Genomic DNA, 72,089 nt, shown 5'->3' on the forward strand with positions numbered 1-72,089 from the left:
AATAGATTGAAATTCAAAACAAGATACTCGAGACTGCAATTTGGAAAGAGTCTTTAAATTCCCAAGGTGCAATTAAATTCAAAGCCGTCTATTGACAAAAAACTTTCCAAATAGATTGAAATTCAAAACAAGATACTCAAGGCTACAATTTGGAAATAGACTAAGTCTTCAAATTCCCAAGGTGCAATTAAATTCAAAGCCATGTCTATTGACAAAGAAACTTGACCAAATAGATTGAAATTCAAAACAGGATACTCCAGACTGCAATTTGGAAACAGACTAAGTCTTCAAATTCCCAAGGTGCAATTAAATTCAAAGCCATGTCTATTGACAAAGAAACTTGACCAAATAGATTGAAATTCAAAACAGGCTACTCGAGACTGCAATTTGGAAATAGACTAAGTCTTCAAATTCCCAAGGTGCAATTAAATTCAAAGCCATGTCTATTGACAAAGAAACTTGACTAAATAGATTGAAATTAAAGACAGGATACTCGAGACAGCAATTTGGAAATAGACTAAGTCTTCAAATTCCCAAGGTGCAATTAAATTCAAAGCCATGTCTATTGACAAAGAAACTTGTCCAAATAGATTGAAATTCAAAACAGGATACTCGAGATACTGCAATTTGGAAACAGAGTCTTCAAATTCCCACGTTGCAATTAAATTCAAAGCCATGTCTATTGACAAACTTGTCCAAATAGATTGAAATTCAAAAAGGATACTCGAGACTGTAATTTGGAAATAGACTAAGTCTTAATTCCCAAGGTGCAATTAAATTCAAAGCAATGTCTATTGACAAAGAAACTTTACCAAATAAATTGAAATTAAAAACAGGATACTCGAGACAGCAATTTGGAAATAGACTAAGTCTTCAAATTCCCAAGGTGCAATTAAATTCAAAGCCATGTCTATTGACAAAGAAACTTGACTAAATAGATTGAAATTAAAGACAGGATACTCGAAACAGCAATTTGGAAATAGACTTAGTCTTAAAATTCCTAAGGTGCAATTAGATTCAAAGCCATGTCTATTGACAAAAAAACTTGTCCAAATCGATTGAAATTAAAAACAGGATACTTACGACTACAATTTGGAAATAGACTAAGTCTTCAAATTCCCAAGGTGCAATTAAATTCAAAGCCATGTCTATTGACAAAGAAACTTGACCAAATATTGAAATTCAAAATAGGCTACTCGAGACTGCAATTTGGAAATAGACTAAGTCTTCCAATTCCCAAGGTGCAATTAAATTCAAAGCCATGTCTATTGACAAAGAAACTCGACTAAATAGATTGAAATTAAAGACAGGATACTCGAGACTGCAATTTGGAAATAGACTAAGTCTTTAAATTCCCAAGGTGCAATTAAATTCAATGCCATGTCTATTGGCAAAGAAACTTGACCAAATAGATTGAAATTAAAATAGGATACTCGAGACTGCAATTTGGAAATAGACTAAGTCTTCAAATTCCCAAGGTGCAATTAAATTCAATGCCATGTCTATTGACAAAGAAACTTCACTAAATGATTGAAATTAAAGACAGGATACTCGAGACTGCAATTTGGAAATAGACTAAGTCTTTAAATTCCCAAGGTGCAATTAAATTCAAAGCCATGTCTATTGACAAAGAAACTTGTCCAAATAGATTGAAATTCAAAACAGGATACTCGAAGACTGCAATTTGGAAATAGACTAAGTCTTCAAATTCCCAAGGTGCAATTAAATTCAAAGCCATGTCTATTGACAAAGAAACTTGACTAAACAGATTGAAATTTAAAGACAGGATACTCGAGACTGCAATTTGGAAATAGACTAAGTCTTTAAATTCCCAAGGTGCAATTAAATTCAAAGCCATGTCTATTGACAAAGAAACTTGTCCAAATATTGAAATTCAAAACAGATACTCGAGACTGCAATTTGGAAATAGACTAAGTCTTCAAATTCCAAGGTGCAATTAAATTCAAAGCCATGTCTATTGACAGAAACTTGTCCAAATAGATTGAAATTCAAACAGGATACTCAAGACTGCAATTTGGAAATAGACTAAGTCTTAAAATTCAAGGTGCAATTAAATTCAAAGCCATGTCTATTGACAAAAACTTTTCCAAATAGATTGAAATTCAAAACAAGATACTCGAGACTGCAATTTGGAAAGAGTCTTAAAATTCCCAAGGTGCAATTAAATTCAAAGCCATGTCTATTGACAAAAACTTTTCCAAATAGATTGAAATTCAAAACAAGGATACTCAGACTGCAATTTGGAAATAGACTAAGTCTTCAAATTCCCAAGGTGCAATTAAATTCAAAGCCATGTCTATTGACAAAAACTTGACCAAATAGATTGAAATTCAAAAGAGGATACTCGAGACTGCAATTTGGAAATAACAGTCTTCAAATTCCCAAGGTGCAATTAAATTCAAAGCCATGTCTATTGACAGAAAAAACTTGACCAAATAGATTGAAATTAAAGACAGGATACTCGAGACAGCAATTTGGAAATAAGACAGCAATTTGGAAATAGACTTAGTCTTAAAATTCCTAAGGTGTAATTAAATTCAAAGCCATGTCTATTTACAAAGAAACTTGTCCAAATAGATTGAAATTCAAAACAAGATACTCAAGACTGCAATTTGGAAATAGACTAAGTCTTCCAATTCCCAAGGTGCAATTAAATTCAAAGCCATGTCTATTGACAAAAACTTTTCCAAATAGATTGAAATTCAAAACAAGATACTCGAGACTGCAATTTGGAAATAAACAGTCTTCAAATTCCCAAGGTGCAATTAAATTTAAAGCCATGTCTATGACAAAAACTTTCGCAAATATATTGAAATTCAAAACAATACTCGAGATGGCAATTTGGAAAAAGTCTTCCAATTCCCAAGGTGCAATTAAATTCAATGCCATGTCTATTGACAAAAAAACTTTTCCAAATAGATTGAAATTCAATACAGGATACTCGAGACTGCAATTTGGATATAGACAAGAGTCTTCAAATTTCCAAGGTGCAGTTAAATTCAAAGCCATGTCTATTTTCAAAGAAACTCGTCCAAATAGATTGAAATTCAAACCAGGATACTCGAGACTGCAATTTAAAAATAGACTGAGTCTTTAAATTCTCAAGGTGCAATTGAATTCAAAGCCGTGTCTATTGACAAACTTTTCCAAATAGATTTAAATTCAAAACAAGATACTCGAGACTGCAATTTGGAAATACTTAGTCTTCAAATTCCCAAGGTGCAATTAAATTCAAACCCATTTCTATTGAGAAAGAAACTTGTCCAAATAGATTGAAATTCAAAACAAGATAGTCGAGATTGCAATTTGGAAATAGTCAGAGTCTTCAAATTTCCAAGGTGCAATTAAATTCAAAGCCATGTCTATTTTCGAAGAAACTTGTCCAAATAGATTGAAATTCAAACCAGGATACTCGAGACTGCAATTTAGAAATAGACAGTCTTAAAATTCAAGGTGCAATTGAATTCAATGCCATGTCTATTGACAAAAACTTGTCCAAATAGATTGAAATTCAAAACAAGATACTCGAGACTGCAATTTGGAAAGAGTCTTAAAATTCCCAAGGTGCAATTAAATTTAAAGCCGTGTCTATTGACAAAAACTTTTCCAAATAGATTGAAATTCAAAACAAGATACTCAAGGCTGCAATTTGGAAATGTACTAAGTCTTCAAATTCCCAAGGTGCAATTAAATTCAAAGCCATGTCTATTGACAAAGAAACTTGACTAAATAGATTGAAATTAAAGACAGGATACTCGAGACAGCAATTTGGAAATAGACTAAGTCTTCCAATTCCCAAGGTGCAATTAAATTTAAAGCCATGTCTATTGACTAAGAAACTTGTCCAATTAGATTGAATTCAAAACAGGATACTCGAGATTGCAATTTGGAAATAGACAAGTCTTTAAATTCCCAAGGTGCAATTAAATTCAAAGCCATGTCTATTGACAAAGAAACTTGTCCAAATAGATTGAAATTCAAAACAGGATACTCTCTACTGCAATTTGGAAATAGACTAAGTCTTAAAATTCCCAAGGTGCAATTAAATTCAAAGCCATGTCTATTGACAAAAAACTTGTCCAAATCGATTGAAATTAAAAACAGGATACTTAAGACTACAATTTGGAAATAGACTAAGTCTTCCAATTCCCAAGGTGCAATTAAATTCAAAGCCATGTCTATTGACAAAGAAACTTGACCAAATATTGAAATTCAAATTAGGCTACTCGAGACTGCAATTTGGAAATAGACTAAGTCTTCCAATTCCCAAGGTGCAATTAAATTCAAAGCCATGTCTATTGACAAAGAAACTTGTCCAAATAGATTGAAATTAAAGACAGGATACTCGAGACTGCAATTTGGAAATAGACTAAGTCTTCAAATTCCCAAGGTGCAATTAAATTCAAAGCCATGTCTATTGACAAAGAAACTTGACTAAATAGATTGAAATTAAAGACAGGATACTCGAGACTGCAATTTGGAAATAGACTAAGTCTTCCAATTCCCAATGTGCAATTAAATTCAAAGCCATGTCTATTGACAAAGAAACTTTACCAAATATTGAAATTCAAAATAGGCTACTCGAGACTGCAATTTGGAAATAGACTAAGTCTTTAAATTCCCAAGGTGCAATTAAATTCAATGCCATGTCTATTGACAAGAAACTTGCCTAATAGATTGAAATTAAAGACAGGATACTCGAGACTGCAATTTGGAAATAGACTAAGTCTTCAAATTCCCAAGGTGCAATTAAATTCAAAGCCATGTCTATTGACAAAGAAACTTGACTAAATAGATTGAAATTAAAGACAGGATACTCGAGACAGCAATTTGAGCAATTTGGAAATAGACTAAGTCTTTAAATTCCCAAGGTGCAATTAAATTCAAAGCCATGTCTATTGACATAGAAACTTTACCAAATAGATTGAAATTCAAAACAGGATACTTAAGACTATAATTTGGAAATAGACAGTCTTCCAATTCCCAAGGTGCAATTAAATTCGAAGCCATGTCTATTGACAAAGAAACTTGACCAAATATTGAAATTCAAAATAGGCTACTCGAAACTGCAATTTGGAAATAGACGAAGACTTCAAATTCCCAAGGTGCAATTAAATCTAAAGCCATGTCTATTGACAAAGAAACTTGACTAAATAGATTGAAATTAAAGACAGGATACTCAAGACTGCAATTCGTAAATAGACTAAGTCTTTAAATTCCCAAGGTGCAATTAAATTCAATGCCATGTCTATTGACAAAGAAACTTGACTAAACAGATTGAAATTTAAAGACAGGATACTCGAGACAGCAATTTGGAATTAGACTAAGTCTTCAAATTCCCAAGGTGCAATTAAATTCAAAGCCATGTCTATTGACAAAGAAACTTGACTAAATAGATTGAAATTAAAAACAGGATACTCGAAACAGCAATTTGGAAATAGACTTAGTCTTAAAATTCCTAAGGTGCAATTAGATTCAAAGCCATGTCTATTGACAAAAAAACTTGTCCAAATCGATTGAAATTAAAAACAGGATACTTACGACTACAATTTGGAAATAGACAGTCTTCAAATTCCCAAGGTGCAATTAAATTCAAAGCCATGTCTATTGACAAAGAAACTTGACCAAATATTGAAATTCAAAATAGGCTACTCGAGACTGCAATTTGGAAATAGACTAAGTCTTCCAATTCCAAAGGTGCAATTAAATTTAAAGCCATGTCTATTGACAAAGAAACTCGACTAAATAGATTGAAATTAAAGACAGGATACTCCAGACTGCAATTTGGAAACAGACTAAGTCTTCAAATTCCCAAGGTGCAATTAAATTCAAAGCCATGTCTATTGGCAAAGAAACTTGACCAAATATTGAAATTCAAAACAGGATACTCGAGACTGCAATTTGGAAATAGACTACGTCTTCCAATTCCCAAGGTGCAATTAAATTCAATGCCATGTCTATTGACAAAGAAACTTCACTAAATGGATTGAAATTAAAGACAGGATACTCAAGACTGCAATTTGTAAATAGACTAAGTCTTTAAATTCCCAAGGTGCAATTAAATTCAATGCCATGTTTATTGACTAAGAAACTTGTCCAAATAGATTGAAATTCAAAACAGGATACTCAAGACTGCAATTTGGAAATAGACTAAGTCTTCAAATTCCCAAGGTGCGATTAAATTCAAAGCCATGTATATTGACAAAGAAACTTGACTAAACAGATTGAAATTTAAAGACAGGATACTCGAGACAGCAATTTGGAAATAGACTAAGTCTTTAAATTCCCAAGGTTCAATTAAATTCAAAGCCATGTCTTGACAAAGAAACTTGTCCAAAGGGATTGAAATTTAAAACAAGATACTCGAGACTGCAATTTGGAAATAAACTAAGTCTTCAAATTTCCAAGGTGCAATTAAATTCAAAGCCATGTCTATTTTCGAAGAAACTTGTCCAAATAGATTGAAATTCAAACCAGGATACTCAAGACTGCAATTTAGAAATAGACTAAGTCTTAAAATTCAAGGTGCAATTGAATTCAATGCCATGTCTATTGACAAAAACTTTTCCAAATAGATTGAAATTCAAAACAAGATACTCGAGACTGTAATTTGGAAATAGACTAAGTCTTTAAATTCCCAAGGTGCAATTAAATTCAAAGCCATGTCTATTGACAAAGAAACTTGACCAAATAAATTGAAATTAAAAACAGGATACTCGAGACAGCAATTTGGAAATAGACTTAGTCTTAAAATTCCTAAGGTGCAATTAGATTCAAAGCCATGTCTATTGACAAAGAAACTTTACCAAATATTGAAATTCAAAATAGGCTACTCGAGACTGCAATTTAGAAATAGACTAAGTCTTCCAATTCCCAAGGTGCAATTAAATTCAAAGCCATGTCTATTGACAAAGAAACTTGACTAAATAGATTGAAATTCCGAATAGGCTACTCGAGACTGCAATTTGGAAATAGACGAAGTCTTCCAATTCCCAAGGTGCAATTAAATTCAAAGCAATGTCTATTGACAAAAAGTTGTCCAAATAGATTGAAATTCAAAACAGGATACTCGAGACTGCAATTTGGAAATAGACTAAGTCTTCAAATTCCCAAGGTGCAATTAAATTCAAAGCCATGTCTATTGACAAAGAAACTTTACCAAATAGATTGAAATTCAAAACAGGATACTCGAGACTGCAATTTGGAAACAGTGTCTTCAAATTCCCAAGGTGCAATTAAATTCAGCGCCATGTCTATTGACAAAAAAACTTGTCCAAATAGATTGAAATTCAAAACAGGATACTTAAGACTACAATTTGGAAATAGACACAGTCTTCAAATTCCCAAGGTGCAATTAAATTCAAAGCCATGTCTATTGACAAAGAAACTTTACCAAATATTGAAATTAAAGACAGGATACTCGAGACTGCAATTTGTAAATAGACTAAGTCTTTAAATTCCCAAGGTGCAATTAAATTCAATGCCATGTCTATTGACTAAGAAACTTGTCCAAATAGATTGAAATTCAAAACAGGATACTCAAGACTGCAATTTGGAAATAGACTAAGTCTTCAAATTCCCAAGGTGCAATTAAATTCAAAGCCATGTCTATTGACAAAGAAACTTGACTAAACAGATTGAAATTTAAAGACAGGATACTCGAGACAGCAATTTGGAAATAGACTAAGTCTTCAAATTCCCAAGGTGCAATTAAATTCAAAGCCATGTATAATGACAAAGAAACTTGTCCAAATAGATTTAAATTCAAAACAAGATACTCGAGACTGTAATTTGGAAATAGACTAAGTCTTTAAATTCCTAAGGTGCAATTAAATTCAAAGCCATGTCTATTGACAAAGAAACTTGACTAAATAGATTGAAATTCAAAACAGGATACTCGAGACAGCAATTTGAGCAATTTTGAAATAGACAGTCTTCAAATTCCCAAGGTGCAATTCAATTCAAAGCCATGTCTATTGACAAAGAAACTTATCCAAATAGATTGAAATTCAAAACAGGATACTCGAGACTGCAATTTGGAAACAGACAGTCTTCAAATTCCCAAGGTGCAATTAAATTCAAAGCCATGTCTATTGACAAACTTGTCCAAATAGATTGAAATTCAAAACAGGATACTCTAGACTGTAATTTGGAAATAGACTAAGTCTTTAAATTCCCGAGGTGTAATTAAATTCAAAGCCATGTCTATTGACAAAGAAACTTGTCCAAATAGATCGAAATTCAAAACAGGATACCCGAGACTACAATTTGGAAATTGACTGTCTTCAAATTCCCAAGGTGCAATTAAATTCAAAGCCATGTCTATTGACAAAGAAACTTGTCCAAATAGATCGAAATTCAAAACAGGATACTCGAGACTACAATTTGGAAATTGACTAAGTCTTCAAATTCCCAAGGTGCAATTAAATTCAATGCCATGTCTATTGACAAAGAAACTTGTCCAAATAGATTGAAATTCAAAACAGGATACTCTAGACTGCAATTTGGAAATAGACTAAGTCTTTACATTCCCAAGGTGCAATTAAATTCAAAGCCATGTCTATTGACAAAGAAACTTTTCCAAATAGATTGAAGTTCAAAACAGGATACTCAAGACTGCAATTTGGAATTAGACTAAGTCTTTAAATTTCCAAGGTGCAATTAAATTCAAAGCCTTGTCTATTGACAAAGAGACTAGTCCAAATAGATTAAAATTCAAAACAGGATACTCATGACTGCAAATTGACAACAGTCTTCAAATTCCCAAAGTGAACTTAAATTCAAAGCCAAGGCTATTGACAAGTGTCCAAATAGTTTGCAGTTCAATTTTTATGAATTAGGGTGATAAGGCCACAAACTGAGGCTGATAAACCATTCAGAACTGTGGTACAACTGAAGAGAAGCCTGTTGCACCATTTAGGAGCAGTCAGGCTGAAAAGCAAGATAGAAGAAATATGGAATGTCATCATTGGAAAAGTAAATTGGACGGCAATACCTCCATTTTTCAAATAAATTAGCTAGCATTACTTTAAACATTCTAACCTTAGGAACTTGATCTATTACAGTATTACAGGAGCTAAGATTTAACGAGATAACAAAATAGATTTATCAAGACTAACAAGTCAAAAAAAAAAACTTCCTATAAGCCATATTTTCTAAATTCAAGTTTATCTTAACTTTAAATTACTTAAGTTTACTGAAAACTTCCCATTCAATGGCCATACTACTCTAACATTAATTTTGTCCTAATGATATCTCAATGTTCAAAGTCTGGGGCATTTCATTCGAATTAAAGACTTAGAATGTGACTGAAACCAATATCTAAAATTGTATTTTTCCATATATTCTAATCTACTTTATGGGATCGTCATTAATTTCCCCTATTCAAATTTAAAGTTTTGAAATTAGAATCCTCACTCTTAGAAATCTCTAAGGTGGTGATGTCAGGAATATTCTATCCATTTTAAGATAAGAAAATCATTGCCAACCACTTATAAAATTCCGTCAAATCATTAATGCTATTTCCCCTGTTGGAAACCCTAGGGCTTATAGCATTCTTCATTTCCAACTAGGGTTATACCTTGCCAGATCGTAATAATTCTACATACAGAAATGAGTCTGATAAGGCTTTGTTATTGTAACATGGCACAAAATCACAATTGAAGGATACTCTGATCTTTAGAACTGGTCATAAAATTAGATGCCCTAAATGGCAAATTCAAAATTTCTAAATTGTAAACTTCAGTTCCTAAAGTATGAAATTAATAGCACTTCGTATGAATACTAAAAGACATCAAACCACTCAACTAATAATTTTCAAAGTTATTCATTCCATGGATTTTGCTTCTTCAGCAGATTAATCAGGCAGTACCAGTGATCCTATTTGAAAGAAAAAGATAAATTTTAAAAATTGTTTAGCGTTAATTCCTTTCCTTGAAGCCATTGTGTGAATCTTCCATTTGCACTGATGAATTTTCTTTTTTCTGCCGATTGTCACGAATCTCTTAAAACGACCACAGCTTCTGATTGTGCGTTTGTCCATTTCAAGTAGATTCCAGAGTTTAATCTAAAAGAAGAATCATAGTTACTAACCAAATCACACTGTAGATAATACATTCTGTGCTTTGAACATACAACAAAGCAGTACCAGTGTTGCCAGATATGGGGATTTATCCCTAGATTTGGAAATTTTGGGTGTGATGATATTCAGTAAAGATTTATACGAAGAAAAAGAGTAAACCTATGTATTGTCGCAATCAGTTTACTTGCACTCATATGAAGTGTGGATAGTAATTTCTATATCAGTAAAGCCTACACGATCAGAAGAAAATGTTTGTGGAAATGGGGATTTTTGGGTGGCTTTGTAGTTCTGGGGATTTTCAGAGTAACCCATCTGGCAACATTGCAAAGCACATTGGGTATTACTCTTGACTTATGAAAATGGAACACTAATATATATATATATATATATATATATATATATATATATATATATATATATATATATATATATATATATATATATATATATATATATATATATATAAAAAAGCCAAATTCTGCCATTTCATAACTCAAGGCATTTAGTATTTTTCTTAATAGCATTGTAGTTTTTCTCTGATTGTATCTGACCACTAGTGACTTTAAAACATTTCCGATGAGAAGGGTTTGAAGTGCTTGCCCAACACATGCTATTTTTCTCTATCAGTCTTTTAAAATATAGATAATATTGATAAAATTAAATTTGTTGTAACTGAACACAGCCGGTTACCTATCACCATTTGTTTCAGCTTTAATGTTTCTGCATCATACTAAAAACAGATTATCTTAAAATACTGTGCTAGTTAAGCAAAATTTCTTTTGAAATAACTTTGGCCTTAAAAGAATAAATTACCCTTAAGAAAAAAAATGTTACTATGTGGATATGGGGCTATACGTTATTCTTAACAAGTTTAGCATAGAATACGGCAATTTTGTGTAGTCGTATTCTATGCTAAACTTGCAGGCGAGTGTCCGCTTCAGTTGAGGAATATTCCACTCAGGAAGGTAGATTATTCCTCCCAATATTGTCATCTTCCAAACTCTGAAGAGGAGAGTTTGATGAAAAAGTTTAATAATTTTCCTAAAATGTCACTAAGGGAGTTACACCTTTTGTTCATGTTCAGAAATTTTATTTCGAAATTTGCAATAGTTTTAGATGAAAGGCCAAAATATAACCCTACAATCTTTGAGAAAGTTGCATTTTCGTATGATGTAATGATAACTTCCAGTATGTAGATAGTAATTTCAATTTAGCTATCAAAAGAATATCTAATTGAAGTATATGGTGACACTTTCGGCAATAGCGCGAGTTGCGCGAGTGAAGGAATAAGTGCCAGTAGCAGCTCAGAAAGCCTAAGAAATCGACCTCCAACCGCTTCCGTGTTTTGACTTAACATTTTAGTTTTTATTTATTTCTCTTTGCTCTGACCCAGATGATGTAGCATATGCAACATTTGCATTCCATAATGGAAGAAAGAAATAACTACATGAAGATAAATGTAGAAAACTGACACCATGAAGAGAGGAAAGAGGGGGACCAGGAGCCTATATAAAATTTAATGAAATATATACTGTAGTAGTACCTAAAGATAAGACAAATATAACAATAAATTTGTCATAAAAACCCCGTATTGTATAACTAAAAGGCAATAAGTTGACAGACAAGCAAAAAATTCCACCCCAAAACTTTCAAATGGAAAAAATCAGACAACGATTTCACCTATTATCAATTAAACAAAAAGCACAAAGCTTTTTTCTAAAATATCTTTTTTTTTATTTTGTCACAAACATTTTGGGGATTAAATTCACCATAAAACAGAAGATTTTTCAAAAATCGAAAACTATTTGTAAAAAATTAGAAGAAATTGCTCTTACTTTATTCCTATATACAATATCTACCATGTAAATTTCAGCTTAAAGGTGATAACAGTTAGGGCAGAGTTTTTTTTAAAGCATCTTTAGAAGCGTGGGGTGCAAGCAAAATAGGTTGTGGGTGGGAAAGCAAACAAAATATGATTGCCGACTTAATTATTATACATAAACTCCTGCCAATAAAAATTATTAATAAACTGATTTTGACGTAGGGAAAATATTTTTGGGCGAGATAGCTAAGTCGTCGTGATGGAAGTTCCTTCCGGCAGCTTCCCACTGTATAATATTTCTGCAATTGATATTACAAGAGAATTACCGTCAGGTATCACGGGGTTCTGACCCCCAAAACGACCATCCTGAGATATCGTGCATAATCAAACGCTCCCCTTAAGAGAAGAGTGGGTGGGGGGGTGAAGACAATCTAATCAGACATACCATCACTAAGCATGCCTAATATTTGTCAAGGGCACTGACATAAAGCACTGAAGATCATTCCACTGGAGTTATTCTTACAAAAGTTATTTCTAGAAATCTTAAATCTAAAGTTGGCTTCACTGTAGACGAACAGTCACAAAAATGCTGGAAAAAATACAAGATCTGTAGCTTGTAGCAAAAAGTCTTCTCACTGACGGCTGAAATCAGAGCGAGTGTTCATTGAGCAAGTGGAGGCTAGTGCTTCCCAATTCACGGCTAGTAACTAGCAGCCACCACCTTGCATCTCATGAAAGTTTAACTGCCGGTATACTCCAGTTTAGCCGATTATATATCCTATGTAAAGGACGAAGGTTTGTATTTGTACTGTAAAAATTATTTCTGATCATAGTAAACCAGAGTTCTTTAATATGAGTAGGTATTCAGCAACTGTTGAACTAGGATGTTAAACGACTTTATTGTCTGTAGTTACCGAAAGGTAGCGGGAAAGCCCCGCAAGTAGAGGCTTGTAGGGTGAGGAGGCAGGAAATTGGACGTTTTGTAGAGCTAGAAAAAATACAAATTACTTTGATTTCCGATTTGTTCCTACATAAAATACAAATCCCATTCTTCAAGACTTCTTTGGTTGGGAAGAAGTCTCCAAAATGGATGGTTTAGAATCATTGAATCTCATACAATTTATTATTCGGAAGAAATTCAAGGGATAGGGCTAGATTTCTGTCAGAGGAACCGTCATGAAGGAAGCTATACCCAAGGGATGCCTAATATAAAGACAAAAGGCAATAGGTTTACCTCACTATCCATCCTCCCCCTCATAAAGAGGTTAAGGGAAAATCACTTCAAACTTTAAAATAAGAAAAGTAAATATGGTACCTTGGTAGAACTTTTCCAACAGCTCCATTTTTACTCTAGATACAGTACGCTACACCACCTGTAGAGTGGCTCCCACAGGTCCTTAAATGTAAAGTGACGTGTGGGTATATACCCATAAATAATGGGCCTAAGTGGTATTTCTAGACATCTTCAGGACTAGGCCCACAGAGGTTTATCCTAAAAACTAATGTGACTCCTACTTCTCTGACCTCAATAACTACAAGCCTCTGTCAGATCATCTGGCTCATTTTATGCCTGGTTTGTCAGGAAGAAGGTTTCTAGAAATTATCTTTTAGATCCTGAGAGCTCATGAACAGGTTCTATTCTATAGTCATGGTCTGAAGAGTTGAACCAGCACCAGGTAGCATCTTGGTGGCCTCAGGGGAAAAAAGATTAACTTGTCTGGATAGTAAAGTGCTTCTGTGTGTGGGAATATTGAAAATCAGGCCTCGTATAGTCAAGTCAGATTCAGTTTTGCTGCAAACTCTGGAATGAAGGAAAAGGAAACCTTTCTCCGGGCCATGATTAATAGTTATTATTACTTGAAAGCTGTGTGTGTGTTACTGTATGGACACGAGTCATGGTATGAATGAAATCTTCAATAGATTTAGTAGATTTGAGAGCAAAGCCCTCAGAAGGATATTGGGAGTTAAATCGCAGGACAGAATTGGAAATGAAGCTAAGATTACTTCAGTGCCATATGTGGATGAGATCATGACAGAGGCAGATAGAGATTGTTTGGGCATGCTCTTGGCACTCCAAGAGTAGTTCACCAAACATTCAGCTGGGCTCCACAAGGGACTAAAGTTGAAAGACCCAGGCCTACATGGCTGAAGACAAGTGCAAAGTAAAGATGATGAATGGAGAAGTATTGAATTAAAAGCTCAAGATAGAGATGACTGGCGAAATTTAACCGAGGCTCTCTCTGTCTATGTGCACAGGAGGAGGAGATGAAGCTATAACCCTAGTTGGAAAAGGAGAATGCTATAAGCCTGAGGGCTCCAACAGAAAAAAAAAATATCCCAGTGAGGAGAGGGAATAAGGAAACGACAAGTAATGATTAAAATATCTTATGAACAGTAACAAACATTTCATATATTAACTATAAACTTTAAAAAACAAGACAAAGATAATTAGAATAGTGTGCCCGAGTGTACCATCAAGCAAGAGAACTCTACCCTTAGAGTGAAAGGTCATGGTATCCAAGAACAGAATTTGATTTTGGAGTGTCTCATTAGAGATGCTCACCATAGCTAAAGTCTCTTCTACCCTTACCAAGAAATAAGCAGCCACTGATCAATTAATATTGCAGTAGTTTACCCCTCTACCAAGTGATTTGGATTGGACTGCTGCTTCTACTGGCATAAATAATGAATTCCACAAGATTAATTGTGCGCAGAGAGAGCGCGCACTGCGGGGGGGGGGGGGGATCTTTGTCAAACTACTAATTTAGATTTCTTTTGACCAAAGACTAATATCTGCTTTCTTATGACTTCTTGCCCAACTAACCAGCTTAGTTCCAAAGCAAGTTTTGACACTTGAAAGCTGCTGAAAGGCTTCAATAATGGTTTCCCTTCCTTGGTGCTCTTTCCCAAGATCACTGATCTGTCTAATAAGGCCAACACCTATTAAAGGTCGATTTGGATTGCGGGTATGGAGTAGTATTGGGAGTGTGTTTTTTGGGGTTTAATGGCCTCACCCTTTGACAGTAGGGGGAAGTCTTCTCAACCTGAGGAAAGTTCGAATGCTAATAGTTTTCGTCTTGGGATCTTTTAAGAAGCTTGGGTGGTAATCTAGAGATTCTTCCTATAGGGTATCTCTTGCAAGCCTCATATCCCACTTAAATCCCGTGCTAGTCTTGGTAGACAAGCAAGGGGGTTTACCCCTGAAGGGCTAGCATGTTTATGCCTGACAGGCCTAAAGACACTGGTTCTTGGGCTGCTCGACACCTGACGACTATCTGGGCGAGCAAGTTCTGGGAGATTTTGACTAGTGTTCCAAGGGGTTTCCTACAGGATTTCTTTTCCTGGAGATAGTGAAAATTTTCTCTTCGGATATACTCCAGGCTACTACCTCGTGATCAACTGCTTCCAATAGGAGGAAAATAAGGAGACCTAGTTTGAGAATGAGAACACCTTTTCATAAGGGTTTCCTGGATAGCCGACTGGTTTTGAGCTAGAGTATGTCTGGACGATTGTGTCCATACTGATGACTATTGGGGAGCACATTCTGTTAAGAGAGAACATTTAAAACTTACGCACAGACAAAAGAATGTGTACTATAATGAGAGCACACAGGCTCATAGTTGATGCAAGTTTTAGACTTTTCTAAGGAATTAATTGAATGATTTAAAGTTTTCAGGCATCCTGACATCTAAGGTCATTGACGCCGGTAACATTTAATTTATGTATACAAAAATAAAAAATAAGATAAAATAAAAAATTAAAAAGTATTCAATTAAAATCATAAAAATTGAATGTCATAAAAGTTGAATATTTTTCAGAAGACCTGCTTCTGAAATAAATCTAAAAATGCCACTTGCATGGTAGGACACATCATTTCCAAGAATCTTGGCAGGGATGAACCTGACACCCTCACCTCGAGCCTCAAATATCTATTCCGCAAGTTGTTATAATTGGGGCATTCGGTCAACAAATGCCTTACTGTTAGAGGTACTAAACAGTCGTCACAATACGGTTGGTGTTGGCCCTTCAGCAGAAACTCATGTGTCAACCGAGTGTGACCAATACGGAGACGACAAAGAGAAGTCTCCCATTTTCGGGGCATCGTATTATACCTCCAAGGAGATATGTCATTTGTTACTTCCCTCATTTTATTGCCATCTTGACTATCCCATTGCTGTTGCCATTTATTGCAAACTAATTTCTTGATGTCAGGTAAGAAATCATTACAGGGAATGGGATACCTTCTTGGCAGCAACTCGGATGCAGCCTCCTTAGCCAGTGAATTTGCCTTCTCATTCCCGGACACACCTACATGTGCTGGAACCCAACAAAATTGAACTGTTATACCTCTCCGTCCAATAATGAAAAGCCATTCTAAAATCTTTAAAACTAGAGGGTTATTAGAATTAAAAACTTCCATAGCTTGAAGGACACTCCTTGCATCACTAAAAATTGTAAAATTACCCTCCTTTTCCAACGCTATTTTCTCAATAGCGGTTAATATGCCATACAGGTCGGCAGTAAATATGGAAGCGGTCAGAGGAAGTGCACCTCTAAAATTAAAACCATTACTATGTACTCCAAATCCAACGCCAGCATCAGATTTGGAGCCATCAGTATAGATAAAAGTTGATCCTCTATGTTCTTTAACATGTTCATTAAAAAGACAACTGGCTTATAGGTCTGACATTCTTCTTATCTCCAATAAAATATTTACAAAAAGATATCTCTGGTAACTTCCATGGAGGCGTTGATGATACCTTGAATGGAAGTACCTTATTTCTAATTATATCCAGACTATTTAATAATCGTTTCACCCGAAAGCCGTAAGGTTGAGGAGATTTTGGGTGCAACTCAAAGTATGATGCGTGTCTTACAAGGCTTGCAGTCTGAAAGGCGAGAGAGTTAGGGAGTCTTTGCAATCTAAACCAATACCGAAGAATGGAAGACATTCGGTAAAGGTCTACAGGTAACTCCAGCATCAACAAGGAGACTTGGGATAGGCGAGGTTTTAAAAGCTCCAGTAAACAATCTAATACCTGCATGATGTATCGAGTCTAATATTTTTAACCGGCTTGGGGTGGCTGAAGAATATACCTCACAACCATAACTAATTTTGGAAAAAATCAAGGCCTTGTATGATTCTAAAATAGTATTGCGGTCTGCCCCCCACGATGTATGGGACAATACTTTTAAAATATTCAGAGCTTCAACACATTTAGCTTTTAATGCTTTTAAGTGAGAAACCCATGTAAGCCTACAATCAAATATCAAACCTAAAAATTTAGCTTCTCTTGCACATGGTATCCGTTGACCTTTAATGTATATATCCGGGTCTGGATGTACTCCCCGGATACAACAAAAATGGACAATGGTAGTTTTACTTGTCGAGAACTTAAATCCATTCATGTCAGCCCACTGGATAATTTTATCAATAGAGAGTTGGATTTTTCTCTCAACCATTGCCATTCTAGTGCCAGCAAATGATATTGAGAGATCATCCACAAATAATGTTGAGAGAACATCCTGGGGAATGGCTGAGGATATCCCATTAATTGCTAGTGCAAAAAGGGTTACTCTCAGCACACTACCCTGAGGAACTCTTCCTTCCTGGCACTTACTCTGATAGAGTTTCCCCCACTCTCACTTGAAAAACTCTACTTGAAAGAAATGCCTGAATGAATAGTGGCAGCTCTCCTCTCAATCTCAATTCATGAATGGTTTTAAGAATACCATATCTCCATGTGGTATCATATGCCTTTTCAAGGTCAAAAAATACTGTAACATGGTGCTGTTTGGAAGCAAAGGCTTCACAAATAGAAGACAAGTCTTATCAACACATCGGTCGTTGAGTGCATTTTTCGGAATCCACATTGAATCGGTGATAAAATACCTTTCTTTTCAAGGTACCATATCAGCCTTGCATTGACCATCTTCTCCATGATTTTACATAAACAAGATGTCAATGCAATAGGACGATAGTTTGCTGCTAAAAACTTTTCTTTACCGGGTTTTAAAAAGGCTAAAATAATGGCTAGTTCCCAAACACTTGGGTAACTATGATCATGCCATATTCTATTAATAATGCTTAAAATAAATAGCTTTGTATTAAAATGTACATGTTTAATCATTGCATATGGAATTCCATCGGGTCCAGGGGCTGTATAATTGCAATGAGCAAGTGCGGAATCAAATTCTTTTTCAGTGAAAGGAGAATTATAAGACTCTTCCCTTGTTGCAAAATTTAAAATTTTCTTTCTTCAGTGCTCCTATACTGGTGACCAGGGGCTCCTTCACACTTGCTGGATACATTTGAAAAATGATTAGCCAGGGCATTGCTAACTTCATTTGCTTCAGTTACATACTGGCCATTCACCTTCAACACTGGTGGTGGGTTGGGGGTGAATTTGCCAGCTATCTTTTTTACTTCCCTCCACACAGAAGATGGTGGTGTTCTACTGTTAATGGAGGAAACAAAAGACATCCATGACGCCTTGCTTCTTTCATGGCACGACGGAACTGTGCTCTACATTTCTTGTACATAATTAAATTCTCATCAGTTCTGCGTCTACGCAATCGTGTTAGAGATCTTCTTGTGGCTCTGTGGAGTGCAGTTAGTTCTGAAGACCACCACGGGACTGGTCGTCGTTTGAATAACCCTGTTGTTTTGGGAATTGAATTGACTCCTGCTGTATGAAGAGTTCCATTCAGTAGTCTATGGCATCATCAACACTTTCAAACTGTTTTGCTCTCCCTTCGATTTCACTTAGCTCAGAAAATTTAACCCAGTCTGCCTTGTCTAGATTCCAACGTGGCGATCTTTGCAAAGGCGGACCCTTGTTGGTATTTATAATGATTGGTGCATGATCACTAGTATGCCAATCATCTAATGTCCTCCAATCAAAATCAAGAAGGCAGTTAGAGCTTGCAATTGAAAGGTCAATGCATGATAAAGTACCTGTCTGAACATGGAAGTGTGGGGGCTCTCCTGTATTAAGGAGTCCCACATCCTCATTCTCCACAATTGATGAGATAATATTGCCCCTTGTGTTGGCCAAAACATCACCCCATAAAGGATGTCTACCATTCATATCTCCCAGTAAGAGAAAAGGTTGAGGGAGTTGTTGAATGACCTCTGCTAAATCATCATATAAAATATCATTTGGAGGTAAGTACAGAGAGCATATTGTATATTTTCTCCCTATATCAATTTGTACAACAACTGCCTGCAGGGTTGTACGTATAGATATAGGTATTTGGGGAACATCTCGACGAATGTACACGAGACTTCCGCCATGGCTCCCTGCTTGTTGATCATATGGTGTTCTATAGCTAACATACTCTCGAGGACTAGTAGTGTTAGAATCAAGCATACTTTCCTGTAGACATACAATTATGGGGGAATGCTCATGAATTAGGAGCTTAAGTTCTTCATATTTCGCCCTCAAACCCTGATAGTTCCATTGCAAAATGGAGGAGAAAACTATGGATTATTTCTGGAAGACATCTTGGATGAGGTCTTCCCATTAGCAGTTTTTAATTTAACATTATTACCAGTAGGTTTCTTCAGAGGTGGTCTTGTTATGTTGGGTTTTACATTTGTGTTTTTCTTTGTATTCTTTTTATCTATTTGTTGAGGTGGATGGTGGACCTCAACTTGAATTTCTGATTTATTCATTTCCTCTTCTGGTTCATTAGAAACATCAACAGACAAAACATCAAATTTATTTGATGTCATAACCTTAACGTTTCTAATGGAGAGTGGAGAGAGAGATGGAGGTCTCTCTTTTACGATTAATAGATGGTGGGATTCGAGGTTTTTGCACCTTTCCCACAAGAGGTGCATCAGGTAAGTTAGTCTTAAGTGGAACCTCCATCAGATCAGGCAAGGACATGGCCTGAGAGAGGTTTGTATTATTTTTTGTAATGGCGGCTGAAGGCTGTACAGCAATGGGCAATGACCTAGTGTTAATACACCGTGGTAAAGCCTCAGGAGGAAATATGTTTACCTCGTTATTTGACATTTTGTCAGATAGTATACTTTTTTTTGAGCTATTGGCAGCGCTAGGTTGGTTTGATTTTAATGCCTTAGCAAATTTATTTGATTTATTCAATATTCTTTTGGCATGGGTCACACTTATATGTTCTAAGTTTGATTTGTTGAGGGCAGCTTCCTCCAACTTATATAGCTCGCAGCTCTTGTCTGTGGATTTGTGATTCGAGCTGCAATTTAAACACCTGGCTCCAAGTGCACACTCTCCATGGTAAGATTTGGAGCAAATACGACACATCTTCTCATTTTTGCAAACTTTGAACGGGTGCCCAAATTTAAAACAATTAAAGCATTGCAATGGCTTCTGCTTGAAGGGTCTTACTTTAATCCTTTCGTTCTCGATAATAATATGAAAAGGTACATCAGCATCCTGGAACGTAAGGATTATCATTGATGTACCTGGGACTTTATGAACTTTCCATACATTTAATGGACACATGGCCAGTATCTCCTCCTCTGTAAAATCATATAGATCTCTTAATATGAACTTTCCATACATTTAATGGACACATGGCCAGTATCTCCTCCTCTGTAAAATCATATAGATCTCTTAAAATCTACGCCCCTTCCGTAGCTAAAATTTAGGTGGGGTTTGACATCTAACTTAATGTCATCATTGCTTATTTTCATATTGGACAATATTACCGACTGTGTACTGGATTTGGCATGGATAAGGAAACTATTTTTTCCGAAACGAGATATATCACCTGGTGCAATAGTTCCTACTTTTTTCTGAATCAATTTACATATTTTAAAATAATTCCCTGTAACCCCCTTTGATTCAGCTATAAGCCACATCGGTGGTTTTGGATTTCTCTGGGAGGGCATAACTAAATCTGCGTCTTTTTCCAACCAATCGGCAGGCCTGTACACATCCAAATCTTTTGGTACCTTATCGCAGAGAGCAGCCGCGACATTCAAGTTATTAATTTTAATATTATTCAAGTTACTTATTGCACTAAATGCTTCGTCATAACTACTATAAGATATCCATGAATCCCAAGTTTCAGCTTCAAGTTTCATCCTTATTTCTTTTATGCATCCATAGCATTCAAATGCTTTACATAGATCATCATAATTTGTCTCTATTGAAATTTGTGTAACATGGAGGATTCGAAGTTTCCTCGTGTTACCCAAATTACTTTATTTAGAAATATCAGTAGAATGGTTCTTTCCCGTTCCGAGGTCATCAACAGAGCTTTCCCTTATCACATTAGCAGAGGTTGTCAACAGTGCCGGGGGAGAGTCAGCGTATCCAGGGGATGGGGGTTCGTTCCTTAAAGAATCCATTAGACGAAAGAGAGAAAAGGTTAAGTTTGATGTACCTGCTCGAGAATGTTAGGCCATCACACGTCGGAAAGGAAATTTGCACTCTCCACTATCGGCACAATGAGAGTATACTTCCCAGATGGTCCACTCCATACCCTACCCGAAGGATAGCATCAAAACAGATATAGAGGCACAGGTGTAAGCTAAACCCGCCTGTTAGGACTGAGACCAAGAAATTATGGAATCATCCTCCCCATATCTATAATGACGGGCTTCCGGCCAAAAGCCGAGAGTCCTACCCCAAGCATTGGATCCCCCTGGATTCCGAAGACCCAACACTTAGGTTCCGCCAAAAAGGTCCAAACCATCTTCGGGATGGCTGAAATCATCCAATACTCTCACATATAGCTTTGAATGCTAACACCTCCCAACCGTGATACCTCCTCTCACTCAACAAAGCAGGCAGCAATAAAGGATGTATGAACATCCCCGCCGGGGCTACAATAGATGTAAGTAAAAACATCCAAGCCATAGGAGAGAAAAAAGAAAAGCAAAATAATAATAAATATATATGTACATAATATATACACACATAATGAGGGAAATTTTTCTCAGAGTTTGGAAAGCAAGACTAAAGAAAGTTTATGAAATTAGGATAAGGTCGAAGTAATATTGAGAAAAAGAAATAGGTGAAAGAAATTTAGATTCGAACTGGGGGAGCAATTTCCCCAAGTTCGAGAGCCCTCTTGCCCGTCACCAAGTTTCAGCACGGGAATGAAATGCCGTGCTGAAGCTCAATGACTTCATCAAGGCATTCTCTCATTAAGAGGGTCTAAGGAATTAAACCCATAGGGAGTGCACCAGGATGATCATACTTGCACAGGAGAATTTTCTCTAAGAAGGAATTACATGCCTTTTGGCTAGTAGTGGTAAAGTGTTCATCTAGCTTACATATGGCTGCAGATCAGTTTTGCCCAGGACCATGAGTTCAAGCTGTATACTGAGGAAACCACTGTTGTGGTTGGGCTTGCCAGGCTGATGTTCTGGCGAGCATCTATTCTTATGAAACTGAAACCTGGCCCTTAACCTTTAATATAGAGAATGGATGCGATAATTGTCACTGTATTCGCTTACTAATATAGCATTTGAGGAAGAGGATTTCTGGAAACGTAGGGTAAGTGCAAGCGTGCGCATGTAAGCGAGCACATTTCTATCAAGTCTCGGCGACTGATGGATAATCGTCATTGGTGAACGGGATCTATGTGCACGCATGGTAATGAGCGTGTGCAATATATGCAAAATGTGCTCTTAACAGGAGAGCATGTGCACTAACATTAAAATTGGCCTTCACCTAAGGATCATGTAACAGTGAGTTTAAGTAGTCTGAAGAATGCACGCCAATATGATTTAGGAGCATGCGTCCTTTCAAGTGAGAGTATACACGCAGAAGAATACTCACCAACAGTATTACCAATAAGTTATGAGCGCACATATCCCCTAAGTTCTCTTTGCATATCTGTGCAAAGAAGATTAGTCATTTAGACCTAACACTGCCTCTTGACAGTTGGAGAGGGTAGATGACCTTTTTTTGTCATGATACTGAGAAGCTGGTAAAACTGCTTTGAAAGAAATCTTTTTAATTATCATTAGATAGCTAGAAGTAGACAAAGCTATCACCAAAGACTGTCTTAAGAAGAGAATATGATGCAAGGCAAAGAAGATCTTGGGCCCCTCCTTTACCTGAAGATATATCAGGTCCGAACTTTATGACACCTCTGAAGGCAAAAGGCTCCTGATGATGCGGCAAAAGAGACTACTCGTGATGAGGAAAAGACAGATTAAATCCCCTCCATGACTAAATGTGGCCATAACACCATTAGGACATCATCCTTGTTTGCAGTGTCACCTAAAAATATTTCTTAGTATGTACTTAAAGGAGAATTACCTGTTTCTCTAGCGGAGGCAGGTAAAGCAGCTTACTTAGGAGGCAGGTAAAGCAGCTTACTTAGGACTTTCCACAAGTTTGAATTAATATTTTTGTCGTTCATTGGCTTTCCCAAGGAAGCCGGCTATGAAAGATCCAAAGCCATTGTACCAGAAGAAATAAGGGGTCTAAGCCAATTTCTTGGATTGAGGAAGAACCTGAAGGTAAATATATCAGTCTTCATTTTGTTCCTATATTACTCCTGCCACTGGGAGGCCTACAAATTTCTCAAAGGGGATGGCAGTAAACAGTCATGACTCCTGCAAGAAGTGGGGAGTGAATAGGGATCCATGAAACTCAGGCAAGAACGCATGTCAACTCATGGTTTCTCCATTACACCAACAGCAATTTAGGTCTAAAAGTCAGTAAAGGAAAAATTGATAAAAATTTTGGAACACCGAGGTTACGTCTATTAACGTGGCTGAAGTCGAAAGGGGATGCTATGTGAAGGGCTTTCCTACTATCCCATGGTAACTACAGACACCTCGTTATAGATAAGAACAGCATTGTTCCACGTTCGTTGAAATCATACTATTAAAGTAAGTGTTTTTATCCAAGTAAGAGAATTTAAAATCTAACTTGACTAAAGAAAATTTAGTATTTCAGTAGCTATTGCACTGCTCAAAACAAAGTTTACTGTTCAAGTTGATAACAGTTTAAAAAAATTTCAATAATACTTAAATTTTTCAATGCTAGACAGCAAACCATCGTTATTGTCCACACTGTCGTAACCGTCTCTCCTCTTGAATAACGCCCAGCGTTTTCTCGTGACTTCTCATTTCGCGCCAAGTGGAACTCTGGAAACTAAAATGGCCACTTTTACACAGTAAAATTAATGATTTTACTTAAGGTGAACTATAAAAAATTTTTGTCTTTAAACTGATCTATACTTAAACTTATTTAATGTCAAAATTAGATTGCGGAAAAGTAGATAAGAGTGAAAACGGCACCAATTATTGGGCACATCAATACAATACAGCAAAATTACACTTTGAATCCTTGATTCACAAATTACACCAGATAGATTCTATTATAAATTGAAGCTCGTATGACTATAGCTGAAACATTCATGGTATATAATTGAAAGAAAAATTATGAAAATTCAACACTAAAGCCATTTGAGCCAGCTAGTCTCAAGAGCACAAGAAAGATGCCATAAAAGGAACCAGTTTAGAAATTATCCAAAACCAGGAAAATTTTGCAGCATTGCAATTATTCTATACAATGACAATATCACTTACTCATGAAATTTCACTTTATGCAATTTTACATCTGCCGGCCAAAGTTAGAGTATACTTGATAGCTGGTCTTCAACAATATCATTTGGTATTAAAAATTTAAGAAATGCTGCATCTTATGACCCTGCATTATTCTAATGCCCCTGCAGTATTCTATTTATACACCAATGCTAGTTCCTTTCAAATTATTGAGAAATGGGAAACATTGAAATACCACCTACCTCTTAGAATTTCCATTAAGTGTCTCCCTTTAAAATAAATCAAAATAAATGGAAATACACTCCCTAGCAATGGTGCAAACTCACTAAGTAGCCGCCACTATTTTCATTACAAACTAAGCTACAACCCTATTTGGAAAAGCAGGATGCTTTAAACCCAAGGGCTCCAACACTGAAAACAGCCCAGTGAGAAAAGTAAATACTGAAGAAAACTACAGGAGAAATTATGAACAAATTTAACTACCTGATTAAGAACATTCCACAACTTTGTCACAGCTGGAATGAAACTTCTAGAATACGGTATAGTATTGACCCTCGCGATGGAGAAGGCATGACTAATAGAATTAACTGTATACCAAGTAATACAAACAAGATTGTTCTCACCTTTAAGATCTAAATGCAAAGGATGGTCAGAATGAAAATATTGTGCAACATGCATAACCAAATGACAATGATGATGCCAGAGATTAATATTTAGATCAGAAATAGGAAATTTAATAGACCATAAGTTCATATCTTAAATTAAGATTAGATTCTGCAGCTGAAAACCAGACAGGAGAACAATACTCTAAACAAGGCAAGATGAAAGAATTGAAACACTTTCTCAAAATATTAATCGCCAAAAATATTTAGACACGGTAAGTTTTTTGTGCAGTTTAATAGAAGAATTTGTAATCCAGAATCTCACCTTAAAGCTTAAGACATACGTTGTTAAAAAAAAATTATCCCGAGATCCAGATGTTTAAGAACCACTGTCCTCTACTTAATCAAGCTTTTGATTTTATTTTAAATTCAACTTCATGCCTCATAATATACACATATACTAATTTCAGATATCTCGAAGGGAATTCACCAACCCCTGATCTACATTCAGTTGATTTGATGCAAGAGTAGCATCATCTGCATATGCAACCAGCTTGTTGTCTAGGCCAAAACGTAAAGGGCCATGAATGCTACCGTGGTGAACTCCAGATATCACATACCTATAATCACAATGGTGCCCATCAACAATAACTGAAATTATTAAAAACTTAATGCTATGAAAAACACCCACCTACTCCCAACTGAGAGTGAAGACTAAAGGCCTCATTATTGACACTGGCAAAGGTAGCACTAAAATCAAGGCCAACATTAAGAACTGACCACAAGATATATCTGTACAGCACTGGAGATTGTAAGAAGAGCATTACCATGTTCCAAGGCCTTTACAAAAGCCACATTGCAAATTAAGGAACAGATGGCTACCTTCAGCAAACCTAAGACGTTATGGAAAAAGACTTTCAAAAACTTTAAATATACGGGAGTAATTGGAATTGGGTGATGCACTGAATTTTAGCTACCACAAACAAATTTATATAATTAACATTATATAATTGAGTAACATTACAAATTCACCAATAAGTGCTAAAAGGACCTCTAATCGCAACTAATGAAATATAACTGAACTTAGGAGCTAAGAAATTTGCAGTCTGGAAAAAAAAGCGCCATTAGGGATTAGCCTACACCTCTATAAGCATAAAGGACCATCAAGAGCTTTAATTCCAATAGATGGAGGGACTAAACTAGTTAGTTTAGCCTCAAGAAAACAGAAATGAGGAAGATAAAGTTTCTCCTTACTCTACCTACTGCCAAATATTGGCCCAAAAGATTGTCTTTTCCTTTGTTACACCAACTAGTGAAGATTTAAGTAAGGGTAGCCTAGTACTTATGTTCTTGGGTTGAACCAGAAATCTCTTTTATAGTTAAATTTTATTCCTATTCAGATGAAGAGTAAACCGAGTGAAAGGTCATAGCCGAGTATACAGTAATTTTAAGTTAAATCTGATCTGTTAGTTTCCACCCCAGGAATTGTGGGGTGGATGAGGTAGGGGGAGTATAACTTTAATGACTGGCTTGTAGTTGGGAAAAAACTTGAAACTTTACATTTTTTTTAGTATGAATACAAATATTTGTTCTTTCATAGACTTATCCGTAAGTGGAGAAAACTTCTTATGACCAAACTGGTATAATATACTGTGATGTCAGGGCATTTCCCACTGCACACCAGTAACTACTGAGGCGACACCTCATTAAAAATTATATGGCAATTTCTTGCTACTCCTATTGAACGAGGAGTACTTTCAAGAAATTGTACACCTGATAAATTTTTGGCAAGAAAATTTCAGCTTACCTTACAGCTAAATCCTTCAGTGTATCTTTAAACAGTTGGTCCATTTCTACTGAAATCTCTTCAAATCCATTTTGCCTTGCAAATTTAAATTTGTATGATCCACGAAGGTTTTGAGCATACAATCGTCACATTTATACACCTGTAAGAAAATAAATCATTAATAACTTTAAATCACAGTATTACAATAATTCCTGAAATTAAAGACAAGATATTTCAATGTCCATTTTTGCTACGAACAGATAATTCTCCTTTAAACCAAAAACTACATTAAATCTGACCTTTAGGGATGTTTCTTAATTACACATACAAAAATGCCTTTAGCTTGTGACAGTATCAAGATTAAGTCAAAATAGAAACCTAAATTTTAGGCAATTTTTATTTTTCCTAACCATAAAACCTAAGTTCTTGGGATATCGTATCAGTGCCAGCTGAAATTGCTCGGAAAAGGTGAAATATTGAGTGGTCATCCAGCTGACAAGGGTGCAGGGCCGCTCTAGTTGGACATTCCTTGCTTTGTTTGGAAGTTCTCTGACATACTGACATCTAAGGTCATTAACACAATCCTCACTTTGATCTTTCGGCCCAGGACAGAGGTGGCCGAGAAGGAAAGCTGGATTAAATTACTGAGGCTTGAGTAGGATAAATAAAAATAAAGTTATTTTTTGCTTTGCACCATTGCAAGCTCGTCTTAATTGGGAAGACTTGGTGGCCTGGAATTCCCATGAATGGAACGAACTTATATTTTCTTTCCTGTAAGTTTTATTGTTCTAATCATACAGAAGCAAGGCAAGGACTCTATCCATCTATCACATGGATGAAAGTGATAACCTTGGTTGTTCACAAATACATGTAAATTATCAAGAAAAGAGACCTCTTTCCTTTAAGAGGACTTCTGTTAAAGTCACATACCAAGTAAGTTGATCAACAAGTTGCTACAAAATCCATCATCCTCCCACTCAATGGAAGGAGAAATTTAAATTTAAATGTAGTGCTCCGAAGTTTGACTTGCCAGAATCTGGTCCGACCCACTTGTAAAGTTTCTACCGCCTTGTCTTCAAGAAGGACAAAAATGAAGATGTGCCACTCATACCACCGTTCATTCCAGCCTTGCGTCAGTCTTGTGTTAAGAGCTGGGTTTGTGGTCTAACATCCAATATCAAAAAGCCATGAAGGTGGTCTGTCTTACAGACACTGGCCTTCAGTACTTGTCACTGACAGGCTCCTCCGAAAAGAAACGTTGAATCAACCTTTACTTCAAGAGCCCTGGTTCTGGCTGACCCTTTCACTCTCGTCAGCCAAGATGCAAGCTCTACAGATCATCAAAGTCAAATTCCTTAAAACCTAATTTTGATCTTGCTGACAAAAAGTCACAAGACACTTGGGCCTGAGGTGTCTAGCCCTTTCAGATAACACTGCAGAGCCCTCATGCGATGCTACCATCCCTTCCTGATCAGCAATGATGCCTCCCAAAGGGAAGGGATAGAAAAAGACTCAAACCTGGTGTCCTGTGCTGCCTAGTTCTGGGTCTTGACCATCAAGTCCAGCTTAAAACTGAAGGAGACCTCCTTCCACCCCTCAGCATAGGTGACTACATGAGAAAATTCCAATGCTAAAGCTAGCAGATAAAAGTCTTTAGTCTGATCCCTATGACAACCTCAAAGGCTTGAGAGGGGTTATGTGTAAAAGCCTTGAAGACCAAGGTCACGTCCTACTACAGGGGCTTGAGATCCTGGGGTACGCAATACTACTCGAAGGTCCTCACGAGCATAGATAACTCTCCAGAAGGAGAGAGGTCTAAGCCCTTCAGTCAGAAGACCGCACTTGAGGCCGACCACCAACCCTTAACCAGAGATTTTAGTAGTTTCTCCCAGCGAAGAAATTCAAAACTGCAGTCTGTGCTAGACCTGCTTCAACCAGAGAATCATCCCTTCTAAGACACCAATTGATTATAGTCCACAGCCAGGTAGATGACTGTTGAGGACCTCCGAAGATACCTAAACATCTATGCAGTGCCTCAGATATTTTGCTCTGAGGGGATCCCGGATAGTCTCCACCAGTGAGGAATTAAGGACTCCACAACAGTGATACCTCTGACGAAAGTGTGGGCTACATGGTTAGTTCTTTCTGAACATTGACCAAAAGAGCAAGCATATCAGGATACCACTAGGCATGAAGTCATCTGGGAGCCACCATGGTCACCCTGAATCAAGTTGTAACGAACACTATTACAGGGTGATAGGCAGAAGGATGTACAGGTGTTGTAAGGGGTCTTCCAAACAGCAATCATTGGTCAGGAATAAAGAAGCAGAATACTGGAAGTTTCTTGTTCAGCCATATGGCAAAAACGTCAATCTCCAAGGAGCCCTACAGGGAAGGAAGGCTTTCCACTACTGGAGGACAATGAACACACTGCTCCCACAACTTGTCCTTGGCAACAAAGTGCATCTCCCAGTATATTCCTCTTGGCCAAAATGTGCCTTGCAACTTCATAGCGTGAAATGCCACAGAAATGCATCCCCTGCTGTACCAAAAGTTAAGAGCAATTGGGGATGAGCTCCCATAGAAGGATGCTCTAACAAGCAAGTGAAAGGGGGCACAATCGACCTAGCAGGTTGAAAGTTAGCAATCGCACGTACAAAGTATGAACAAGTTTCATGGACCAGGGTTCGATTCCCGACCTGTCTTTGTGATTTCGCTTGGGGCTCGGCTCCCGAGGTCGTTAAGAAAATCCAGACTATGTTTAGTACAATTTGGAAATCAAATCTCCTGAAATTACATATAAAAATATGGCTATAGTTCATCGAGATCGGCTTTACTATATGGACACGAGTCGTGGTATGACAATATCCAACAAATTTTGTAGATTGAGAACAAAGCCCTCAGAAGAATAGTGGGAGTTAAATGGCAGGATAGGATTAGAAATGGAAATATTGAGATTTTACTCTAGTGCCGTATGGGGATGAGATCATGATGAGGGGTAGATGGAGATGGTTTGGGCATACTCTCTGCACTCCAAATAATTAGTTCACCAAATTTTCAGCTGGGTTCCATTAGGCACTAGAAGAGATAGAAGACAGAGGCCTACATGACTGAAAACTATGAAGCGTGAAGTGGGAGATTATGAATGGAAAAGTATTGATATAAAAGCTCAAGATGAAGACGACTGACTAAATCTAACCGTGGTCCTTTCGTCAATACGAGATTATGACGAAATGGCAAAACCACAACTTTCCAGTCAAGGCAGTCTAACAACCTTACCTAAAAATCTATGGATTTCCGCCAGAAATCAGTAACGTTCAAAACAAGATATATTAAGATAGTTACTTTCTACTAATATAGATGAATCATTAAAATGCTGTTGCTGTTATTTGGCAGGACATCCGGACGCATTATAAATTTCAATCTCATTTCTGTAAATACTTTAAATTTCTAGCCAAATACATAAACCACAGCTTTCCTACCCGTTGTCTTGCGTTTCATGCATTTCTGATCACAATTATTGGGTCCTCTCCCCGCTTATAAATTTTTGTACCTCTTTATACTAAGAACCATGAGGGACCCCGATAGGAAACCTGGCCTTTTGGGTGTGGAAATGTCCCAAACAAGTGATTTGCAGAAATACTTATGGTCAGTTGTGCAAAGTAAATTTTGAAAATATGGTTCATTAAGTGGCTGCAAGTATAATTAACCATGATTCGCTTCACATCCTAATGGTTTTTGCTTTGCCTAGCTTCATCTGCCTAGCTTCACTATGCTATACAGTATATGCGGTCTGGGCAAAGATCAGTGATTTTAGCCTTTTGGGAGGGTTTTAAATGTTACAGGAGCTTGCTTGCTTCAGATTGCCCGGAGCTTTTTCAACAATGTTCTTTATGATCTGGAAAAGTTTTTTTTTTTCTATTTGGTACGCATATCACCTGAACTAGTATTTTGAGGTTATTTCACACGTTTATCTTTATTCAATTTACAAACTTAAAAGCGGAGAATACGCATTTAACAAGGGGTGGTTGTAGCTCCACAATCCAGCCTCTGTTGGAACATGGACTTTGCCTTCCATTTCGAATTATCATTTCTACCGAATGGTGCAATCACTAGTCATGTCTTACTCAAGGTTTTTGCCAACCTCGAGCCGATGATTGCGAGCAAAAGCGTTGTAGCGTCAAAACTATTACGCAGTTCGAGCAGCAAATAGGAAAAAAGTTAATCTACCGAGCAGCTGGTATCATGGCACCAGGAAATTTCTAATTGTTTTAGTATTATCAGCATCTTACGTGAATTTGAGAATTCTACATCTATAACAAGATGGACAAAGCTGTTTGTCCTCTGCTTCCCGTCCAGTAGGGAAGCCAATGTCATGAGCAACAAGCACTCTGTGTTTCCATTTTGGGCAGCAAAGGCTTGCTGCTGGAGAACAAAAAAAAAAAAAAAACTGGCGTGAATCCAGCCTAACGTTGCGTAATTAACAAAATAAGAGCTGTAATGGCAACGTATAATACAAAACAAAACCAGGAACTTAGAGCAAATCCATTGGGCCTCTTATTCTGTTCAAACAAGTAAATTTTGACAGCAGTACAAGCAATTTTTTCTTCAACTGCCAGGAGGAAGGAGGCCCCTGGTAGCATGTGCCAAGGTGACAAAAGGAATATAGGATTAAAAAAAAAAAAAAAAAAAAAAAAAAAGTAACTTAAGAGGTTTTCGCCAATAGTATACGAGATTCAGAATTGTGTATTTGCAAAGATCTATTGAATTACGCAATCTGTCCTTGCATTCCATTGATCTATAATAAAACCAAAAAGGCCGATCAAGAATGTCCGGGAACTTGTGCGAAACTACTTCAGGGCTATTATTCGGATTCTCTACAGCAGGGGAACCATACTCTCTACAGGACCCCCACAGTCATTTTATGTCCCTTCAAAAGCATACAACATTTCAAATCGCATATTGCTCGTTTATTGTTAAATCAACACTGTCGAAGCACTCACTGAATAAGTCTTCAGTTTCTTCTTACAAAAGAATTTAGAGAAAAAATAGCAACATTTGTATAAATGATAAATTAAAAGAAAATTGAAGTTAAAATATATACATCGTAGTAATCATTGATTATCAGCTAGTTTTGAATTATAAACCACATCGGGAAAAACCAAGGTATAAATGTATATTTGTAAAACTTAATGTGTAAACTATATTTTCTTAAAAGTAAAAAGTGAAAAAAATGTTATTTTTATTAGTAAAATAAATTTTTGAATATACTTACCCGATAATCATGTAGCTGTCAACTCCGTTGCCCGACAGAATTCTATGGAGGGATACGCCAGCTATCACAATACTAGAAGGGGGTGTACTTACCAGCGCCACCTGTGGCCAGGTACTATAGTACTTCTTGTTGACACCTCAATTTTTCCTCGGTCCACTGGTTCTCTATGGGGAGGAAGGGAGGGTCAATTAAATCATGATTATCGGGTAAGTATATTCAAAAATTTATTTTACTAATAAAAATAACATTTTTCAATATTAAACTTACCCGATAATCATGTAGCTGATTCACACCCAGGGGGTGGGTGAAAACCAGTGTACAAGATTAAAGGATAGCTAAGTATCCCATATTTCATATAACAGTTATCTCAAATAACAATGAAATAATAAGTACCTGGTAAGGAAGTCGAATTGAACCGTTACTCTGCCTCTTTTTTAAGTTCGTCTTCCTTACTGAGCGCAGCGTTCCTCTTGGAGGCTGAATCAACTCAAAGGTGCTAAAGTATATAGGGCTGCAACCCCTACTAAAGGACCTCTACACAACCTCTAACCCAGGCGCTTCTCAAGAATGAATTGACCACCCGCCAAATCAAAAGGATGCGGAAGGCTTCTTAGCCTACCGTAACAACCATAAAAACAACAATAAAAGCATTCAAGAGAAAGGTTAAAAAAAGGTTATGGGATTAAGGGAATGTAGTGGCTGAGCCCTCACCTACTACTGCACTCGCTGCTACGAATGGTCCCAGGGTGTAGCAGTTCTCGTAAAGAGACTGGACATCTTTAAGATAAAATGATGCAAACACTGACTTGCTCCTCCAATAGGTTGCATCCATTATGCTCTGCAGAGAACGGTTTTTATTAAAGGCCATCGAAGTAGCTACGGCTCTTACTTCGTGGGTCCTTACCTTCAGCAATGCAAGGTCTTCCTCCTTTAAGTGAGAATGGGCTTCTCTAATCAGAAGCCTTATATAATACGAAACCCCGTTCTTGGACATGGGCCTCGAAGGTTTCTTGATGGCACACCATAAGGCTTCTGACTGTCCTCGAATAGGTTTAGACCTATTAAGATAATACTTGAGAGCTCTGACAGGGCAAAGAACTCTCTCTAGTTCGTTACCTACCATGTTGGAGAGGCTAGGTATTTCAAACGATCTAGGCCAAGGACGTGAAGGAAGTTCGTTCTTAGCTAAGAATCCGAGCTGAAAAGAACATGTTGCAGATTCGGTCGTGAAACCAATGTTCTTGCTGAAGGCATGAACCTCACTGACTCTCTTAGCTGTTGCAAGGCAGACGAGAAAAAGTGTCTTGAGGGTAAGGTCCTTGAAGGAAGCTGACTGGAGAGGTTCGAACCTAGGTGACATAAGGAACCTTAAGACTACGTCTAGGTTCCAGCCTGGAGTGGATAGACGACGCTCTTTAGAAGTTTCAAAAGACTTAAGGATGTCTTGAAGGTCCTTGTTGGAAGAAAGGTCCAAACCTCTGTGGCGGAGAACTGAAGCCAACATACTCCTGTACCCTTTAATCGTAGGGGTTGAAAGGGATCTCTCATTCCTAAGATGTAATAGGAAGTCAGCTATTTGGGTCACAGAGGTATTGGTAGAGGATACTGCATTGGCTCTACACCAGCTCCGGAAGACTTCCCACTTAGATTGGTAGACTCTACGAGTGGAAACCCTTCTTGCTCTGGCAATCGCGCTGGCTGCCTCCTTCGAAAAGCCTCTAGCTCTAGCGAATCTTTCGACAGTCTGAAGGCAGTCAGCCGAAGAGCGTGGAGGTTTGGGTGCAACCTGTCTACGTGAGGTTGACGTAGAAGGTCCACTCTTAGAGGTAGAGTCCTGGGGATGTCGACTAGCCATCGAAGTACCTCTGTGAACCATTCTCTTGCAGGCCAAAGGGGAGCAACCAGCGTCAGCCGTGTCCCTTCGTGCGAGATAAACTTCTGAAGGACTGTTTATTATCTTGAACGGTGGAAATGCGTAAAGGTCGAGATGGGACCAGTTCAGCAGAAAAGCATCCACATGAACTGCTGCAGGGTCTGGAACTGGGGAACAGTACAGCGGAAGTCTCTTGGTCATGGAGGTGGCAAACAGATCTATGGTAGGTTGACCCCACAAGGTCCAAAGTCTGTTGCACACACTCTTGTGGAGGGTCCATTCCGTGGGAATGACCTGATTCCTTCTGCTTAGGCGATCTGCTGAGACGTTCATGTTGCCCTGAATGAACCTCGTGACTAAAGTGAGGTTTTGACTTCTTGACCAAATGAGGAGGTCCCTTGCGATCTCGTATAGGCTCCTCGAATGGGTCCCTCCTTGCTTGGAGATGTAAGCCAAGGCTGTGGTGTTGTCTGAGTTCACCTCCACCACCTTGCCTAGCAGGAGGGACTTGAAGTTCAGCAGGGCTAAATGAACTGCTAGTAGCTCCTTGCAGTTGATGTGGAGCGTTCCCTGTTCCTCGTTCCACGTTCCCGAGCATTCCCGTCCGTTCAAGGTCGCACCCCAGCCCGAGTCCGATGCATCTGAGAAGAGATGAAGATTGGGGGTCTGAATAGCCAACGATAGGCCCTCCCTGAGAAGGAGATTGGTCTTCCACCACAAGAGAGTGGTCTTCATCTCTTTGGTGACTGGGATAGAGACTGCTTCGAGAGTCAAACCCTTGTCCCAATGAGCTGCAAGATGGAATTGAAGAGGGCGGAGGTGGAGTCTCCCTAGCTCGACGAACAGGGCCAGCGATGAAAGGGTCCCTGTGAGACTCATCCACTGTCTCACCGAGCAACTGCTCCTCTTCAGCATGCTCATGATGCAATCTAGGGCTTGGCTTATCCTTGGGGCCGATGGAAAAGCCCGAAAAACCTGACTCCGAATCTCCATTCCCAGGTACACAATGGATTGGGAGGGAATGAGCTGAGACTTTTCTATGTTGACTAACAGACCCAGTTCTCTGATTAAGTCCAAAGTCCAGTTGAGACTCTCCAGACAGCGACGACTCGTGGAGGCTCTCAACAGCCAGTCGTCTAAGTAAAGGGAGGCTCTGATGTCCGATAAGTGGAGGAATTTTGCTATATTCCTCATCAGATGCGTGAACACCATAGGAGCTGTGCTTAGGCCAAAACACAGGGCTTGGAATTGGTAGACAACCTTTCCAAAAACGAATCTCAGGAAAGGTTGGGAGTCTGGATGAATAGGAACGTGAAAGTAGGCATCTTTCAGGTCCAACGAGACCATCCAGTCCTCCTGCCTGACCGCTGCTAGGACCGACTTCGTCGTCTCCATCGTGAACGTCTGCTTGGTGACATACGCATTGAGCGCGCCGACGTCCAGCACCGGTCTCCAACCTCCTGTCTTCTTGGCCACCAGAAAGAGACGGTTGTAGAAGCCCGGGGATTGATGGTCCCGGACTATAACCACTGCCTTCTTCTGTACAAGGAGCGACACCTCCTGGTGCAACGCTAGCCTCTTGTCCTCTTCTTTGTAGTTGGGAGAGAGGTTGATGGGAGATGTGGTCAGAGGGGGTTTGCGGAAGAATGGTATCCTGTAACCCTCCCTCAGCCAACTGACAGACTGGGCGTCTGCACCTCTCTTTTCCCAGGCTTGCCAGAAGATCTTGAGTCTGGCTCCTACTGCTGTCTGGAGATGCGGAGAGTCAGTTTTTTCCTTTAGAAGCCTTGGAACTTTTCCTAGACTTGCTCCTGGAAGAGTCTGGACGGGAGCTTCCTCGGCTGGGGGCTCTACCACGAAAGGGCGGTATGAACCTCGTAGCAGGAGTATCAGCCACTGGGGTGCGATAAGTCCTGGGGACTGAGGTAGCAACCTTAGTCTTACGAGCCGATGAGGCCACAAGATCATGTGTGTCCTTTTGTATCAGGGCAGCAGACAAGTCCTTAACAAGCTCTTCGGGGAAGAGGAACTTCGAGAGCGGAGCGAAAAGGAGTCGAGACCTTTGACAAGGTGTGATGCTGGAGGAAAGGAAGGTACATAGCTGTTCCCTTTTCTTAAGAACCCCTGACACAAACATCGAAGCAAGCTCACCCGATCCATCTCTAATGGCCTTATCCATGCAGGACATTAATAGCATGGCAGAATCCTTGTCCGCAGGGGAGGTCTTCTTGCTGAGGGCCCCCAGGCACCAGTCTAGGAAGTTGAACATCTCAAATGCTCTAAAAACACCCTTCAGGAAGTGATCAAGGTCTGAGAAGGTCCAGCAAACCTTAGAGCGCCTCATTGCTGTTCTACGAGGCGAGTCTACCAGACTTGAGAAGTCAGCCTGGGCAGAGGCAGGTACTCCCAAGCCTGGTTCCTCTCCTGTGGCATACCAAACGCCCGCTTTGGAAGTGAGCTTAGTCGGAGGAAACATGAACGAAGTCTTTCCAAGGTGTTGCTTAGTCTGCAACCACTCCCCTAAGATCCTTAACGCTCTCTTAGAGGACCTTGCTAGGACTAGCTTAGTATAAGTAGACTTAGCTGGCTGCATGCCCAGCGAAAACTCAGATGGCGGAGAGCGGGGGATAGCAGAGACAAAGTGGTCTGGGTATACCTCCCTAAACAGAGCCAAGACCTTACGAAAGTCAATAGAAGGTGGAGAAGACTTGGATTCATCCACGTCTGATGAGGGATCTAGGTGTGCCGCCTCATCATCAGACGCCTCATCACCAGAGTGTAGCGAAGAGATCGGTAAGGTATGCTGAACAGCAGAGTCAGCACGAGTTGGAACAACAATATTAGTGGTTTCCTCTTCAAGACTCTGTTGAGGGAACACCTGAGGCTCAGACTGCAAAGGCTGAACAAAAGAAGTGGCAGAAGGTAGGCACATGGGTGGAGGAGGCTGACTCCTAGCATGAGTGTCTGAACTCAAGGGTTGCGCTTGCTGAGTGGTTGGCGGATGCGCAGTAGCAAGTTCCTGAGGAACGAGTTGAGGTTCCTGAGGTGTAAGCTGTGAGCGATGAGGTAGTGGCTGCGCAGAACACAGTAATTGTCTCGCGAGTTGAGGTTCCTGAGGCGCAAGGCTAAGGTGTTGTGCTTGCCTTGAGGAGGGTTGAGCTCGCTGCAGCGAGAGCTGAGGAGACTGACTCATGGATGGGAGAGGTTGTTGTACCTCAAGAGAGTGTTGCCTCACTGGTGGAACTGCAAGTGGAAGCGGAGGAAGTAAGGTATAAGCTTCCTGTTCCCATTGCTGAGGTTGCCTTAAGGAAGGCGGAGGGAGCTGCACACCACTGGAAACAGTAAACTCAGAACGTGGTAAGGTATCCTGAGGAGCCTCAACATCGTACGCCTGGCAGGCAGTACTGCGGTCAGGCGGAGCGAACGCAGGAGGAGGTGTAACCTGCTCAGCCTGACACTCACGCATCAAGACCGCAAGTTGTGACTGCATGGACTGCAGTAGAGTCAACTTGGGGTCGGCAGACACTAAGGTCTGCTGAGGTAAAGCCTTAACAGCAGAGATCTGTTGTGGCAGAACCTTACTCCTCTTAGGCGGAGTGCATTCAACTGATGACTGCGGCGAGTCAGAGCTGATCCAATGACTGCAGCCCGGTTGAGTTCTTGAGGTCTGGACTCTGCGTTTGAGTGGTCTTGAGACCTGAGTCCAGCGTTTCTTCCCTGACAATTGCTCAGCAGACGAGTAAAAGACGGGCTCAATCGTCTGCAGGTGGGAGTGACGGTCTCTGGAAGACACGCCCGCAACCACCGAGGATACTTCTGTGCGCCGATCAAGGCCTGCCGAACCCTTTTGCCCTTCGACATTGCTTCTCCCCTGGGCTTGGGAGCTTGCAAGAGGTCCCGGACTGGGAGGACGACTGGCACGCACAGAAGTATCCTCACGCACCACACTGACACTGACACTAGCACTTGGCACTGCACTGACACTAGCACTCGTCACAGCACTGGCACTAATTCCACCCACTGCACTCTTGACCTTAAGTTCCTTGACTTCGGCCATAAGAGACTTATGATCACTAACCACTGACTCTACTTTATCGCCTAAGGCCTGAATGGCACGCAAAACAACAGACATATCAGGCTGAGGGCAAATAGTAGGTTCGGGGGTAGCCACTACAGGGGTAGGAAAAGGTAGGGGATCATGAGGTGAGGAAAAAAGTGAAGAGTGAGAAGAACTCCTCCTAACTCTCTCTCTCTCTAACTTGGTTGAATACTTAAGAAGACGGACAAAATCAAGTTCCGAAAGTCCGGCGCATTCCTCACATCGATCTTCTAACTGACAGGGCCTTTCCCTACAGTCAGAACAAGCGGTGTGAGGATCTACCGAGGCCTTCGGAATACGCCTATTACAAGACCTACATCGTCTATGGGTGGGGGCTTGTGAAATGTCAGACATCTTGAATCAAAAGAGTTAGCCAAGTGGGGTTTCAAAATCAAGCAAAAGATCGTTAACCGTTAAATCAGAACTAAATAATAGCTATCTAAGCTAATATAGAAGTTTTCCAGTAAAGCGACAGCCGAAATCTGAGAGAATACTTCACCAAAAGCCGTGAAAATACTCGAAGATCATAAGCGTATCCCAGAACGTCTTGCCGGAAGCACGACAGAGGAAAAATTGAGGAGGTGTCAACAAGAAGTACTATAGTACCTGGCCACAGGTGGCGCTGGTAAGTACACCCCCTTCTAGTATTGTGATAGCTGGCGTATCCCTCCGTAGAATTCTGTCGGGCAACGGAGTTGACAGCTACATGATTATCGGGTAAGTTTAATATTGAAAAGTTTCCTCTTATAAGCCTTAATGTCTTCAATCACTCTAATGTCTCGCAGGAGCATATTTAAAGGCTCTAGAGCAGTGGCTCCCAAACTGGGGGAAATTTGAAGCTTCCAGGAGGGAAATAATTACACTACCTACTAACTAAAACAAGCGGAAATTGTCCTCATAGTACGTGCGGCAATTGTGTTGTTAGCCATTCAATTGTGATATGATCATATCATTTCTCACTGACATGATATTCAAGGGGAGAATTGGAGTGTCATGCCCATTTCTGAGGCAGGCGAGTGGGCACGAGGGCTGGGCGGGACATGAAGGGAGAAATCTGAATGGTTGAACTGGGTGCAGGGGCGAAATGACAGAAAAAAAAAGTTTGGGAACCACTGCTCTAGAGCCAACAGTTCACATCTTAGTTTCCCAAAATATGAAATTTAACTATCTTAGGAACCTGTTAATTGGTTCAAACAGCTAGCTAATTATTAAATCTCGAAAATGCAAATAATGTACATACAATAAACCTTGAGTTTCTCAAAGGTAAAGCAACTTTTGAAAATAATATAGGATTTATGTTAACGTTTTAGTAATGTTCGAGTCCCCGTTATAAATAAGAGGAAAATTAATAGCCAGCACTTTGACATTTCTTAGCGAATGAAGTGTAAAAAATTTTCCAGGTGCGAATTTCGATCTTCACCAAATTTTCCAGGTTCGAATTTCGATCTTCACCAAATTTTCCAGGTTCGAATTTCGATCTTCACCAAATTTTCCAGGTTCGAATTTCGATCTTCACCAAATTTTCCAGGTTCGAATTTCGATCTTCACCAAATTTTCAAGGTTCGAATTTCGATCTTCACCAAATTTTCAAGGTTCGAATTTCGATCTTCACCAAATTTTCAAGGTTCGAATTTCGATCTTCACCAAATTTTCAAGGTTCGAATTTCGATCTTCACCAAATTTTCAAGGTTCGAATTTCGATCTTCACCAAATTTTCAAGGTTCGAATTTCGATCTTCACCAAATTTTCAAGGTTCGAATTTCGATCTTCACCAAATTTTCAAGGTTCGAATTTCGATCTTCACCAAATTTTCAAGGTTCGAATTTCGATCTTCACCAAATTTTCAAGGTTCGAATTTCGATCTTCACCAAATTTTCAAGGTTCGAATTTCGATCTTCACCAAATTTTCAAGGTTCGAATTTCGATCTTCACCAAATTTTCAAGGTTCGAATTTCGATCTTCACCAAATTTTCAAGGTTCGAATTTCGATCTTCACCAAATTTTCAAGGTTCGAATTTCGATCTTCACCAAATTTTCAAGGTTCGAATTTCGATCTTCACCAAATTTTCAAGGTTCGAATTTCGATCTTCACCAAATTTTCAAGGTTCGAATTTCGATCTTCACCAAATTTTCAAGGTTCGAATTTCGATCTTCACCAAATTTTCAAGGTTCGAATTTCGATCTTCACCAAATTTTCAAGGTTCGAATTTCGATCTTCACCAAATTTTCAAGGTTCGAATTTCGATCTTCACCAAATTTTCAAGGTTCGAATTTCGATCTTCACCAAATTTTCAAGGTTCGAATTTCGATCTTCACCAAATTTTCAAGGTTCGAATTTCGATCTTCACCAAATTTTCAAGGTTCGAATTTCGATCTTCACCAAATTTTCAAGGTTCGAATTTCGATCTTCACCAAATTTTCAAGGTTCGAATTTCGATCTTCACCAAATTTTCAAGGTTCGAATTTCGATCTTCACCAAATTTTCAAGGTTCGAATTTCGATCTTCACCAAATTTTCAAGGTTCGAATTTCGATCTTCACCAAATTTTCAAGGTTCGAATTTCGATCTTCACCAAATTTTCAAGGTTCGAATTTCGATCTTCACCAAATTTTCAAGGTTCGAATTTCGATCTTCACCAAATTTTCAAGGTTCGAATTTCGATCTTCACCAAATTTTCAAGGTTCGAATTTCGATCTTCACCAAATTTTCAAGGTTCGAATTTCGATCTTCACCAAATTTTCAAGGTTCGAATTTCGATCTTCACCAAATTTTCAAGGTTCGAATTTCGATCTTCACCAAATTTTCAAGGTTCGAATTTCGATCTTCACCAAATTTTCAAGGTTCGAATTTCGATCTTCACCAAATTTTCAAGGTTCGAATTTCGATCTTCACCAAATTTTCAAGGTTCGAATTTCGATCTTCACCAAATTTTCAAGGTTCGAATTTCGATCTTCACCAAATTTTCAAGGTTCGAATTTCGATCTTCACCAAATTTTCAAGGTTCGAATTTCGATCTTCACCAAATTTTCAAGGTTCGAATTTCGATCTTCACCAAATTTTCAAGGTTCGAATTTCGATCTTCACCAAATTTTCAAGGTTCGAATTTCGATCTTCACCAAATTTTCAAGGTTCGAATTTCGATCTTCACCAAATTTTCAAGGTTCGAATTTCGATCTTCACCAAATTTTCAAGGTTCGAATTTCGATCTTCACCAAATTTTCAAGGTTCGAATTTCGATCTTCACCAAATTTTCAAGGTTCGAATTTCGATCTTCACCAAATTTTCAAGGTTCGAATTTCGATCTTCACCAAATTTTCAAGGTTCGAATTTCGATCTTCACCAAATTTTCAAGGATCGAATTTCGATCTTCACCAAATTTTCAAGGATCGAATTTCGATCTTCACCAAATTTTCAAAGATCAAATTTCGATCTTCACCAAATTTTCAAGGATCAAATTTCGATCTTCACCAAATTTTCAATGATCAAATTTCGATCTTCACCAAATTTTCAATGATCAAATTTCGATATTCACCAAATTTTCAATGATCAAATTTCGATATTCACCAAATTTTCAATGATCAAATTTCGATATTCACCAAATTTTCAATGATCAAATTTCGATATTCACCAAATTTTCAAAGATCAAATTTCGATATTCACCAAATTTTCAAAGATCAAATTTCGATATTCATCAAATTTTCAATGATCAAATTTCGATCTTCACCAAATTTTCAATGATCAAATTTCGATCTTCACCAAATTTTCAATGATCAAATTTCGATCTTCACCAAATTTTCAATGATCAAATTTCGATCTTCACCAAATTTTCAATGATCAAATTTCGATATTCACCAAATTTTCAATGATCAAATTTCGATATTCACCAAATTTTCAATGATCAAATTTCGATATTCACCAAATTTTCAAAAATCAAATTTCGATATTCACCAAATTTTCAAAAATCAAATTTCGATATTCATCAAATTTTCAAAGATCAAATTTTCAAAGATCAAATTTCAATATTCATCAAATTTTCAAAGATCAAATTTCTCTATTCACCAAATTTTCAAAGTTCGAATTTCTCTATTCACCAAATTTTCAAAGATCAAATTTCTCTATTCACCAAATTTTCAAAGTTCGAATTTCTCTATTCACCAAATTTTCAAATTTCGAATGTCTCTATTCACCAAATTTTCAAATTTCGAATGTCTCTATTCACCAAATTTTCAAATTTCGAATGTCTCTATTCACCAAATTTTCAAATTTCGAATTTCTCTATTCACCAAATTTTCAAATTTCGAATTTCTCTATTCACCAAATTTTCAAATTTCGAATTTCTCTATTTCCCAATTTTCAAATTTTGAATTTCTCTATTTACCAAATTTTCATTTAAAAGTTTCGAATTTCTCTAATTTTCAAGGTTCGAATTTCTCTAACCAATTTACAAGGTTCGAATTTCTTTATTTATCAATTTACAAGGTTCGAATTTCTTTATTTACCAATTTACAAGGTTCGAATTTCTTTATTTACCAATTTACAAGGTTCGAATTTCTCTATTTACCAATTTACAAGGTTCGAATTTCTCTATTTACCAAACTTTCAAAGTTCAAACTTATTCCTTATTACCTTCCTTTTAATAGCTTTTCTGGTCCTATACAGCAGGGGAACCTTACTCTCTACAGGACGTCCTCAGTTAAGAAAAATACCATCAACTAGATACAAACATCACATATCTTCGATACATAGAAAGAACCTATCACACAAAATGTAAAAATCAACCACTTACCTATAAGATTTTGATTGGTGCTCCGTCGGCGAAAGTATTTCGTTTAAAGAGGAATGAAAATTTTGATGCATTGGAAAACAATCTTTCGAGACAACAAGGAATCAAGGATACAGGAATGCCAAAACAAGGCAGTGTCTTAGATTGCCTGCTTTAGAGTCCTTGTACAAGTGGCGCCATATAGATTTTGAATTTAGGACTATGGCAGCTGAAGCAAAATCACATATTATTATTATTATTATTATTATTATTATTATTATTATTATTATTAAATGCCAAGCTACAACCCTAGTTGGAAAAGCAGGATACTATAAGCCCGGGGGGCCAACAGGGAAAATAGCCTAGTGAGGAAAGGAAACAGGAAAAAGAAAATATTTTAAGAAGAGTAACAACATTAAAATAAATATTTTCTATATAAACTATAAAAACTTTAACAAAACAAGTGAAAGAGAAATTAGATAGAATAAAGTGCCCGAGTGTACCCTCAAACATGAGAACTCTAACCCAAGACAGTGGAAGACCACGGTACAGAGGCTATGGCACTACCTAAGACTAGAGAGTAATGGTTTGATTTTGGAGTGTCCTTCTCCTAGAAGAGCTGCTTACCATAGCTAAAGAGTCTCTTCTACCCTTACCAAGAAGAAAGTGGCCACTGAACAATTACAGTGCAGTGGTTAACCACTTGATAGAAGAATTGTTTGGTAATCTCAGTGTTGTCAGATGTATGAGGTCAGAGGAGAATCTGTAAAGAATACGCCAGACTATTCGGTGTATGTGTAGGGAAAGAGAAAATGAACCGTAACCAGAGAGAAGGATCCAATGTAGCACTGTCTGGCCAGTCAAAGGACCCCATAACTCTCTAGCGGTAGTATCTCAACGGATGGCGTCTGGTTTATAACGATATTAAATGTTTAAAGGCTGCCCATGAATGGTAGAGGCAAGGGACAGTGACATTGCCCCATCTAGCATGGCAATGCCCTAGAGACTGACCATATTACATATGATCAGCGTCCGAAGCCCCCTCTTCACCCAAGTTAGGACCATGGAGGGTCAGGCAATGGCTGCTGATAACTCAGCAGTTAAACCTATAGCCTCCCCCCAACTCCCTCCCCATCCTTATCTAACAAGGATGGTGAGGTTGCAGCGACCAAAGGAACTAACGAGTTTGAGCGGGACTCGACACCCGGTCTGGCGTTCACCAATCAAGGACGTTACCACATCGGCCATCACAACAAATCTAATGGATTCTTTCATTTTGACACTACAATCTTAAGACTTAAGACTTTTCTTTCAATCTATTTATCTTCGATAGTTAGAGCATAATTGATCTATAATTCGGCTTGTGAAATAATCACCGACATATATTGCAAAGAAAGATTAAGACAGGGAAAGTAATTCTACTCATTAATATTATATATATGGAGTAAGTATAATTAGTTTCAAATATTTTTCTGAGTGGGTTGTATAATTCATAGCATTATGTAACTGCATGTAAATTTTGTAAATAGAATCTTTTCTTTTACAATCACATAATATAAAATATTGTATCATTATCATTACCGTTCTCTAAAGTCTTGGGTAGTACCATAGCCTCTGTACTATGGTCTTCCACCGTCTTGGGGTAGAGTTCTCTTACACTATTCTATCTTATTCCTCTTGATTTTTTATAATCTATGTATAAAAAACTGTTATGTTGTTAGTGTGCTTAAAATACTTTATTCTATTTGTTAAATATTTGTAATTTCCTTATTTCCTTTCATCACTGGGATATTTTTCCCTGTTGGAGCTTCGTATTTCCGGGTTCCAATTTTGCTTGTGGCAGTAAAGTCTGAAGAACTTATCCTGCGAAACTTTACCGTTGACTGCTGGTCTTTGAAAATATTAGTCCTGAGGCATAGTATAAATTTCGATTCATTGTTTATCCTTAAATTTTGTCAACTAGATCTATCTTTTACACTTCCCAAAATCTTCTTTCTGCAGCTTTTTAATTCTCATACGCTTCACATAGATGAAAAGTGGAGTCTTCGAAATGTGCTGATACTTACCTCTACTTTACTTTTTACCTTTAGGGGTTTATTTCTCGCCCTCCATCAGACACTAAAAGTCTGTTCAGGCGGGCCTTGGTGTGTGAAAATAATTTCTTTCTAGTTAATATTTTGCTCTGTATCTTATCAGTTATTTCGCTAGCATTTGTATTCAGGCTTAATAGTTTTCAGGTCACTATTATAACACTTTCCAAAGAGATAAGTCTTCAGGTTTTTCTTGAAAGCTGCCACGTTTTTGCTATTCTTGACCTCAAGTGGAAGGTCGTTGAAGAGTCTCGGTGCAGCATAACTAAACGTTCTTCCTCCTATTGCATGATTCACACTAATTTCGAATAGTCTATGTGGGTCATCGGCATGTCTAACTCTTACAGCAGGGTAGGGGACCAAGCAATCACGAAGATATTTAGGCTTATCACTTGTAAGTGCTTTGTGAGTCAACAAGCAAATCTTAAATTCAATTCTAGCCTTAACAGGTAACCAATGTAGATCGATCAATGCAGGAGTCATTCTCTCCCGTAGTTTAATGCCTTTTTTACATGAAAATTATTTGCAGTATTTTGTTGAATGGACGGAGCAAAAACTTAAGTCATTCCTACAATACACTTCGCGAGGGGCCAACCAAGTGCAGACTTTGGTGTTAAGGAGAGAATTTGTTTAGAAGTACTATATTTCAACTTTCCTTGAATGCGATATATTCAGAAAGTTTGGGAAACTTAATTTTGAGGGCAAATTTTGAACATTATTAAACATTGGCCAAAAGGTATTGCATAATGAATTAATATTGTTAAGCATTGATATTAAGTAGAGAACGTTATAACAAACCTTTTAAGAATACTAAAGACGGTTCCTTTTAGAACCCCTGGTCAAAAAATAAAGAATCTAGACCTCTAAGCAACCTAGCTATTCTGACACTTTTGAGATCTATGAATGGATGTATTCTATTACATGATTCTTGCTGCGTTATAAAGCATCTTTCATTTATAAGTAGTTTCTTCTGAGGAAGCTTGAAGCAACAGCGAAGTAGTGGGAGAATACAAGCAAAAAAAGATAGTACGGAGACTACATAAAGAGGAACAGGCAGGGTAGGGGAGACATGGTCCTGAAAATGGTAAATAACAGCCATAGAAATGGAAACAGATATATACTGATATTGTGAGATTGATCATGATGGAATGGACAATGAATGGACAGAAGACTATCTGGATAGAGATACGTAATTAGTTTGGCTTTGGAATAGTCGGTTTGTCATTTGGCTTTTGCAAGTACCCTGTTATGTAATATTTATTTGGTTGTCATTTATGTGCAGTTTTCCCTTAATTGAACTTTCATAACATTTACTATGTAATCCTTTTTTAACTGTTATTTTGTTTGCTTACAGATCTCCTTGTGGGAGTGTTGTTTGGTCTCCTTGGAGAATTACTTACTTTGACAAATCCTCAAATATAACTTTGTATAATTAACATCAATTTGGGCTGTATTGTCCAGAACAGGTTACAGTCTGGTCAAATGGGGCCTTAAAACTGACCAGTCCAGGTCCTGCAAATGTGGATGAAATACAAAGACCAACAGTAATTACTTACATAATCACTTACGTCCTTACTTTGACGGCTGTTTTTCCGGTCCTATACAACAGGAGAATCCTACTGTCGTTTCTTCTTGTTCGTTCAGTGAAAGTAGTTGCGCAGTCGACATTATTCACCAGTTGATATGATTCCAATAACTCACTAAATCCTAAAGCATCAGGATTTGATGCGTCATCTATCCAAAGATTGAAGTCTCTACATATAACTAAGATTAGATTCTTTGACTCAGTGAAACTGTAAAGGTTTACTCTGAGTATCTATAATATGTCTTCTTCAAGTTGTTCCAGCAAGAATTGTTTAGTATTACTTTAATACATTTGTTGAGTTACTGATAGTTTCGTGTTAGTGTTCCTTTTAGTTTTGTTCAAATATAAAATAAGTTAGTTTTCCTATAGTATTTTGTTGCCTTTATTATATGTTAAATTTTACTACCAGACAGTTATAAGAATTCTATAAGTGGTTTAAATCCGCTCAGGCTGACACTTTTGATAAGTTAAATAAAGTTTTGTATCAATTTTTTTCCAGGTATTCCATTAAATCTTTAGAGTTTGTGTAATGGAGAGAAGTAATTACTTTAGATAGAGAAGCTTCTTTGGATGAAATCTATTGTTTAATTCATAGTTTTAATAATATAAAGAATACAATCAAACATACAGTTGCCAGCGAGTCTCTTATCTCTTCTCAATGTATTAAGGAACTTAGTAAGGTACTGGCTCAGTTGATAATAAGGCTGGAATTATGTCCTCTCCTAGTGTTAGTTTAAATTGTAAACTACGGGATATGTAGCTAGCAAGTGTCTAAATAAATCGAAGCTGGTCAAAGAGGGATTGGAAAACTTATGCATAGCAAGTCGTGTGATAAGCTTGTAATTCAAGATCAAGTCTTTGGATCCACAAGTGTATGAATTTCTTTCAGTCTGGTGGTGGTGGGGGGTGGGGGTTTCTGCAGCCTCCGATACTAGTAAGAGTCCTGAGGGATACTTATGTATCGTACTTAAAAGTACTCAGTCCAATATTAAAGAGTTGAGAGGCGAGTGTCGTCTCACACTGTATTGGGGGCATTGTGTGGATTTTTTCTTTCTTTCTCTTTTAGATTACCTGGCCCTTACAGCCAGGCACAGGCTCTTGTTCCAGGCCGATTGTTCCAGAGGTCTGAATTATATACAGTATTTGACTATGGCAGTGTTAGTTTATTCAAATGTGAAAGATTTAGATATCGGGTAATGACATCGCAGTCTCTCAAATAGGCTAGTTCCCAATCGCAATGTTCGTTTGAAACCTTTGCTCTGGTGGAAAGTCCTACTGTTAGCTTAAACCGGGGGACATAAACTGCTTCCTTAGTGTATAATTACTCGTAGTGGAGTCTCGTTATGCCTCTAGAGATTCAGACATAAATGGTAATACAATGAAATACACAATTTTCCGTGTATTTATGATAAATAGAATAACCCACAGTGTATGAAAAAACGAAATTTATTTAGCTTTCAAAGGGACCATCTCCCTTTCTCTGTTTTCTGAAGAGGAACGGAGATGGTCCCTTCGAAAGCTATATAAATTTCATTTTTCATACATTGTGGGTTATTCTATTTAAATGGTAATGTTTCGGTAATGATTAATTGAATCTATGACTGCTTGAATCGGGATAGTATAGTACATTTGGGTGAATATGTAAGGCAACTGAAGTTTAAATTATAGGAAACTCAAGTTTGCTTTTGAAAATTTGGCTAAATCAGATTAATATGGATAAAGCATTGAATAGTAAGTCAGAAGACTGGAGTTTTGAGGCTACAGACAAGCCCTTTGATTCTTAAAGTTACCTTTACAATCAAAAGCTTGAAGGTCCATATACAATTTTAGAGAAAAGAAATTATAATTGCAGAATACGCCTAAAAGACTTAAAACCATAGACTATACTCAATTTTTTTTAATGAGGCGCATTTGCACTGCACTCGCAGCGGTGCCCTTTTAGCTCGGAAAGGTTTCCTGCTATATGATTGATTAGAATTATCTTGTCCAACCAATCAGCGATCAGGAAACTTTTCTGAGCTAAAAGGGCACCCCTGCGAGTCTGTCTGTCTCTGTAAATCTGCCTCAGTAAAAAGAATAGACTATAGTTCATGTTCATCTTTTAAAGAAATTCTGTAGATTAAATTTTGAAAATTCCAGGTAGAAACTTAGCATAGCCTCAGAATACAGGTAATGAAATCAATCCTAAACATTGTATTTCTGAAATTATCTAATCTTAAAACATTTAATGTATTGAGAGTTGTGGTGGCCGATGCGGTAACGTCCCTGACTGATGAACGCCAGACTGGGGTTTGAGTCTTGCTCAAACTCGTTAGTTCCTTTGGTTCCTGCAACCTCGCCATCCTTGGGAGCTAAGGATAGGGGGTTTGGGTAGAGCCTATAGGTCTATCTGCTGAATCATCAGCAGCCATTGCCTCGCCCTCCTCGGTCCTAGCCTGGGTGGAGAGATTGCTTAAGTGCTGATCATATGTATATATGGTCAGTCACCAGGTCATTGTCCTACTTGATAGGGCAATGTCACTGTCCCTTGCCCATGCCATTCATGAGCGGCCTTTAAACCTTTAAACCAGTGTGGACAAATTAAATTCTGTCACTGTTAGACTCCTTTCCTTTGCCAAGAATTGGCTACATTATTGTTCTCTAAGTCTTGGGTAGTGCTATAGCCTCTGTACCATGGTCTTCCACTGTCTTTGGTTATAGATCTCTTGCTTGAGGGTACACTCGGGCACACTATTCCATCATATTTTTCTCCCTCTTCTTGTGTTAGGTTTTATATTTCATATAAGAAATATTTATGTTAATGTTACTGTTCGGAAAATATCTTATTTTTCCTAGTTTCCTTTCCTCACAGGGCTATTTTCCCTCTTGGAACTCCTGGGCTTATAGCATCCTGCTTTTCCATCTAGGGTTGTAGCTTAGTAAGTAAATAATACTAGTATTAATTTTGATGGAAATGTAAAATTTCTAAAAGCCATAGGTTTATTGAAGATATACTATAAAATACCCTTGACAGAAAATTTTAATAAAGCCTCTATCTTAATCACATTGGTAGGTTTATTTAAATACACGGTTCTTGCTTTTGGAATGACAAATGCTGTTGCAACTTTTCAAAGTTTAATGTTTCCGGGAAGAACATTTAGATCTTGAGGGACCTGTTTCTTCGCCTTAAAGAAGACTGACTGACTGCCTACCTTGCAAAAAAACTACCTTTGAAAAAGACCCTGTAACTTGGGTCATGGAGGGACCTGTTTCTTCGCCTTAGAGAAGACTGACTGACTGCCTACCTTACGAAAAAACGACCTTTGAAAAAGACCCTGTAACTTGGGTCATGGAGGGACCTGTTTCTTTGCCTTAGAGAAGACTGACTGACTGCCTACCTTGCAAAAAACAACCTTGGAAAAAGACCCTGTAACTTGGGTCATGGGGGGACCTGTTTCTTCGCCTTAGAGAAGACTGACTGACTGCCTACCTTGCGAAAAAACGACCTTTGAAAAAGACCCTGTAACTTGGGTCATGGAGGGACCTGTTTCTTCGCCTTAGAGAAGACTGACTGACTGCCTACCTTGCGAAAAAACTACCTTTGAAAAAGACCCTGTAACTTGGGTCATGGGGGAACCTGTTTCTTCGCCTTAGAGAAGACTGACTGACTGCCAACCTAGCAAAAACTATCATTGGAAAAGACCCAGTAACATGGGTCATGGAGAGACCTGTTTCTTCGCCTTAAAGACTGACTGACTGCCAACCTAGCAAAAACTATCATTGGAAAAGACCCAGTAACTTGGGTCATGGAGAGACCTGTTTCTTCGCCTTAGAGAAGACTGACTGACTGCCAACCTAGCAAAAACTATCATTGGAAAAGACCCAGTAACTTGGGTCATGGAGGGACCTGTTTCTTCGCCTTAAAGAAGTCTGACTGACTGCCAACCTAGCAAAAACTATCATTGGAAAAGACCCAGTAACTTGGGTCATGGAGAGACCTGTTTCTTCGCCTTAGAGAAGACTGAATGACTGCCAACCTAGCAAAAACTATCATTGGAAAAGACCCAGTAACTTGGGTCATGGAGAGACCTGTTTCTTCGCCTTAAAGAAGTCTGACTGACTGCCAACCTAGCAAAAACTATCATTGAAAAAGACCCAGTAACTTGGGTCATGGAGAGACCTGTTTCTTCGCCTTAGAGAAGACTGAATGACTGCCAACCTAGCAAAAACTATCATTGGAAAAGACGCAGTAACATGGGTCATGGAGAGACCTGTTTCTTCGCCTTAATGAAGACTGACTGACTGCCAACCTAGCAAAAACTATCATTGGAAAAGACCCAGTAACTTGGGTCATGGAGAGACCTGTTTCTTCGCCTTAGAAAAGACTGACTGACTGCAGACCTAGCAAAAACTATCATTTGGAAAAGACCCAGTAACTTGGGTCATGGAGAGACCTGTTTCTTCGCCTTATAGAAGTCTGACTGACTGCCAACCTAGCAAAAACTATTATTGGAAAAGACCCAGTAACTTGGGTCATGGAGAGACCTGTTTCTTCGCCTTAGAGAAGACTGACTGACTGCCAACCTAGCAAAAACTATCATTGGAAAAGATCCAGTAACTTGGGTCATGGAGAGACCTGTTTCTTCGCCTTAGAGAAGACTGAATGACTGCCAACTTATCAAAAACTATCATTGGAAAAGACCCAGTAACTTGGGTCATGGAGAGACCTGTTTCTTCACCTTAAAGAAGTCTGACTGACTGCCAACCTAGCAAAAACTATCATTGGAAAAGACCCTGTAACTTGGGTCATGGAGAGACCTGTTTCTTCGCCTTAGAGAAGACTGACTGACTGCCAACTTATCAAAAACTATCATTGAAAAAGACCCAGTAACTTGGGTCATGGAGAGACCTGTTTCTTCACCTTAAAGAAGTCTGACTGACTGCCAACCTAGCAAAAACTATCATTGGAAAAGACCCAGTAACTTGGGTCATGGAGAGACCTGTTTCTTCGCCTTAGAGAAGACTGACTGACAGCCAACCTAGCAAAAACTATCATTGGAAAAGACCCAGTAACTTGGGTCATGGAGAGACCTGTTTCTTCGCCTTAGAGAAGACTGACTGACTGCCAACCTAGCAAAAACTATCATTGAAAAAAGACCCAGTATCTTGGGTCATGGAGAGACCTGTTTCTTCGCCTTAAAGAAGTCTGACTGACTGCCAACCTAGCAAAAACTATCATTGGAAAAGTCCCAGTAACTTGGGTCATGGAGAGACCTGTTTCTTCGCATTAGAGAAGACTGACTGACTGCCAACCTAGCAAAAACTATCATTGGAAAAGACCCAGTAACTTGGGTCATGGAGAGACCTATTTCTTTGCCTTAGAGAAGACTGACTGACTGCCAACCTAGCAAAAACAATCATTGGAAAAGACCTTTTAACTTGGGTCATGGAGAGACCTGTTTCTTCGCCTTAGAGAAGACTGACTGACTGCCAACCTAGCAAAAACTATCATTGAAAAAGACCCAGTAACTTGGGTCATGGAGAGACCTGTTTCTTCGCCTTAGAGAAGACTGACTGACTGCCAACCTAGCAAAAACTATCATTGGAAAAGACCCAGTAACTTGGGTCATGGAGAGACCTGTTTCTTCGCCTTAAAGAAGTCTGACTGACTGCCAACCTAGCAAAAACTATCATTGGAAAAGATCCAGTAACTTGGGTCATGGAGAGACCTGTTTCTTCGCCTTAGAGAAGACTGACTGACTGCCAACCTAGCAAAAACTATCAGTGGAAAAGACCCAGTAACTTGGGTCATGTAAAGACCTGTTTCTTCGCCTTAAAGAAGTCTGACTGACTGCCAACCTAGCAAAAACTATCATTGGAAAAGACCCAGTAACTTGGGTCATGGAGAGACCTGTTTCTTCGCCTTAGAGAAGACTGACTGACAGCCAACCTAGCAAAAACTATCATTGGAAAAGACCCAGTAACTTGGGTCATGGAGAGACCTGTTTCTTCGCCTTAGAGAAGACTGACTGACTGCCTACCTTGCGAAAAAACTACCTTTGAAAAAGACCCTGTAACTTGGGTCATGGAGGGACCTGTTTCTTCGCCTTAGAGAAGACTGACTGACTGCCTACCTTGCGAAAAAACTACCTTTGAAAAAGACCCTGTAACTTGGGTCATGGGGGGACCTGTTTCTTCGCCTTAGAGAAGACTGACTGACTGCCAACCTAGCAAAAACTATCATTGGAAAAGACCCAGTAACTTGGGTCATGGAGAGACCTGTTTCTTCGCCTTAGAGAAGAGTGACTGACTGCCAACCTAGCAATAACTATCATTGGAAAAGACCCAGTAACTTGGGTCATGGAGAGACCTGTTTCTTCGCCTTACAGAAGTCTGACTGACTGCCAACCTAGCAAAAACTATCATTGGAAAAGACCCAGTAACTTGGGTCATGGAGAGACCTGTTTCTTCGCCTTAGAGAAGACTGACTGACTGCCTACCTTGCGAAAAAAAACTACCTTTGAAAAAGACCCTGTAACTTGGGTCATGGAGGGACCTGTTTCTTCGCCTTAGAGAAGACTGACTGACTGCCTACCTTGCGAAAAAACGACCTTTGAAAAAAAACCCTGTAACTTGGGTCATGGAGAGACCTGTTTCTTCGCCTTAGAGAAGACTGACTGACTGCCTACCTTGCGAAAAAACTACCTTTGAAAAAGACCCTGTAACTTGGGTCATGGAGAGACCTGTTTCTTCGCCTTAGAGAAGACTGAATGACTGCCAACTTATCAAAAACTATCATTGGAAAAGATCCAGTAACTTGGGTCATGGAGAGACCTGTTTCTTCGCCTTAGAGAAGACTGAATGACTGCCAACTTATCAAAAACTATCATTGGAAAAGACCCAGTAACTTGGGTCATGGAGAGACCTGTTTCTTCACCTTAAAGAAGTCTGACTGACTGCCAACCTAGCAAAAACTATCATTGGAAAAGACCCTGTAACTTGGGTCATGGAGAGACCTGTTTCTTTGCCTTAGAGAAGACTGACTGACAGCCAACCTAGCAAAAACTATCATTGGAAAAGACCCAGTAACTTGGGTCATGGAGAGACCTGTTTCTTCGCCTTAAAAAAGTCTGACTGACTGCCAACCTAGCAAAAACTATCATTGGAAAAGACCCAGTAACTTGGGTCATGGAGGGACCTGTTTCTTCGCCTTAGAGAAGACTGACTGACTGCCAACCTAGCAAAAAATATCATTGGAAAAGACCCAGTAACTTGGGTCATGGAGAGACCTGTTTCTTCGCCTTAGAGAAGACTGACTGACTGCCAACCTAGCAAAAACTATCATTGGAAAAGACCCAGTAACTTGGGTCATGGAGAGACCTGTTTCTTCACCTTAAAGAAGTCTGACTGACTGCCAACCTAGCAAAAACTATCATTGGAAAAGACCCTGTAACTTGGGTCATGGAGAGACCTGTTTCTTCGCCTTAGAGAAGACTGACTGACTGCCAACTTATCAAAAACTATCATTGAAAAAGACCCAGTAACTTGGGTCATGGAGAGACCTGTTTCTTCACCTTAAAGAAGTCTGACTGACTGCCAACCTAGCAAAAACTATCATTGGAAAAGACCCAGTAACTTGGGTCATGGAGAGACCTGTTTCTTCGCCTTAGAGAAGACTGACTGACAGCCAACCTAGCAAAAACTATCATTGGAAAAGACCCAGTAACTTGGGTCATGGAGAGACCTGTTTCTTCGCCTTAGAGAAGACTGACTGACTGCCAACCTAGCAAAAACTATCATTGAAAAAAGACCCAGTAACTTGGGTCATGGAGAGACCTGTTTCTTCGCCTTAAAGAAGTCTGACTGACTGCCAACCTAGCAAAAACTATCATTGGAAAAGACCCAGTAACTTGGGTCATGGAGAGACCTGTTTCTTCGCATTAGAGAAGACTGACTGACTGCCAACCTAGCAAAAACTATCATTGGAAAAGACCCAGTAACTTGGGTCATGGAGAGACCTATTTCTTTGCCTTAGAGAAGACTGACTGACTGCCAACCTAGCAAAAACAATCATTGGAAAAGACCTTTTAACTTGGGTCATGGAGAGACCTGTTTCTTCGCCTTAGAGAAGACTGACTGACTGCCAACCTAGCAAAAACTATCATTGAAAAAGACCCAGTAACTTGGGTCATGGAGAGACCTGTTTCTTCGCCTTAGAGAAGACTGACTGACTGCCAACCTAGCAAAAACTATCATTGGAAAAGACCCAGTAACTTGGGTCATGGAGAGACCTGTTTCTTCGCCTTAAAGAAGTCTGACTGACTGCCAACCTAGCAAAAACTATCATTGGAAAAGATCCAGTAACTTGGGTCATGGAGAGACCTGTTTCTTCGCCTTAGAGAAGACTGACTGACTGCCAACCTAGCAAAAACTATCATTGGAAAAGACCCAGTAACTTGGGTCATGTAAAGACCTGTTTCTTCGCCTTAAAGAAGTCTGACTGACTGCCAACCTAGCAAAAACTATCATTGGAAAAGACCCAGTAACTTGGGTCATGGAGAGACCTGTTTCTTCGCCTTAGAGAAGACTGACTGACAGCCAACCTAGCAAAAATTATCATTGGAAAAGACCCAGTAACTTGGGTCATGGAGAGACCTGTTTCTTCGCCTTAGAGAAGACTGACTGACTGCCTACCTTGCGAAAAAACTACCTTTGAAAAAGACCCTGTAACTTGGGTCATGGAGGGACCTGTTTCTTCGCCTTAGAGAAGACTGACTGACTGCCTACCTTGCAAAAAAACTACCTTTGAAAAAGACCCTGTAACTTGGGTCATGGAGGGACCTGTTTCTTCGCCTTAGAGAAGACTGACTGACTGCCAACCTAGCAAAAACTATCATTGGAAAAGACCCAGTAACTTGGGTCATGGAGAGACCTGTTTCTTCGCCTTAGAGAAGAGTGACTGACTGCCAACCTAGCAATAACTATCATTGGAAAAGACCCAGTAACTTGGGTCATGGAGAGACCTGTTTGTTCGCCTTAGAGAAGTCTGACTGACTGCCAACCTAGCAAAAACTATCATTGGAAAAGACCCAGTAACTTGGGTCATGGAGAGACCTGTTTCTTCGCCTTAAAGAAGACTGACTGACTGCCAACCTAGCAAAAACTATCATTGGAAAAGACCCAGTAACTTGGGTCATGGAGAGACCTGTTTCTTCGCCTTAGAGAAGACTGACTGACTGCCAACCTGGCAAAAACTATCATTGGAAAAGACCCAGTAACTTGGGTCATGGAGAGACCTGTTTCTTCGCCTTAGAGAAGACTGACTGACAGCCAACCTAGCAAAAACTATTATTGGAAAAGACCCAGTAACTTGGGTCATGGAGAGACCTGTTTCTTCGCCTTAGAGAAGACTGACTGACTGCCTACCTTGCGAAAAAAAACTACCTTTGAAAAAGACCCTGTAACTTGGGTCATGGAGGGACCTGTTTCTTCGCCTTAGAGAAGACTGACTGACTGCCTACCTTGCGGAAAAACGACCTTTGAAAAAAAACCCTGTAACTTGGGTCATGGAGAGACCTGTTTCTTCGCCTTAAAGAAGACTGACTGACTGCCAACCTAGCACAAACTATCATTGGAAAAGACCCAGTAACTTGGGTCATGGAGAGACCTGTTTCTTCGCCTTAGAGAAGACTGACTGACTGCCAACCTGGCAAAAACTATCATTGGAAAAGACCCAGTAACTTGGGTCATGGAGAGACCTGTTTCTTCGCCTTAGAGAAGACTGACTGACAGCCAACCTAGCAAAAACTATTATTGGAAAAGACCCAGTAACTTGGGTCATGGAGAGACCTGTTTCTTCGCCTTAGAGAAGACTGACTGACTGCCTACCTTGCGAAAAAAAACTACCTTTGAAAAAGACCCTGTAACTTGGGTCATGGAGGGACCTGTTTCTTCGCCTTAGAGAAGACTGACTGACTGCCTACCTTGCGAAAAAACGACCTTTGAAAAAAAACCCTGTAACTTGGGTCATGGAGAGACCTGTTTCTTCGCCTTAGAGAAGACTGACTGACTGCCTACCTTGCGAAAAAACTACCTTTGAAAAAGACCCTGTAACTTGGGACATGGAGAGACCTGTTTCTTTGCCTTAGAGAAGACTGACTGACTGCCTACCTTGCAAAAAAACTATCTTTGAAAAAGACCCTTTAACTTGGGTCATGGAGGGACCTGTTTCTTCGCCTTAGAGAAGACTGACTGACTGCCTACCTTGCGAAAAAAACTACCTTTGAAAAAGACCCTGTAACTTGGGTCATGGAGGGACCTGTTTCTTTGCCCTAGAGAAGACTGACTGACTGCCTACCTTGCGAAAAAAACTACCTTTGAAAAAGACCCTGTAACTTGGGTCATGGAGGGACCTGTTTCTTCGCCTTAGAGAAGACTGACTGACTGCCTACCTTGCGAAAAAACTACCTTTGAAAAAGACCCTGTAACTTGGGTCATGGAGGGACCTGTTTCTTCGCCTTGGAGAAGACTGACTGACTGCCTACCTTGCGAAAAAACTACCTTTGAAAAAGACCCTGTAACTTGGGTCATGGAGGGACCTGTTTCTTCGCCTTAGAGAAGACTGACTGACTGCCTACCTTGCGAAAAAAATACATTTGAAAAAGACCCTGTAACTTGGGTCATGGAGAGACCTGTTTCTTCGCCTTAGAGAAGACTGACTGACTACCTACCTTGCGAAAAAAACTACCTTTGAAAAAGACCCTGTAACTTGGGTCATGGAGGGACCTGTTTCTTCGCCTTAGAGAAGACTGACTGACTACCTACCTTGCGAAAAAAACTACCTTTGAAAAAGACCCTGTAACTTGGGTCATGGAGGGACCTGTTTATTCGCCTTAGAGAAGACTGACTGACTGCCTACCTTGCGAAAAAAACTACCTTTGAAAAAGACCCTGTAACTTGGGTCATGGAGGGACCTGTTTCTTCGCCTTAGAGAAGACTGACTGACTGCCTACCTTGCGAAAAAACTACCTTTGAAAAAGACCCTGTAACTTGGGTCATGGAGGGACCTGTTTCTTCGCCTTGGAGAAGACTGACTGACTGCCTACCTTGCGAAAAAACTACCTTTGAAAAAGACCCAGTAACTTGGGTCATGGAGAGACCTGTTTCTTCGCCTTAGAGAAGACTGACTGACTGCAGACCTAGCAAAAACTATCATTGGAAAAGACCCTGTAACTTGGGTCATGGAGGGACCTGTTTCTTCGCCTTAGAGAAGACTGACTGACTGCCAACCTAGCAAAAACTATCATTGGAAAAGACCCAGTAACTTGGGTCATGGAGAGACCTGTTTCTTCGCCTTAGAGAAGACTGACTGACTGCAGACCTAGCAAAAACTATCATTGGAAAAGACCCAGTAACTTGGGTCATGGAGAGACCTGTTTCTTCGCCTTAAAGAAGTCTGACTGACTGCCAACCTAGCAAAAACTATCATTGGAAAAGACCCAGTAACTTGGGTCATGGAGAGACCTGTTTCTTCGCCTTAAAGAAGTCTGACTGACTGCCAACCTAGCAAAAACTATCATTGGAAAAGACCCTGTAACTTGGGTCATGGAGAGACCTGTTTCTTCGCCTTAGAGAAGACTGACTAACTGCCTACCTTGCGAAAAAACTACCTTTGAAAAAGACCCTGTAACTTGGGTCATGGAGAGACCTGTTTCTTCGCCTTAGAGAAGACTGACTGACTGCCTACCTTGCGAAAAAACTACCTTTGAAAAAGACCCTGTAACTTGGGTCATGGAGGGACCTGTTTCTTCGCCTTAGAGAAGACTGACTGACTGCCTACCTTGCGAAAAAACTACCTTTGAAAAAGACCTTGTAACTTGGGTCATGGAGAGACCTGTTTCTTCGCCTTAGAGAAGACTTACAGACTGCCTACCTTGCGAAAAAACTACCTTTGAAAAAGACCCTGAAACTTGGGTCATGGAGAGACCTGTTTCTTCGCCTTTGAGAAGACTGACTGATTGTCAACCTGGTAAAACTATCATTGGAAAAGACCCAGTAACTTGGGTCATGGAGAGACCTGTTTCTTCGCCTTAAAGAAGTCTGACTGACTGCCAACCTAGCAAAAACTATCATTGGAAAAGACCCAGTAACTTGGGTCATGGAGAGACCTGTTTCTTCGCCATAGAGAAGACTGACTGACTGCCAACCTAGCAAAAACTATCATTGGAAAAGACCCAGTAACTTGGGTCATGGAGAGACCTGTTTCTTCGCCTTAGAGAAGACTGACTGACTGCCTACCTTGTGAAAAAACTACCTTTGAAAAAGACCCTGTAACCTGGGTCATGGAGAGACCTGTTTCTTCGCCTTAGAGAAGACTGACTGACTGCCTACCTTGCGAAAAAACTACCTTTGAAAAAGACACTGTAACTTGAGTCATGGAGGGACCTGTTTCTTCGCCTTAGAGAAGACTGACTGACTGCCTACCTTGCGAAAAAAACTACCTTTGAAAAAGACCCTGTAACTTGGGTCATGGAGGGACCTGTTTCTTCGCCTTAGAGAAGACTGACTGACTGCCAACCTAGCAAAAAATATCATTGGAAAAGACCCAGTAACTTGGGTCATGGAGGGACCTGTTTCTTCGCCTTGGAGAAGACTGACTGACGGCCTACCTTGTGAAAAAACTACCTTTGAAAAAGACCCTGTAACTTGGGTCATGGAGGGACCTGTTTATTCGCCTTAGAGAAGACTGACTGACTGCCTACCTTGCGAAAAAAACTACCTTTGAAAAAGACCCTGTAACTTGGGTCATGGAGGGACCTGTTTCTTCGCCTTAGAGAAGACTGACTGACTGCCTACCTTGCGAAAAAACTACCTTTGAAAAAGACCCTGTAACTTGGGTCATGGAGGGACCTGTTTCTTCGCCTTGGAGAAGACTGACTGACTGCCTACCTTGCGAAAAAACTACCTTTGAAAAAGACCCAGTAACTTGGGTCATGGAGAGACCTGTTTCTTCGCCTTAGAGAAGACTGACTGACTGCAGACCTAGCAAAAACTATCATTGGAAAAGACCCTGTAACTTGGGTCATGGAGGGACCTGTTTCTTCGCCTTAGAGAAGACTGACTGACTGCCAACCTAGCAAAAACTATCATTGGAAAAGACCCAGTAACTTGGGTCATGGAGAGACCTGTTTCTTCGCCTTAGAGAAGACTGACTGACTGCAGACCTAGCAAAAACTATCATTGGAAAAGACCCAGTAACTTGGGTCATGGAGAGACCTGTTTCTTCGCCTTAAAGAAGTCTGACTGACTGCCAACCTAGCAAAAACTATCATTGGAAAAGACCCAGTAACTTGGGTCATGGAGAGACCTGTTTCTTCGCCTTAAAGAAGTCTGACTGACTGCCAACCTAGCAAAAACTATCATTGGAAAAGACCCAGTAACTTGGGTCATGGAGAGACCTGTTTCTTCGCCTTAGAGAAGACTGACTGACTGCCTACCTTGCGAAAAAACTACCTTTGAAAAAGACCCTGTAACTTGGGTCATGGAGAGACCTGTTTCTTCGCCTTAGAGAAGACTGACTGACTGCCTACCTTGCGAAAAAACTACCTTTGAAAAAGACCCTGTAACTTGGGTCATGGAGGGACCTGTTTCTTCGCCTTAGAGAAGACTGACTGACTGCCTACCTTGCGAAAAAACTACCTTTGAAAAAGACCTTGTAACTTGGGTCATGGAGAGACCTGTTTCTTCGCCTTAGAGAAGACTTACTGACTGCCTACCTTGCGAAAAAACTACCTTTGAAAAAGACCCTGAAACTTGGGTCATGGAGAGACCTGTTTCTTCGCCTTTGAGAAGACTGACTGATTGTCAACCTGGTAAAACTATCATTGGAAAAGACCCAGTAACTTGGGTCATGGAGAGACCTGTTTCTTCGCCTTAAAGAAGTCTGACTGACTGCCAACCTAGCAAAAACTATCATTGGAAAAGACCCAGTAACTTGGGTCATGGAGAGACCTGTTTCTTCGCCATAGAGAAGACTGACTGACTGCCAACCTAGCAAAAACTATCATTGGAAAAGACCCAGTAACTTGGGTCATGGAGAGACCTGTTTCTTCGCCTTAGAGAAGACTGACTGACTGCCTACCTTGTGAAAAAACTACCTTTGAAAAAGACCCTGTAACCTGGGTCATGGAGAGACCTGTTTCTTCGCCTTAGAGAAGACTGACTGACTGCCTACCTTGCGAAAAAACTACCTTTGAAAAAGACCCTGTAACTTGAGTCATGGAGGGACCTGTTTCTTCGCCTTAGAGAAGACTGACTGACTGCCTACCTTGCGAAAAAAACTACCTTTGAAAAAGACCCTGTAACTTGGGTCATGGAGGGACCTGTTTCTTCGCCTTAGAGAAGACTGACTGACTGCCAACCTAGCAAAAAATATCATTGGAAAAGACCCAGTAACTTGGGTCATGGAGAGACCTGTTTCTTCGCCTTGGAGAAGACTGACTGACGGCCTACCTTGTGAAAAAACTACCTTTGAAAAAGACCCTGTAACTTGGGTCATGGAGAGACCTGTTTCTTCGCCTGAGAGAAGACTGACTGACTGCCTACCTTGCGAAAAAACTACCTTTGAAAAAGACCCTGTAACTTGGGTCATGGAGGGACCTGTTTCTTCGCCTTAGAGAAGACTGACTGACTGCCTACCTTGCGAAAAAACTACCTTTGAAAAAGACCCTGTAACTTGGGTCATGGAGGGACCTGTTTCTTCGCCTTAGAGAAGACTGACTGACTGCCTACCTTGCGAAAAAACTATCTTTGAAAAAGACCCTGTAACTTGGGTCATGGAGGGATCTGTTTCTTCGCCTTAAAGAAGTCTGACTGACTGCCAACCTTGCAAAAAAACTACCTTTGAAAAAGACCCTGTAACTTGGGTCATGGAGGGACCTGTTTCTTCGCCTTTAAGAGGACTGACTGATTGTCAACCTTGCGAAAAAACTACCTTTGAAAAAGACCCTGTAACTTGGGTCATGGAGGGATCTGTTTTTTCGCCTTAAAGAAGTCTGACTGACTGCTAACCTTGCAAAAAAACTACCTTTGAAAAAGACCCTGTAACTTGGGTCATGGAGAGACCTGTTTCTTCGCCTTAAAGAAGTCTGACTGACTGCCAACCTAGCAAAAACTATCATTGGAAAAGACCCAGTAACTTGGGTCATGGAGAGACCTGTTTCTTCGCCTTAGAGAAGACTGACTGACTGCCAACCTAGCAAAAACTATCATTGGAAAAGACCCAGTAACTTGGGTCATGTAAAGACCTGTTTCTTCGCCTTAAAGAAGTCTGACTGACTGCCAACCTAGCAAAAACTATCATTGGAAAAGACCCAGTAACTTGGGTCATGGAGAGACCTGTTTCTTCGCCTTAGAGAAGACTGACTGACAGCCAACCTAGCAAAAACTATCATTGGAAAAGACCCAGTAACTTGGGTCATGGAGAGACCTGTTTCTTCGCCTTAGAGAAGACTGACTGACTGCCTACCTTGCGAAAAAACTACCTTTGAAAAAGACCCTGTAACTTGGGTCATGGAGGGACCTGTTTCTTCGCCTTAGAGAAGACTGACTGACTGCCTACCTTGCGAAAAAACTACCTTTGAAAAAGACCCTGTAACTTGTGTCATGGGGGGACCTGTTTCTTCGCCTTAGAGAAGACTGACTGACTGCCAACCTAGCAAAAACTATCATTGGAAAAGACCCAGTAACTTGGGTCATGGAGAGACCTGTTTCTTCGCCTTAGAGAAGAGTGACTGACTGCCAACCTAGCAATAACTATCATTGGAAAAGACCCAGTAACTTGGGTCATGGAGAGACCTGTTTCTTCGCCTTACAGAAGTCTGACTGACTGCCAACCTAGCAAAAACTATCATTGGAAAAGACCCAGTAACTTGGGTCATGGAGAGACCTGTTTCTTCGCCTTAGAGAAGACTGACTGACAGCCAACCTAGCAAAAACTATTATTGGAAAAGACCCAGTAACTTGGGTCATGGAGAGACCTGTTTCTTCGCCTTAGAGAAGACTGACTGACTGCCTACCTTGCGAAAAAAACTACCTTTTAAAAAGACCCTGTAACTTGGGTCATGGAGGGACCTGTTTCTTCGCCTTAGAGAAGACTGACTGACTGCCTACCTTGCGAAAAAACGACCTTTGAAAAAAAACCCTGTAACTTGGGTCATGGAGAGACCTGTTTCTTCGCCTTAAAGAAGACTGACTGACTGCCAACCTAGCAAAAACTATCATTGGAAAAGACCCAGTAACTTGGGTCATGGAGAGACCTGTTTCTTCGCCTTAGAGAAGACTGACTGACTGCCAACCTGGCAAAAACTATCATTGGAAAAGACCCAGTAACTTGGGTCATGGAGAGACCTGTTTCTTCGCCTTAGAGAAGACTGACTGACAGCCAACCTAGCAAAAACTATTATTGGAAAAGACCCAGTAACTTGGGTCATGGAGAGACCTGTTTCTTCGCCTTAGAGAAGACTGACTGGCTGCCTACCTTGCGAAAAAAAACTACCTTTGAAAAAGACCCTGTAACTTGGGTCATGGAGGGACCTGTTTCTTCGCCTTAGAGAAGACTGACTGACTGCCTACCTTGCGAAAAAACTACCTTTGAAAAAGACCCTGTAACTTGGGTCATGGAGAGACCTGTTTCTTTGCCTTAGAGAAGACTGACTGACTGCCTACCTTGCAAAAAAACTATCTTTGAAAAAGACCCTGTAACTTGGGTCATGGAGGGACCTGTTTCTTCGCCTTAGAGAAGACTGACTGACTGCCTACCTTGCGAAAAAAACTACCTTTGAAAAAGACCCTGTAACTTGGGTCATGGAGGGACCTGTTTCTTTGCCCTAGAGAAGACTGACTGACTGCCTACCTTGCGAAAAAAACTACCTTTGAAAAAGACCCTGTAACTTGGGTCATGGAGGGACCTGTTTCTTCGCCTTAGAGAAGACTGACTGACTGCCTACCTTGCGAAAAAACTACCTTTGAAAAAGACCCTGTAACTTGGGTCATGGAGGGACCTGTTTCTTCGCCTTGGAGAAGACTGACTGACTGCCTACCTTGCGAAAAAACTACCTTTGAAAAAGACCCTGTAACTTGGGTCATGGAGGGACCTGTTTCTTCGCCTTAGAGAAGACTGACTGACTGCCTACCTTGCGAAAAAAATACCTTTGAAAAAGACCCTGTAACTTGGGTCATGGAGAGACCTGTTTCTTCGCCTTAGAGAAGACTGACTGACTACCTACCTTGCGAAAAAAACTACCTTTGAAAAAGACCCTGTAACTTGGGTCATGGAGGGACCTGTTTCTTCGCCTTAGAGAAGACTGACTGACTACCTACCTTGCGAAAAAAACTACCTTTGAAAAAGACCCTGTAACTTGGGTCATGGAGGGACCTGTTTATTCGCCTTAGAGAAGACTGACTGACTGCCTACCTTACGAAAAAAACTACCTTTGAAAAAGACCCTGTAACTTGGGTCATGGAGGGACCTGTTTCTTCGCCTTAGAGAAGACTGACTGACTGCCTACCTTGCGAAAAAACTACCTTTGAAAAAGACCCTGTAACTTGGGTCATGGAGGGACCTGTTTCTTCGCCTTAGAGAAGACTGACTGACTGCCAACCTAGCAAAAACTATCATTGGAAAAGACCCAGTAACTTGGGTCATGGAGAGACCTGTTTCTTCGCCTTAAAGAAGTCTGACTGACTGCCAACCTAGCAAAAACTATCATTGGAAAAGACCCAGTAACTTGGGTCATGGAGAGACCTGTTTCTTCGCCTTAAAGAAGTCTGACTGACTGCAGACCTAGCAAAAACTATCATTGGAAAAGACCCAGTAACTTGGGTCATGGAGAGACCTGTTTCTTCGCCTTAGAGAAGACTGACTGACTGCCTACCTTGCGAAAAAACTACCTTTGAAAAAGACCCTGTAACTTGGGTCATGGAGAGACCTGTTTCTTCGCCTTAGAGAAGACTGACTGACTGCCTACCTTGCGAAAAAACAACCTTTGAAAAAGACCCTGTAACTTGGGTCATGGAGGGACCTGTTTCTTCGCCTTAGAGAAGACTGACTGACTGCCTACCATGCGAAAAAACTACCTTTGAAAAAGACCTTGTAACTTGGGTCATGGAGAGACCTGTTTCTTCGCCTTAGAGAAGACTGACTGACTGCCTACCTTGCGAAAAAACTACCTTTGAAAAAGACCCTGAAACTTGGGTCATGGAGAGACCTGTTTCTTCGCCTTTGAGAAGACTGACTGATTGTCAACCTGGTAAAACTATCATTGGAAAAGACCCAGTAACTTGGGTCATGGAGAGACCTGTTTCTTCGCCTTAAAGAAGTCTGACTGACTGCCAACCTAGCAAAAACTATCATTGGAAAAGACCCAGTAACTTGGGTTATGGAGAGACCTGTTTCTTCGCCTTAGAGAAGACTGACTGACTGCCAACCTAGCAAAAACTATCATTGGAAAAGACCCAGTAACTTGGGTCATGGAGAGACCTGTTTCTTCGCCTTAGAGAAGACTGACTGACTGCCTACCTTGTGAAAAAACTACCTTTGAAAAAGACCCTGTAACTTGGGTCATGGAGAGACCTGTTTCTTTGCCTTAGAGAAGACTGACTGACTACCTACCTTGCGAAAAAACTACCTTTGAAAAAGACCCTGTAACTTGAGTCATGGAGGGACCTGTTTCTTCGCCTTAGAGAAGACTGACTGACTGCCTACCTTGCGAAAAAAACTACCTTTGAAAAAGACCCTGTAACTTGGGTCATGGAGGGACCTGTTTCTTCGCCTTAGAGAAGACTGACTGACTGCCAACCTAGCAAAAACTATCATTGGAAAAGACCCAGTAACTTGGGTCATGGAGAGACCTGTTTCTTCGCCTTAGAGAAGACTGACTGACTGCCTACCTTGTGAAAAAACTACCTTTGAAAAAGACCCTGTAACTTGGGTCATGGAGAGACCTGTTTCTTCGCCTTAGAGAAGACTGACTGACTGCCTACCTTGCGAAAAAACTACCTTTGAAAAAGACCCTGTAACTTGGGTCATGGAGGGACCTGTTTCTTCGCCTTAGAGAAGACTGACTGACTGCCTACCTTGCGAAAAAACTACCTTTGAAAAAGACCCTGTAACTTGGGTCATGGAGGGACCTGTTTCTTCGCCTTAGAGAAGACTGACTGACTGCCTACCTTGCGAAAAAACTATCTTTGAAAAAGACCCTGTAACTTGGGTCATGGAGGGATCTGTTTCTTCGCCTTAAAGAAGTCTGACTGACTGCCAACCTTGCAAAAAAACTACCTTTGAAAAAGACCCTGTAACTTGGGTCATGGAGGGACCTGTTTCTTCGCCTTTAAGAGGACTGACTGATTGTCAACCTTGCGAAAAAACTACCTTTGAAAAAGACCCTGTAACTTGGGTCATGGAGGGACCTGTTTCTTCGCCTTGAAGAAGTGTGACTGACTGCCAACCTTGCGAAAAAACCACCTTTGAAAAAGACCCTGTAACTTGGGTCATGGAGGGATCTGTTTCTTCGCCTTAAAGAAGTCTGACTGACTGCTAACCTTGCAAAAAAACTACCTTTGAAAAAGACCCTGTAACTTGGGTCATGGAGGGACCTGTTTCTTCGCCTTAAAGAAGTCTGACTGACTGCTAACCTTGCAAAAAAACTACCTTTGAAAAAGACCCTGTAATTTGGGTCATGGAGGGACCTGTTTCTTCGCCTTAAAGAAGTCTGACTGACTGCTAACCTTGCAAAAAAACTACCTTTGAAAAAGACCCTGTAACTTGGGTCATGGAGGGACCTGTTTCTTCGCCTTTGAGAAGACTGACTGACTGTCAACCTGGCAAAAACTATCATTGGAAAAGACCTTTTAACTTGGGTCATGATATTGGGAGCGGAATGATTGCACAAAAGGATGCTAATGTTATATGCGTCAAAGAATTGTGTGCCTTATTAAAACAAGAAGGCAGTAGAGCGTTTTATTGAAATGACTTTTTCTTCAGATTCTGTTCGAACTTTTCTGAAGTTGCTGCACCTGATTAATTCATCTAGCCCTAAGATTGACTTTAAATTGACAGAAGAATGACTCTACCAAAGTTTATTTTATGTCCTCTCCTGTCTTGAAGGCACCTGGATTCAGCAAGCAGCTTTTGTTTTCAAAGTTTATGTTAATGATGTAGCTGTAAGAGCAGTTTTTTATGCAAATTAGTGACTATGATGTCCTACGCCAAGTGCCTTATTCTTAGAGTAAACTTTAGCCTCTTCTGGCTTCCTGGAGTACGATGGAGGCGGCTTGGACTCTCCATGATCTTGAAAAATTTGATTTATAAATAAATACTGAATCTATATATAATTTTTTTTCTGACCATAATCCATCGTTTTTAGTGAATGTAATAAAAACAAAATCCAGGAGAACTCTGCCTTGGACCTGCAGCAGTATAACATTGAGATATTTCCTTTCAAAAGTAAAGATAACCTTGTTAATGACAAGCTTACCAAATGTTGACTTATGTTTCTAATAAATATATAGTGTATTACATATTTTGTTACTTGGATCCATAATGTTCTCATTATGTCTCCTCTCATGGGGTGGTTTTTAGTTTTATTGTAACTGTACTTTTATAAGTTATATAATAGATTTTTCATAAATCTTTTACCTATAGTTGTCACCATGCATAGTTTAGTCTTCTTGGAGAGTTAGAACTTTTTTAAAGATTACATCCACTGGCTCTTTAACTGTAAAGAATTATAATGTTGTTCAAATATAACGATATTTATTGTCGTGGAATGATCTTCCTAATTGGGTAGTTGAATCAGTAGAACTTCAAAAGTTCAAACTTGTAGATAATATTTTTTTATTGAACAGGCTGACATGAGTCTTTTTATACTTTCTATAAGACATATCTGTTTTGATGTTACTGTTTTTAGAAAAAATGTATTGTTTATTTTTTCTCATTTATTTATTTCCTTATTTCCTTTCCTCACTGGGCTATTTTTCCCTGTTGGAGCCCTTGGGCTTATAGCATCTTGCTTTTCAAACTAGGGTTGTAGCTTGGATATTAATAATAATAATAATAATAATAATAATAATAATAATAATAGTTTTCCTATAATTTTTTGTCGCCTTTATTATATTTTTATTACCTGACAGTCCTTTTAGATGGATTCTGGTGGTCCTCAGGGAAGTAATCTTATTTAAGCTATAAAGTCTTATGTCAACCTGTAAAACTTACATTAGCCACAATTTCGAACTTCTTAAATTCTTCTAATAAAACTAATTAATTAGGAAGAATATTCAACAATCTGGTCATAGGTGGAATGAAACTTCTGGAATATTGTGTATGAAGAAGGCGTAAAGGGTGTAGTCTGGGAAAATTTGGATGTAAAGAATGGTCACAATTATGAAAAACTCTCTGAAACTGTTATAAAGAATTAACTGAACGAAGGTGCCAGAGATTAATATCTAAATCGGGAATAAGAAATTTAATGGACTAATTTTTGTCCTAACAAATTAAGATGAATTTGCAGCTGAAAACCAAACAGAAGAACAATTCTCGAAACCCAGTAATATGAAAGAATTAAAATACTTCACAACGGATTTAGACGTAGGAAAATCTATTTTTGGACGAGATAGCCATGTCGTCCTGATGGAAGTTCCCTCCGGCAGCTTCCTACTTCATAATATTTCTGCGAGTGATATTACAATAGAATACATTATCGCTGAAAATCTTTACTTTCTCAATAATCCATTTCTTAGTGTAATTGAAAGACTGAAGGTGTTCCTCCAAAGTTTATTTGCAATAATCATACCTAAGATTTTAAAGGAGTCATATACAGGTAAAGAAGCATCAATACAGAGATCCGACTGTTGAGGACCCACTGTCCTTGACATACTTACAATCATACTGAGGTTTAAGGTTCAAGTTCATGCCCCATAATTTGCACCATGCACTAATTTTGCCTAGATTTCTATTAAGGGATTCAGCAACCTTAGATCTACATTTAGTGGATGGAATTGAGACAGTAGCATTAACAGGTTTTATAAGTATAACTAAGTATATGTAAATATTATGAAAAGTAACATGCCTAGAACTCTACCTCTCTAAGTTTTACTTCCTAGAGTAACTCTGGGGACTTACCATAGGTGGACATGGTCGCTGAATGGCCCCACAGGCCCCTGCACTTGCCTAAATAGACCAAATCTGATAAATCCTATAAAACAAAGCATTTTGTAAGACCTTTCTTATTCATAACAATTGTCACTGATTGCTTTGTTTAATTACCCAAAAAATCTGGTAGAGATATAACAAGGAAACAAAAGTGAAGAAATTATGAATAAAACTTGGAATGAGTTAAATGGGATGCTAATAATAAGACAATGAAAAAGAGAGATGACTCAAACTAGCGAGTTAAGTTACCAGATTGGGCAAATAAAAAAAAGGCAAGTGGAAACTACACGCGGAAATCCAAAGAGATGTCATGTCTTGTAATGTTTTAATCAGGAACAAATTTGTCTTTATTTTTATCAATATATAAAGATAAAAAAAAGAAGGTGCTGATGTTGGAAAAAAAGGGTTTTTGGTGAGGTGCAGTGTGATCTCCAAGAACTTAACCGTGAACGGCCAGAACACGAATTAACCTAACCTAACCTAACCTAACAAGCCAAGTAGGCCACATACTATACCAGAATGAAAAAGGTAGGCCACATACTAAACCGGCACCGAAATGTTGTTCTCTCTGCTCCACGGTCAGACTCCTGTATCATAATGGATACTCCTATCCAACCAAGCAAACTATTATGGTTAGGTTAGGTTAGGTTATTAGATCAGGGTACCTAGAGGGTTGAAACTCGCATCATGGGAGAAGATAGATCTCTGGGGCGGCGGCCTAGATGTCCATCATGGATGTCCGTCATGGCCAGTCTGCTGAGGAGTCAGGATGAAAGGTTTCCTATTCGGTTGGGTTACAACCCAAGGGTGCCACTGATGAGCAGAGCAACATATTTTACAGAGTAGATTTGTTTCAAATCAGATATCTTATACTCGTAAATACTTTATGTAGACATACCATAAGACTATGTATGCCCTGAAATTACACATTACTAAAAAACTGCCAATGAGGAAGCAATATTTCTCACATCATGGGATTTAGTGATGGAGAGTGTCAGCCCCTTAGAAGACAGAGGTCATTACAATACAGATAGCCCTTGAAGAAATGGGTTTGTTGGTCTGGGTATTTAGAATAAGACTACCTTCTGCAGACATGGATCGTTGCAGATATGCCGTCAAGGTAGATCCAGGAATGCCGTTCCAGAACTTGCCCAAGCAGATCCTTCCCAGGTAATGAGTAGTATTGGTTCTAGCTGGTGCTAGCCAGCATTGGATTCTCTAGTTATATATAGCCTATAGATACTGGACAGAGGTTACCTTCCCTCATCTGTAACGCCTTGATATAAAGAGGGGCTCGCTTCTGGAAAGGCCTTTGATTTTTTGTTGAAAATAAGAGCCCAGAGGTCAGAATCAAGAAGGAGACCAGGAGTGATGGAGTGGATTAAGGGCTCAACTATTTGAACTATAATTGAGGCATCCACAGGAGATGCAAACAGACCGAACATAATGGAAGCTTAATTAAATTAAGTTGGCACTGAAGTAGCAAGCTGGCTAACCCAAGGTTAAGCAATTGAAGACTGCCTCCTGGGGAAGACCAAAGTATCAAATTATTCAAAAACATTGCTTATCCTAACTGTGGTTTGTTTGTAAATATTTATATAATATGTTAATTGCAAAATCAAATTATCAGAATTACTTCACATTGGAATCAAACCCCAGGCACATTAAATGAAAGGGAAGGTGTCCATGCTTCTAGATGCTTTTGTACAGAAACTTAAAACACAGAGGTTAAGGGGTAACAAAATACATGGAGCTGAAGACTCCCATGCAGTCACAAACATAGGTAAAATATGTATAAATGGAGATAAATACTTAGGCTGGCTACATAGATATATGGAATGATAATATTCGATAAACGGGAAAATTAAATAATATACTAAACCTGTAAATTTATCAAACTGGCGTGAAAAAAAAAAAAGTCGGAATGTACTGGGACCATAATCGATTCCTGACTATGCAAGTCCGAAGCCGAGAACGGCGAGTTAGACTTAGTGAACAATATGAACATAGACGATACACTAAACAGATAAGGACAATATAGGACAAACTTTTAACGTCCTTGCCTGGTGATCACTAGACTCGGTTTTGAGTCCCGCTTGAACTCGTTAGTTCCTTTGGTCGCTGCAACCTCACCATCCTTGTGAGCTAAGGATAGCGGTTTTAGGGGAGCCTATAGGTCTACCTGCTGAGTCATCAGCAGCCTTTGCCTGGCCCTTCTTGGTCCTAGCTTAGGTGGAAAGGTCCCCTTGGACCCTGATCATATGTATATATGGTCAGACATTGTGCTGCTTCCTAGGGTAATGTCATTGTCCCTTGCCTCTGCCATTCCTTAGTGGCCTTTAAATTGCCTTGAAACAAACACTAAGTTTACTTCGTAGAGCGAGTGACAAAGACCTGAACAATGATGGCTGACTACATAAAAAGAACGTCCTCAGTTGTTGGTTGACAAATCGAAAGATAGTAGACTTTAGTATTCGACCACATACTATAGTCAAATCTATTTAGTAAGGCAGATTTTCACCGACTTTCAGGGCTGCTTTTTTAGCTCGGAAAAGCTTCCTAATAGCTGATTGGTCGGACAAAAATACTTCCAACCAATCAGCTGTTAGGAAACATTTCCGAGCTAAAGAGGCACCCCTACGAGTTGGTGCAAATCTGCCTCACTAAAAAAAATTGACTATAGTTACTGATGGAAATTAAAAAACGGATATATTGACGTAAAGGAGTGATATTACGGTCACCAATCTGTAAAAGATAATAACAAAGTAAGGCAAAATTACGGTCGCCTGTATTTTACTGAAATACTGTAAAGAACAGTACATTTTATATGAATAATTCCAATTAAAATTACAATTTTTTAACAGTGTGCTCTAACCTATCACAGGAAAGTTCTTAGGGATCACGGAACACATTAACCCCAAAAACATACTTTTATAAAGCACCACAGATATGCCAATCACCCCACATTCAACCAATTCTTATATCAAGTTAAGAATTTCTTAGGAAGTTCATATCCAAAGAAATCCATGTCACGCTTTAGGTAGCGGTAAAGTGCTCTTCTTACGGACACAGGAACTTTTCGATAGTATCTGAAATAAAAGGCAAATTCACTTTAGACTCAAAGATATGGCAAGGTAGCATTTGAAGATTATTTGAAAAATGCAGTGGATTTTATGAATACATAGAAATGCTAATTCAGCACTGTGTGGTTGTAAGGTCAAATTGTAAATAACTTCAAAAGGATTTCATGATCTAGGAGCCTCCTTATAGTATCCCACCAATGAGAAATTTGTTATGAGCGATTAGTGTTTGGAATTGAAATACTATAAAGGGAAAATACCTGAGTTAAAAATAAAAATAAAAAACTGGAAAAAAACGATGACT

General features: G+C 39.3%; 2 protein-coding genes and 1 long non-coding RNA gene across 3 annotated transcripts in view; 1 reads left to right on the forward strand and 2 right to left on the reverse strand.

Moving 5' to 3' along the window:
- Nucleotides 1-708, forward strand: part of LOC137635345 (uncharacterized) — a gene marked incomplete at its 5' end in the record, with an annotated part of 11,459 nt that extends 10,751 nt beyond the window's left edge. The window contains one exon of the mRNA XM_068367810.1: nt 539-708. Coding sequence (XP_068223911.1) covers nt 539-708 — 170 coding nt within the window. The remainder of the gene's footprint in view (nt 1-538) is intronic.
- An 8,865-nt stretch (nt 709-9,573) lies between these two features.
- Nucleotides 9,574-42,920, reverse strand: LOC137635344 (uncharacterized). The gene is made up of 4 exons (XR_011042654.1): nt 42,869-42,920; nt 26,857-26,995; nt 23,908-24,034; nt 9,574-10,087 (listed from the first exon to the last, which is right to left on the reverse strand). It is a non-coding gene; the product is annotated as an uncharacterized lncRNA (long non-coding RNA).
- A 28,621-nt stretch (nt 42,921-71,541) lies between these two features.
- Nucleotides 71,542-72,089, reverse strand: part of LOC137635346 (carbohydrate sulfotransferase 10-like) — a 4,862-nt gene continuing 4,314 nt past the window's right edge. Inside the window, exon 7 of the mRNA XM_068367811.1 lies at nt 71,542-71,794. Coding sequence (XP_068223912.1) covers nt 71,689-71,794 — 106 coding nt within the window. The 3' untranslated portion in view covers nt 71,542-71,688. The remainder of the gene's footprint in view (nt 71,795-72,089) is intronic.

Source organism: Palaemon carinicauda, unplaced genomic scaffold (genome assembly GCF_036898095.1).
Source record: "Palaemon carinicauda isolate YSFRI2023 unplaced genomic scaffold, ASM3689809v2 scaffold115, whole genome shotgun sequence".
NCBI lineage: Eukaryota > Metazoa > Arthropoda > Malacostraca > Decapoda > Palaemonidae > Palaemon > Palaemon carinicauda.